Genomic DNA, 67,719 nt, shown 5'->3' on the forward strand with positions numbered 1-67,719 from the left:
TGTAGCCCAGGCTGGACTTGAAGTGGAGAAATTCCTGTATGCATCTCTGCAGTGCTGGGAACATGGGTTGCAACCTTTCTTTTCTTTTCTTTAATTAATTTTGTCTCTTTTGCTCAGCAATGTCAGCTTGGTTTTACTCAAACTGTAATCACACCACACACAAGTATTTTTGTCCTCTTTGGCCTGTGGGCTGTGTGCACAAACTGGCCTCGTGGGAGATTTTTACTCTGTGGAAACTAAGGCACCCAGGGGAAGGACGCAAGCAAGAAACTGGAGAGTGGAGAAAGTGGAGGCGTCCTGTACTGCAAGGGCGCTCTCCTGACCTGAAAACCGGAAGTGAGGCTGAAGAGCCTTAGTGAGAGCCACAGGAGCTTGCAAAGGGGACTGCAGAAGCCAGTGCACTGATCAGAACCAGGAGACAGCAGCCAGCGCCCTGGTCGGAACCAGGAGACTGCAGAAGCCAGTGCACTGATCGGAACCAAGCACCCTACTTCAGCCCCGAATCTAAGAAGATGAAGAATAGGTTTTGCTGAACCGGTGTTTACTCCTCAAGTGCAGTGCATGTAAAATGGGGTTAAGTGTGATGGGGGCTCCAGACTGTAATCATAGCCCTTGGGAGGCTAAGGTAAAAGCAATGTTGGAATTCCAGGCCTGGGCTACAGTGTGAGACCCTGTCTCAAGAAACAGAAAGAAATGTTTTTTGTTTTTTAATCTATTTATTTACTATGTATACAGTGTTCTGCCTGTATCTATGCCTGTAGGCCAGAAGAGGGCACCAGACCTCATTACAGATGGTTGTGAGCCACCATGTGGTTGCTGGGAATTGTACTCAGGACTCTGGAAGAACAGCCAGTGCTCTTAACCTCTGAGCCACCTCTCCAGCCCCCAGAAAGAAACGTTTTTATATTTAGTGATAGAGACATGTTATGGTTGTTTTTGTTTGTTTGTTTGGGGGAGGGCAGTGTTTTTTTGTTTTGTTTTTGTTTTTATTTTTTTGGATCATTTTATTGCATCTGTATAAATGCTTTGCCTGCATGCATATATGTGTACCACAGGCATGACTAGTGTCCTCAGAGTCAGAAGAGGACATTGGATTCTCCAGGAACTGGAGTTATGGATGACTGTGAGCCACCACATAGGTGCTGAGAAATGAACCCCACCCACCCACCCCCAACCCACAAGAACAACAAATACTCTAATCCACGGAGCTATCTCTCCAGGTCCTGGGATTTTAACAGGTTTCACTCTGTAGCCTTGGCTAGCCTGGAACTTGCTCTGTAGACCAGGTTGGCCTTGCCTGCTTGCCTCTGCCTCCCTAGGACCGGCAGTAAAGTACTTTGCATCACATGTAGAGAGGTAGAGAAAGAGTCATCCCCAGCACTGGGGGAAGAGAAGAAGAGAACAGCCTTTTCTGAGAGACAAGTTATTGTTGACAGGATCTCATCCTGTAGCTGTAAGAAATATTACAGTCCTTTTTCACTATGAGGCATGATTAGAGTTCTTTGGAGTTACGGATAAGCAGGCCGCACTAGGCCCCTCTCTCCTCCAGCAGGCAGCTGCTCTCTCAGGACTGAGTCAGAAAATTACAGGGGTGTGCCACGATGTGACTAAGCCCTGAATTGTTCACTGTTTGAGGCTTTGTGTCCTATTCAGTGAGATGGGTAGTTTGGCAGGGTGCAAGTTGGACATAGGAGAAATGGACAGAAATCTGGAGACCAAACTATGTTTGTAAAGGTTTTTAAGACAAGAGTCTCAAGATGTAGCCTTGGCTGGCTTGGAACTGGCTATATAGACCAGGCTGACCTAAAACTCAGAGAACCACCTGCCTCTGTCTCCTGAATGCTGGGATTAAAGGTGACACCACCCACCGTGCCTAGCCCAATGGTCCGAGGCTCTTCCTTCCTTCCTTCCTTCCTTCCTTCCTTCCTTCCTTCCTTCCTTCCTTCCTTCCTTCGTCTGAGACAAGGTCTCTCTATTATGTAAATCTGGCTATCCTGGAACAGGATGTGTTGACCTGGCTGGCCTCAAATTCATAGAGATCTGCTGTGCTGGAATTCTCTTTTTTTAGGAGGGGGTAGATTTTCTTTCTTTCTTTCTTTCTTTCTTTCTTTCTTTTTTTCAGAGACAGGGTTTCTCTGTGTAGCTTTGTGCCTTTCCTGGAACTGGCTTTGTAGACCAGGCTGGCCTCGAACTCACAGAGATACATCTGCCTCTGCCTCCCAAGTGCTGGGATTAAAGGCATTCGCCACCATGGCCCAGCTGAGGAGGGCGTGGATTTTCAATTTGTGTGTATATGCGTGTCTGTGTGTAGGTTTCTGCAGTGTGTGTAGTTGCCCTTCAGGCCCACAAGAGAGCAACAAGCAGATCCCCGTTACAGACAGTGGTAAGGACCTAACTCAGGTCCTCTGTAAGAGCAGTGGGGTCCCTTGCTGAGCTGTCTTGTTAACGAGCTGTCTGTCTGCCTTCCCTTTCTAACCTGTGGAATTGGTCCTGGGACCCAAGAACCTGTGTCGCCCCCGCCCCCCGCCCCCCTCGCCTGCCACGCTGGGATGGACAAGCACCACTCCTTGCTGAAGTGACGAGGACCAGAATGTAGACGAGAACAGGGGGGCCAGGCCTTGACCAGAACCACTTATCATGCAGACCTCTTGCCCCCGCCCCAATTTTTCTCGTATTTAAACCTAAAATTTGCTGGGCCTGGTGCCTCAAGTCTTTATCTCAGAAGAATTTAGGGTTCCCGGGCCCTTTGTTTGCTCTGCTCAGTGAGGTAATTAAACCCTTCTCCATGTGTGGTCTATATTCAAACAATGCGTAGGCCAGGGGAGTCTACACCCTGCTTATTTTCTTGAAACAGTTTCTCAAAAACCTGCAGCCAGGCTGGCAACCAGTCAGCCCCAGGGGTCTCCTCCTCTGTTCCCCCCTCACAGCGCTGCAGATTTCCAGCTTTTATTTATTTACTTATTTATTTGGGGGTGGGGGTCGTTTTGAGACAGTTTCTCTCTTTTTTTTTTTAGGGTCAAAATTTCATTTTATTTGGCTCTAGAGATAAATCATAAAGGTAGGGAAAAGGTGAAGTGATTTGGGGGCCATAAATGAATACATTGTCTAAATGCATGAAGACTGTCCACGTGGCTTCATTCAGTCACGGACAAGCAGTTCTTTACTACAGAGATAGGGCTTCTCTGTGTAGCTTTTGCGCCTGTCCTGGATCTCACTCTGTACACCAGGCTGGCCTCGAACTCACAAAGATCCACCTGCCTCTGCCTCCTGAGTGCTGGGATTACAGGCGTGCACCACCATCCGGCTTGACTTCCAGCTTTTGATTGCCCAGCCATACGTTTGTTTGTTTTTGTTTTGTTTTGTTTTTTACATTGTGCTGGGATTTGAACTCAGGTTCCTACGCTTTCACACTATGACCGCTGGGCCCTTTCCACAGCCTCTGCATTACTTTAATTGGCATGTTGAGACAGGTGGCTGAGCCTGGCCACTTGGGGTTGCAAGGTCCGACTTTTGGCTAAAACTCCAGCCCAGCCCAGACACTCGTGTGACCTGCATTCCCTCCCGAAGCTACAGAGGGGAATCCAGCTAACCGCCGGCACCTTTGTCCTGGCCACTTTCACAGACGAGATGTGGAAGAGCCCCCTCCCCAAAGAGGCCAGGCCTTGGAGGGGCTCCCCAAAGCCGCCTTCAGAGGCCGGGGTTAACAGGATGCGACTGGCTCCACCCGCTGGCCACAGAGACCTTATTGTTCTCCAGTCTGTCCCCTCCCCCTCTTCCTGGAAGACCCTCCCAGGAGCCCCTTCAAAGGGGCCCCGCGCTCTCCAGGCCAGCCCTCGGGGAGGGCAAACAGGAAAAGGAAACTCAGCAGCCAGGCGCGGGCTGGGGAGGTGGGGGCACGGCTGTCACTGCTAGGTCCCGGGGAGCTGATGAGTTGGAGGAGCCCTCCCCCAGTTTCCATCTGGAAACCAGAAGGCTTTGGTCTGTGGCTTTCAGGTACCCGGGAGAACCTGCCTTCTCCCTTCCCCCACCGTGCATCTGTGGGTCCGAAAGCTTTGCACCTCCTCTTCGGTCCGACTTCAGAGATCTAGATGGAAGCCTTTTTGGATCCGCTGGCCCGGTGGGGTGGCCTGGGCTCGTGGGTGGGCTAAGGCAAAAAATTGCGAGCGTCTCTGGGAACCCCCAGAGACCTGCAGGGCTAGGGCGAGCAGCTGGAGGCCAGATGTGAGTGGACGGGCTGGGGAGGAAATTAATTGGTGCCAGTTGAGTGGCGGCGGCGGGCTGGAAAGGCAGGGCCCTGGGGGAGGGGTCGCTGAGTGCTCAGATTCGTAGCTGGGAGGAGGGAGGCCCTGGGGCCCACGGGCCAGGAAACCGAAGGCTGTCGGAAAACTAGAGGCGCAGGGAGGGGCCGTGAACTGAGAGAGGTAGGCTCCTGAACCGGTCAGACAGAAAGCAGGCCGTACAGGCCTTAGCTTCCCTGGACACGATTTTGAGGAGTCCCAAGCTCAGCTTAACAGGCGACTCTCGTAGGGAGTGTGGGCGCAGCCTTCCCAGAACGCAGGTGTGGCACCCTGGGTTCCTCCAGACACAGGCAGGGGCGTCAGCAGCCCTCAAATCAATATGGGGCAACTGAGTCTCATGCTCTTGCAAGCCTGTCGGTCCCCCCGCCCCCCTTGGCCGCCCTGGGCCTCCAGACCCTTCTTCCCGCGCTGCAAGAGCCCACACTGGCGACCTTGTGGCGCGCTGGGGAGTGGGGGGGTCCCCGGGCCACCGACGGAGCGGCTCGACCAGACGGGCCAGGAGTTCCCAGGAGGCGCAGGTCTGCACGCGAGGGCCAAGTCTGCACGTCCCACCCTGTCTCTGGTGGACGTGAGCGGCCCTAGGCCTGTCGGCTGGCTGCGGGGCTCCGGAACTCCGCCCCTGACTTGTTTCCTCGCGGAGTCAAGTCCGGGCTCCACCCGGCGACTGCTAGGCCAGGTCTGCAGTCTCCCCGCCTCGGGCCAGTGGGTCTCGCCGGAGTCCAAGAGCTCTGGAAACCGGTCTGGACACTTTTCCTTCTGACTAGTCACGACCTGTGATCCCAGACTGCAGAAGCTGACCTCGATGCCATCTGTTCATTGAACAGGGAACGGGGACCATGGCTACTCCCTTGCTTTTCTCTAAATTTACGAGAGAGAGACAGACAGACAGAGACAGACAGAGAGACAGAGACAGACAGGGAGACAGAGAGAGAGAACATCAGTGTACTGGGAGAGATAGGAATAAGCGGTGGTGGCGCACGCCTTTAATCTCAGCACTCAGGAGGCAGAGGCAGGCGAATCTCTGTGAGTTCGAGGACAGCCTGGTCTACAGCGCGAGTTCCAGGACAGCCAGGACTGTTACAAAGAGAAACCCTGTCTCGAAAAAACAAACAACAAAAAATCCACCATAACAAAAATACCAAACCAAGAATGGTGGCCCAAGCCTTTAACCTCAGTAGTCAGAAGGCAGTTCATACTGATCTCTCTGATATCATAGCTTGAGACCCTGTTTCAAAAAACAAAACACCGGGGTTGGGGATTTAGCTCAGTGGTAGAGTGCTTGCCTAGCAAACGCAAGGCCCTGGGTTTGACCCTCAGCTCCCAAAACAAACAAACAAACAAAAAACAAAACACAAAAACAACCCAAGAAAAACATTAAAAGTCCAAATCTCAAAGGAAGTTCCATGTGGATTGTTAATTCACCAAAAGCAACTTTGTACTCTGAGATGAATAGCTAGATCATTAAAAAAAAAAGATGAATAGCTAGATCATTTTTAAAAAGATTTATTATTTTTAATTATCTGTAAATGTGTGTGTGTGTTCCTGTGAGTGCAGAGGCCAGAGGCATCAAATCCTCTATAACAGGAGTTAAAGATGGTTGTGGGTGCTGGGAACTTACAGGGTGTTGGGTCCTCTGTAAGAGCAGCATAAGCTCTTAACTGCTGAGCCATCTCTCCAGCCCCCAGTAACGATCATTAGTGATGATGATCGTGTTGAATTTGTTCTTAATCACTTCCTGAGCATTTGCAATTTATGTAACCAGGTGAAAGGCATCACAGGACAGTAGAGAAGCAGGGTTGCTCAGCTGACAGAGTGCCTACCTAGAATTGTTCCCAGTGAAGGGTCCCTGTGAGGCTGGAAGACCAGAAGTTCAAGGTCATTCTTGGCTACATAGTTTCAGGCCTCTGTGAAATTCTGTTGTAAAAAAGGAAAAGGGTCTAGCTAGGTAGGTGGCTCTGCCTCCAAAGAGGCCTTCCTGCTTAGAAAGACAGGAGTTCAACGCTGGCAGTTGTGGGCACGCCTTTAATTCCAGCACTTGGGAGGCAGAGGCAGGTGGATTTCTGTGAGTTCAAGGCCAGCCTGGTCTACAGATCAAGTTCCAGGACAGTCAGGGCTACACAGAGAAACCCTGTCTCAGAAAAGCAAAACAAAACAAAAAACAGGACTTCCATCCCCAGAATCCATGCAGTGGAAGGAGAGAACATCCCATAAGCTGTCCTCTGACCTCAGAACTTGCATGGCCACACCCCACATAATTAATTGATATGTATATTTATGTGGGAGGGCATGTGGAGTTGGAGGAGTTGATTCTCTCCTCCACTCTGGGTCGTGGGGTGGGACTAAGGTTACTCAGGCTTGCTGGCATTCCCTTTACCTGATGAGCCATCCTCCTAGTCCTATAAAAAAAACAAAAACTAAGATTAAAAACAGGGACCAGGCACACGCACTCGGGAGGCAGAGGCAGACAGTTCTCAGAGTTCATGTCCAGCTTGGTCTACTGGGCAAGTTCCAGGACAGACAAGGCTACACAGAGAAACCTTGTGTGGACACCCCCCCCCCAAAAAAAAAAACCCTTAAAAGTAGGAGCTGGGAGAGATGGTTCAACAGTCAAGACCATTGGCTGCTCTCACAGAGGACCAGAGTTTGATTCCCGGAACTAACAACCAGCTATAACTTCAGTTACAGGGGATCTGATGCCCTCTTCTGGCCTCTGAAGACACCAGGTACCCATGTGATGGTATATATACAGGCATGCAGACAATAAACTCATACATAGAAAATAAATCGTAAAAATTCGTTTAAAATTCATAAATATAAATCTTTAAAAGAGAATTAAAAGCAGACATTCATACAGATATTTTTGCACAACAGTCAAAAGTACAGATGACCTAAATATCCACCAGCAGGTGGATGGGTGAAAAATGTGACCTTATACACAGGAATATTATGAAGCCATAAATGAGGAAAGTGGTGCTTTTATGTGCTACAACACTGATGAACCCAGGAGACATGATGTGGCCAGGAAGAAGCCTGATGCAGGAGGACCTGAGTTCTATTTCCAGATGGAGCACTCTAACCACAACACCCAGAAAGTGGAAGCAGGAGACCCAGCTCAAGGTCATAATAAGAATTCCAAGACAGCCTGGGGAACAAGAGACGGTATCCCTCTCTTCTTAAATTTATTTATTATTATTTTATGTGCATTGGTGTTATTGCCTGTAGGTACGTCTGTGTGAGGAAGGCAGATGATGCTGGGAACTGAACCCAGGTCCTCTGGAAGAGCAGTCTGTGCTCTTAAGCTCTGAGCCATCTCTCCAGCCTGAAATAGTATCTCTTAAATTAACACAACATTGGCTGGAGAGATGGCTCAGAGGTTAAGAGCACTGCTTGCTCTTCCAAAGGTCTTGAGTTCAATTCCCAGCAACCACATGGTGGCTCACTACTGTCTGTAGTGAGATCTGGTACCCTCTTCTGAGGGGATATGTAAGAGAACACTGTATACATAATAAATAAATAAATCTAAAAAAAATTAACACAATATGCGCACAACCTCTACAGTAACTACCAAGGCCCTGTGTACTAAACAAATGGGCTTATTCCAGACCTTGTGTATACAGTCTTGGTGGGTTTTTTTTTTGGGGGGGGGGGAGCTGGGATGGAAACTTTGGCACCGCCCTCAGCAGCAGCCTCAGATTCAGGGGTGTCTATGATTCAGAGTGACTTTCTCTGTAACTTTCTTTGTAAGCTGACTGTTTTTGTCAAAGTAAGGATACCCATCTAGCATTTCCTTAGTAATCACACGGCTTTGAATATCTTAGAAAAGGTCTCATGGAATCTAGATTGGCTCCAAACTATGAAGGTAAGAAGGATCTTGAACTTCCTGTGGCCACCACACACACCCTGTTTAATAATATTGTTATTATGAGAGAATCTTTCTGTGTAGCCCAGGCTAGACTTGAACTCACTAATCATCCTGCTTTGTTTTTTTTTTTTTTTTTTTTTAAGATTTATTTTATTTACTCATTTATTATGTACACAGTGTTCTGTCTGTAAATCACACCAGAAAAGGGCATCATTACAGATGGTTGTGAGGCATCATGTGGGTGCTGGGAATTGAACTCAGGACCTCTGGGTGCTCTTAACCTCTGAGCCACCTCTCCAGTCCTGCTTCATGTTCTTAAGTGTTGGGAGTACAGGCTCAAATTGTGACATTTTTCATGTCGTTCGTCCCACTTAAGAGAATGTTTGAACTGGGGTTCAGTCCTCACCCCACAGTGGGTGCAGCTCCGGAAGCCGGGTCCGAGTGGGGGTCGGACAAGCCACTTCCCGGGGAAGGAAGGGCCCTGCGGTTCCTGGGGCAGGATGTGCACCGAGGGCCCCTCCCTAGCCACCAGGGACTTCTCAGGTCTGGCCATGTTCCTGTGTGCCCAAGATCTGCCCCTCCCTCACCGAGAACTCAAGGGTCTAGGCTCAGCGGGCAGGGCTAGGGATCCCCCAGGGAGAGGGGCGCATCTAGGTCTCCAGGTAACGCTTTTACCCCGGCTTACCAGGACGGAGAAGCTGGCGGGCTGGGACGCTCCGGGGAGCTCCGCAGTCAGCTCGCCAACCCACAGCAGCCCCGTCCTCCCGCCCTCCGCCTTGGGGTCAGAGGGGCCCGGGGGGTGGGGCCGCGGTGGGGCGGGCAAGCCTCGAGCCTCCCGCACGCCTGCAGTTCCTTTGTCCTTGGAGTGGAGCCCCTACCGCCTGGGTTAGGCCTAAGGCCGGTCGGAAACCGGAGGAGAGGAGTTCGTTTACCACTACAAATGTTGGTTGGCTAACCCGCGGCTGGACGGGGTGGATCGGGACTAACTACAGAAACTAGGCTGGCTCTAACTCAGAGATCCGTCTGCCTCTGCCTTCCTTTTGCTTGGATTAACGGTGCGCACCACCCTGTCTGGCTTTACACACAACAAACCAAAAATTTAGGGACTTGCTGTTTCTTGGACTGGTCTACACTAACTTCCGGTTGGATTAAACGTATTGTTAAAGCCTAAACGTGCTGGGGAAGCGGTTTATAGGCCCATTTCTTCCTTTTCGTTTTTTGTTTTGTGTGTGTTTTTTAACGAGACATGGTCTCTCTGTAACAGCCCTGGCTTTCCTGGCACGCGCTTTGTAGACCAGGCTGGCCCCGAACTCAGAGATCCGCCTTGGCTTCTCTCGTGCCGCAATGCCCGGCCTAGGCCCGTTTCATAGTTCACTTCTAAATTAGCACTCACTTATCCGCCTGAGCCACAAAGCTGCACTAAAGAAATCAGGTAAGACGTGTTCAAAGTTCACCGCCACTCCACGCGTGGGGGCCCTACATAGCAGTTCTACTCGAGGGGAGGGTACGAGAAAAACGCCAACATTTAAAATCCCCCAGCTGCTCTGGGAACACTGCACCTGATATCCCTGAAATGTAGACTTTCCACACTCGCTGCCCCCTCCCAGCGTATGTTAATTTCCAAGGAACCCCCAAATCACAGGGTTAGCTTAAGCAACAGCCTGTAAATTTAAGGCAAAAGAAACGGGGACCCGGCCTCCCTCCCCGCACCCAGTCAAACCAGTTCCAGAGGCTTAGGGAGCGGCCGACGGACCTGACCCTTTAACCTCGCCCTCCCCCTCCAGGGAAGCAAGCCAGACAGCAGCGCTCTTTACTCCGACGGTCTTTATTTTCCTAGCTGACATTGTAAAACGTCAAGCAGATGGGTATTAAATACAACCCATCATGGGAAAGGTAAACAGACTTCATAAACGTGCTGGCAAAAAAATTCCTTTCCTGCCCGAAGAGGCCTGGTCTACGACAGCAACTGGACCAGCCTTCCCGCGGTGGTCCACGCCGGGCGACCGGTCTAGGCTGACAGTTCCGAGGGTCTCCAGACGCTCCACTGCTTACAAAAAGATTTGATCGGTCCAGTCCAGGCTCTCAGCCGCCGAAGGCCGGCTCAACCATAGCAGCCTGTGGGGGCGAGGTGACTCAAGTCACTTCCCAGTCCCTAGGGCGGGTCCACACCCTGGCCTCCTCCCAGGCCCCACACCCACGCAGGGCAACAGGAAGCACCCGCGTCTGCCCCATGACGCAACTATGACCGCTTGCACAAGCGTGCCACTTGGAGGGGCCAAGACGCGTATGCTAGCGAAACGGCCTTGAACGGGCAGCCAGGCCAAGAGAGTCCGACCCCGAGATTCAAGATCCAGGTGTCCCTTCCTTCTCCCAGCCGGGGAGGGGACAGTCCTTTAACAGCACCTGTGGACGCACGTCTGGGAGAAGGCGCCCGCGCCCCCAGCTCCTCAGTCCTTCTCCGGGGCTCCGGCAGCTCAGGCCGCGGCTCTGCATCACGGGCCCCGCAGGCTTTCCCCAGCCGGCCCTGGCCTCGGCGGTGCGTTTTCGGCTCCGGTGACGCCGCTCCGAACCCTCAGAAGGCCACCACGGCTCGCACCAGCACACTGAGCATGTTGTCGGCCGGGCGGCAGGCTGGCTTGGCCTCGCACGCGGGGGGCGTCGGCGGGGGCACGGCGGGCCCACAGTTCAGGAGACTGGAGAAGCGCCTTTGGAGGACGCGGGCGAGATTAGGGAAGGCACCTTCGGTTTGTGCGGGAGGAAGCTGCAGGCGATCGGCGACCTCCGACGTGTCCTCCCTCTCCGCCTCTTCTAGACGGGCCTTCTTGCTGGGTACTAGTCCAACATCACCGCCGTCGCTCAGGTTGCTGCTGCTCCGGCGCTTGCGGCTGACTCTGGCGGGGGGCGGGTCGCAGAGCGCAGGGGTCCCCTGGACTCGCAGCGCTTCCTCTTGCGTGTCCATGGGCTCCGGGGACTGCTCCGCGTCGGGGGTCGCCGCTCTAACTGCAGCTTCGGCTTCCCGCGGTGGGTGCAGGCGAGGGTCAAGAGTCCGGCCGGATGGCGGGAACTCGGGCTGGTGGGCCTCGACCTTGGCTGAGAGGTAGAGCTCCCGGGCGCTGCGCATGACGAGGGATAGCTGTAGACTCCGGTGGAGACGCAGGCCACCGCGCTGCATGCGAGAGTGGTACATCTTCCACACCGACAGGGTCATGATGCGCTGCGCTTCTTTCTGCACGTCCATGCTTGCTCGACGCGAGCGTAGAGGAGAGCCGGGGACGGATTAAAACAGGCGGTGCTGCCCAGACGACAAACTTGGGCTGGCAGGTACACTGCTGGAAGTTCCGGCGGGGCAAGCGTGCCGGAGCCCTTCTAATATAGTCAGAATGACGTCACGGAGACGCCACGCCCAATCAGAAGGTCTCATCCGGGCTTTCCACTGTGGCCAGAGACTCCTTAAAGCAATAGAGATAAATTTACGCCTCGAAGGAGAAGGGACTTAAGCCCCGGCTAGGAAGAATTTCCCCCACTGCGCCTCGAGACCTCAGCTTGGTTTGGGTTCTCAGACTCTCTGGCGGGCTAGCCGATGAGGCCCACCCACCAGCCAACGGGTGGTGGGGTGGCACTCTTCCCTTTGCAGTGGGGAAGACCAGGAACTGGGTACATTGCCCGAGGGCACAGTTCACTGCGCCTACCAGCCCGCTAATTAATTTCTCTGACCAGTAAAAACGCTGCTACTTATTAAGCAGTTACTACACGCCGGAGCTGTTGAGCTTTCTCACTATTCAGTGTCTCTGATTCCTCACCTCCACTCCGCAGAAAGTACAGTTATGTCTATTTTTTTCCAGGCGAGAAACCGAGGCAATCACCTGATCAATGTTTACTAAACAAACGAGTGATTTTACCACTGCGAAAGCGGCAACGAAGCCTCCAGTCCTTCCATCTCTAGCCTCTCGAACACGGTGGGAAGTGGGGCGGACGACGCGGGCTGACCCTGGAGGGAGCCACGCCATGGCGGCCTATATCCACGTCGCTTCTGCCGTCCTCGCGCTCAGCATTAAACATCTCCCAGTTTGCAGCAACCCAGTACCCCAGAAGTCCCAGTGACCGAGCATAGGGCCTGCCACCCTCTCCCGCCGACAGCGCAGTGTTCTGCCTTCGCACCCCGGGAAGCTGAGTTATCCCAAGAAAGATATCCGGGCCAACGAGAGGGCTCAATGGGTAGAGCCACTGGCTGCCAAGCCTGACGACCTGAGTTCGATTCCCACGCGCGCCATGCGCACGAACACACGCACATACACACATAAAGAGATACACATTAAAAAAAAAAAAAAGATGTCGGTTTCACCCTGATCTATTCGCAAAAAAAAAAACAAAAACAAAAACAAACAAAAAAAACCTGATTCTAGTTGCAAAAGGATAAAGTTCTAATACTGCCTTTCATTACTGTGCTGGCCCTTTAAGGAACACCCCCACACACCAGCGCGTAGACTTCCCGCCACTGCAGAGGGCCGAGTTCCCTGGCTATATTTGGATGTGGTGACGTAGGGTGGTGCCGCGAGCCACTTCCGGAAGCCCATATAAGGACAAGGACCTAAGGTCTCAGCCGGAGCTATGGGCTTCCGGGGCGGAGCCTCCATCGTAGACCACACCCCCTCGTTTCGGTGCTTCCAGCGGTAGCGCTGTCCCGGGTAGTTCCCGAGTCCCGGCGTCCCTCCACTGGGCCACTGGTTATGGTTTCCTTCTCTTATGCTATGCCCACGCTGCGGCACCGTCCTGAGGAATGAGTCCGGGTGGAGTGAACTTGTGGGGTTTACGGAAAAACGGCTTCGAAACCCTCCTGCACTCGCAGGTGTAGAAGGCAAATGTCCGGGTCTGTTCCCACCTCCCAGGGGAAGCTACCCGAATTCTTAGGGTTGGTGGCACGTGTCTATCTCAATGGCCTTTTATTAATTTTTAGTATTTTGAAATAGGGTCTTACTTGTATAGCTCCAGCTGTCTTGGAACTCAGAGATCTGAGCATTTTGTTTTGTTTTTTTAATATATGTTCGAATGCCTGTGCACCACGAGATTGTAGGGGCAGCGGAGGCCAGAAGACGGCGTCATGTAGGTGCTGGGAACCGACCTTGTGCGCTTTCTTTCCCTTTTTGCCAGGGAGGTTTGAGACAGGGTCACTATGTAGCTCTAGCTGTCCTGGAACTCAATACAGACTAGGCTGGCCTACAACTCACGGAGATCTACCTGCCTACCCAATTCTGTAGGGCATTGGCCGTGAAAGGGTGAGGTTTGTGCACTGGACGCCCACAACCAAGATGGCCGAGGTGCAGGCGGAAGTCCACACGTTTTGGCCCTCTAAGGCCGCTCTTTCTCTCTTGGCGGCTGGGCTCTCGATGGTGGCCTCCCAGGCGCGGGTGGCAGCGTGTTTCGTTCACTAGCAGTGAAGGAGTTCCTGCACTCGCCTAGTGCGGGGAGGGGCTTGATATGTTTTTCCCGGACCCTTTCTTTGTAGTCCGAGGGTGAGTGACAGTGGCTGGAAACGGGTGGAAGGAAGCAGTTTCCTGGCTAGCCAGTGCCGTGGTGCAGGCCACCGTGTGCCAGGCAGTTCGGGTATAGCCGTCCCGGTGCACGTGTCTACCTGTGATGGAATGGAAGAAAATTTGGAGGGCTGTTGGGGTGTCTGGGCCTCGGTTGGTTTGGGGGCGAGGGTGAGGACCCCTATCCCGAGTCGTGCTCACTGTACAGCAGCGAGGTGCAGAAAGCGGTGAATAAGGCCTTGGCTGTACCAGGCGCTGGTGTGAGCTCCTGCAGGGAAGCGCTGTAGTTGGGCGGGAAGAGCTCGAACGGACCGCCAATGAGCAGCGGAATGGCCTGCAAAGCATTGAGTCGGACCTCGGGAACCTGGAAGAAATGGTCGATATGCTGGGACTTTAGAGACATGGTATGGCGGAGCCTCTGGCCACAGTAGAGGGCCGTGGGAGCCAGCCCTTTAAGGGAGCTGAACAGCTAATAAGCGTTAAAGCCTGGAGGTATAGGAGTATGCCGAGTGAGTTTTTGTCTCTAGCCTTGACCCTTGACTCAGCTCATGCACAGTGGAGACCAATCCTGGCAAGTTCAAATTCCTAGCTGGGGACCTTCAGGAAAGAAGGTGTTCGTTCACAGAGCGGATCAGGAAGCAGTACAGGTTAGGCGAAGTCCCAGTGGGGTGTGTTGGGAGATTGGTGTGTGTTGTTTGTTCAAGACAAGGCTTCACTGTCACTTGGCAGGATGGAACAAGAGATCCATCTGCTTCATGAGTGCTAGTATTAAATCATGTAACACCACGTTTAGCTTGTGTTAGGGTGTCTAGACTAACGCTATCTCCATCCTCAGGAAATGAAGGACCATTTAGCACAACAGCCCTGGCCTTCATAGAGAGGAATCACAAAGAGATAATGGATTCATCCAGCTCAAGTACCGCCAGGTGTTACTTTCTGTCAGACCGACCATGTGTTCTGTCTTCTGTATGTGGGAACCTGTGCATTCTTTGGTTATCTACCTGCCTTTTTTTGTTTGTTTTTTCGAGACAGGGTTTCTCTGTGTTGTTTTGGTGCCTGTCCTGGATCTTGCCCTGTAGACCAGGCTGGCCTCAAACTCACAGAGATCTGCCTGGCTCTGCCTCTCCATCAAAGGTGTGTACCATCACCGCACGGCTATCTTCCTGCCTTTTTATAGATGTCTACACCTAAGCTCTCAGTACATGAAAATGTTTGGAAGTAAATGATGTGTCTGTACTTAGCAGGCACAGCCTGCTGTCTTCAGTGCTTCAAACACACGAGGGTTATCTAGAGATCCGGAGAGTATATGGTGAGCTGGGTATGGTGGTTTATGCCTTGAATTCTAGTACCTAGGAGGCTGAGGCAGGAGGATTGCAGTGAGTTCAAGGCTATTGTGTTCTACATATCAAGTTCCAGGCCAGCCAGGGCTATATAGAGAAACCCCATCTCAAAGTAAATTCACTGTAAACTTGGAGAGGTGGCTCATGCCTATAATCCAGGGGTTCAGGAGGCCAATGTAGGAAACTCAGCAGTTCTAGGCCTAGATAAGAGATGTCAATTTTTTCATTTACTTGTTTATATACTTATTGTGAGTATGCATATATGGGAGGCAGAGGAAACTTAGGAGAGCTGATTTTCTCTTTCCACTCAGGTCTTCAGGCTTGGCGTCAAGTGTCCTTATCCTCAGAGCCAGCTTCACAGCCTCAGACCTTCCTTGTCTTTTGTTTTTTGAAAAACAATTTTTTTTTAAATTATGTGTATATGTGTGTGTCTCTTGTGTATGTATACATACATGTGGGTTTCCATGGAGGCCATAAGGCATCTGATCCCCTGGAGTTAGAGTTATCTGAACTTGTAAACTGTCTGACATGGGAGCTGGGAACAGAACTCAGGTCCTCTGTAAAAGCAGTCCTCTTAATCAATGAGCCAGTTTTCCAGCTCGGGGGTTTCACTTTTTTTTCCATTTACTTTTTTCTTTTTCTTCTTCTTTTTTTAATTGTTTTAATCTGTAGGTCAAACTGTGTAGTCCTGGCTGGCCTCAAACTCAAGAGATCTACTTGCTTGGACATTCCTGACCACTGGAATTAAAGACATCCAACCAGAAAGCCCCCTTTTCACTGTGTGCATGTGTCTACCAGCACCGTACTACATATTTTTCCTTAGTCCTTTTAAACATGTCTGGGGGTTGGGGCAAAAGAGCCAGGCCTGGTGGCACTGGCCTTTCTCTGAGTTCAGGGCCAGCTTGGTCTACACATCAGGTTCTAAGACAGATAGGGCTACAAAGAGAAACCCTGTCTCAAAAAAAAAAAAACCAAAAAAAAAAACAAGCTGGGTGGTGGTGGAACATACCTTTAATCACAGTACTCAAGATGCAGAGGCAGGCAGATCTTTGAGTTCAAGGCTAGTATGGTCTATAGAGAGTTCCAGGACAGCCAGGGCTACACAGAGAAACCCTGTCTTAAAGGCAGAAAGAAAGGAGAAAAATAAACCCAAAAAAAACCTTCGGTATCCCTCCCTCCCCCAACTCACTGTCCTGCGAAGTTGTTCCATGAAACACCCTCCACCCCACCCTCTCAGCCCTGCTGACAAAATGAACAAAACAATTCAGTAAGGTCTGTAGAGATGGTAACCACGTAGCCTAAAGACAGCTTAGCCATCTGACCTCCTAAGTGTCAGGGATCAGCTCTAACCTGAGAAGCAAAGGGGCCTAGGAATATTGGGATGGAGTGGGGAGAGGGAGGAGTTCCAGCCTCCTATCAAGGGGGCCAGGAAAGTCCAGAAAGACCTCTTGCAGCAAATCTGGGTCCAAGGCTCCAGGAATTAAGTCCTGATCCAGGCTGTGAATCACTACTGGTCTTGAACTCACAGCAATCCTCTTGCCTCAGGCTCCCAAATGCTGTTTATTACCATGCCTGGTTCAGTTGGTAGAATGCTTGCTTAGTGTGTTTTAAGCTGTAGGCACTTCATAAATAGGGTGTGGTGGCCCACACCTGCAATCCTAGCACTCACAGGGAAGAGGCAGGAGGATCAGAAGTTCAAGGTCATCTTCAGCTACTTTAGAGTTTGGGGACACATGAAATACTGCCTTAAAAATCTCAAAACCTGGGCTGAAGAGGTTAAGAGCACTGGCTACTCTTCTAGAAGTCCTGAGTTGAATTCCCAGTAACCACATGGAAACTCACAACCATCTATAATGGGATATGGTGCTCTCTTCTGGTGTGTGTATACATAATAAATAAAATTTTAAAAAAGTTGGGCGGTGGTGGCTCACGCCTTTTTAATCCCAGCACTCGGGAGGGAGAACCAGGCAGATCTCTGTGAGTTGGAGGCCAGCCTTGTCTACCAAGTGAGTTCCAGGAAAGGCGCAAAGCTATAGAGAAACCCTGTCTCGAAAAACCAAAAAAAAATAAAATAAAATAAAAACAAAAAGTAGGCTAGGTGGCAGACACCTGTGATCCCAGGTACTTGGAGACTAAGGTAAAGCAGAAAGATTTAAGTTGAAGGCCTGCCTAGACTACAGTGAAGATAACTCACAAAGAAGGGCTGGTGCCACAGTGCCCCAATAAAGTGCTTGGTATGAGTGTATATATACGTACACACAAAGTCAATAAATGTCATAAAGACAAAGAGTAGCCGAGGTGTCTCAGCATTTTCTGTTGCTGAGTGCTATTCTAGGCATTCTGTCTTTGGGCAATAAGGACTATAGCTCTCTTAAGCTGGGTGGCACTTGCTTTTGGGAAGCAGAGGCAGAGATCACTGAGTTCCAGGCCAGCCAGAGCCACGTAGTGAGACCCTGTCTCAGAACAAACCAGCAGTGAGGAAGCTAAGGCATGGCAAGTCAAGTGGCATGACTTTAGCCCCCCCCCCCCAACTTGGTTAGTAAGTAGCAGGTCTGGGGAGGCAGCCCACCCAGTCTGCAATGTGCTGGAAACCTACTCTGGGTCTGCTTTGGGTCAGTACCCTGCTCTGACTCTGCCAGCTGCCCAGAAGTCTCAGAGTCCTCTTGATATCTAGAACAACAGCAAGCTACCCAGCAGGTTTGTAGGGGCTGGGGAGGAAGTGGTGTCTGGGAGCATCCAGGTTCTAAAACATGTTGGGTCATGTTGGGGAGGGCATATAAGGCCAGGGCTTGAGGGGCATGCCTCTGGTTTTCCTGGTGCATCATGGTATTGGTGGCATACTGGATGCCTTTATTCATGAACTGGACCAGAGTCTCAGATGGAATGGGTCCTTAGAAAGATGGCTAGTGTCCCACACGACAAGTGGTGAGTTCTCTTTAGTAGGGTTTAAAGCCTGGGATGTGAGTAGGAGGGAGTAGCTGGTGGTGCCTTGTCCTCTTGATTTCTGACCCTTTTGTCTTCAGACAGACAACAATGGGGTGCCATTGTGGTGTCTGTGTGGTTTTCCTGGTCCTGATTCTACCCCCTTCCTCCGACTTGGGATGTCCCTGTCTACTGGAAAGAGGGAGTGAACCTGGAGGGCAACCCAAGGATCTCTTCCAGAACTAGTAGGATCTTTAGGCCCTGGGTGGGAGCCTGAGCTTCCGACACTGGTCCTGAGTCAAGTGCATTTATAGGGTCATGATTTGAGAAGAGCTTGTACAAACTGCCCCAATCTACCCTCCTCCATGCCTTCTAATCGTTCCAGTGGAAATAAAATCCAGCATTAAACTAAAATATATATATACACCATGCATGTAGTGTTGATTCAAGCTTTATCTTTTAGATGGCTTTTCTAAACTTCCTGCTCGTTTTCAGGGACTTGGGTATCTGTGTATGTTGGGAATCAAGTGCCAATATTTGATACAGAAAAGATTTTGTTCTCATTTAAAAAAAAAGCCAGGCAGTGGTGGCACACGCCTGTAATCCCAGCACTTGGGAGGCAGAAGCAGGCAGATCTCTGTGAGTTCGAGGCCAGCCTAGTCTACAGAGCGAGATCCAGGAAAGGCATAAAGCTCCACAGAGAAAGAAGACCTGTCTCGAAAAACCAAAAAAAAAAAAAAAAAAAGGTCTATTGTGGGCTGGAGAGATGGCTCAGAGATTAAGAGCACTGACTGTTCTTCCAGAGGTCCTGAGTTCAATTCCCAGTGCCCACATGGTGGCTCACAACCATCAGTAATGAGATCTGGTACCCTCTTCTGTATACATAATAAATAAATCTTTTAAAAAAAAGTCTATTGTTAGTGTGTAGGCACATGTTCCATGGGACATGTGGAGGTCACATTACTTTGTGAAGTGAGTTCTTTCCTATCTTTACTTGGTTCTGGGCATCCAAGACAGGTCACTAGGCTTGTGTAGCAAGTGCCTTTTTCTGATGAGCCATCCCACTTGCCTCAAACTCTATTTCCCAAGTGCGGAGTATGGGCTTTCTTTTCCTATACCATAATGTAAGCCCCTGGTCTCAGTGAAACATGGGATTGGAAGAGAGGGGCCAAAGGGTCATAAATCATAGGCCAACCTAAGCTGTTAGGGAGCTGTTTCATAAATCACAAACCAAACCAACTTCCTAATTGTAGGTGCTCCTGGTAATTTTCATTTTCTTCACAAGAATGTACCTCTACAGACAAACTCCTCACAGAGAGGGGTGGGCTTGGGCTAGTCTGAAGGCACAGTGAAGGCCAGTGACTTGATGACATCTGAGCACTAAACCCCCAACTTCCTCTTTAGACAGACTTTTAAGTAGCCCAGGCTAATCTCAGACTTGCCATGTAACTAACTCCCAATGCTCTTGCTTTCAATCCCTCTGGGTGTGAGCCAACTATGGTTTCCCCATGCTTCTTTGTTCTTTTGGTCTCTCTTGGGATCCTGGGACTCAGTGCTTTCTGCATGCTCCTCTGCCACAGAGCTCCTGGCTGTTTTCCAGGTGCACTGGTGAGCTCGGGCTGAACTGCAGTTTGGTGGCAACACAAGGACCCCCAACACATGGTGCACTGCCGGCAAGGCATGCCCTGGTGGGTGCCCGGCCAGCATACCCCTCTCCAGTGAGCACAGCACAGCAGGGGTGTTACAAAGGCGTCGTCTTTATTCTTATCAGCATCACTGACTCTCAGGGTTCACATTTCCCAACACCGCTCCTCTCCGTACAGTAGTTAATGTGCAATCTCACTTGTGGGCCTGGGGGGGGGGGGGCTTGGCTCTGGGTGGGGAGGGCATTGGCACTTCACATGGGCCAGTGGGTGATGGCCTGTCCCCATGAGAGGCATGGATGGGTGGGAGGGTGGCCACTGGGTTTGCCCCTAGTTGTCTTTCCTGCTAGGTGGGTTACTTTGTCACTCTCCTGGGTACTTGGGGTAGGGAGCATGCAGCTCTCAGGAGGGCAGGGCAAGCAGCTGACCGCCAGAGGAGGGGCGCAGGGGTGGCTCCTGAGGTAAGGCACAACCCTGTCTTTGGCTCTCCTAGTGAGTAGTTTTCTCCCCTGCACCCCTGGCTTTATACCTCCCCCACCCCAAGCCCCGGGAGTCAGGGCCACCTCCTGAGGTGCTTGGAGCCAATGGGCTCTGCTGCCCACTCTACTACAAGACCTCTCAGTCCCATGGAGCTGCCCCCTTACTAATTCTGGGCTGGGAGCACAGCCTGCCCTCACCATGGCCAGGCTCAGCTGCTTGCCAAGTTACCAGGAGATTGTGCTTTGGGATCTTCGCTGGGGGAGGTGGGACAACAGGCCAGGGCAAGGGTGGAGGGAGGGGGTATGACTAAGGTGCTTGTGCTTTAGCTAGGGGTGTCAACTCCCTCCACTCGGCCACCCAGGGCTAAGGTACTGGGGGCCAAGTCAGACCCAACACCCCACCCTCACCATCAGATGTTAAGAGGGACCCTGGCAGATATAGAGGGTGCTGCTGGCCTGGAGGCAGGTCTCCAGATCTGACTCAAAAGGCTCCATCCCACCTTCTTCAATCCTGCAACCCCCTGCCTCTAAAGAGGCAGCTAGAATGCAGAGTTGGGAAGAGGGAGGGAGGTCAGGGCTAGAACAGAACCAGTGAGATGGTGAAATGACGTTAATGGAGGGGTAACAAAAACCCTGTGCTCACATATCAAACTCAGAAACCCAAGAGCTTGCTCCTGGAGTTAGAGTGGAAAGGAACGGCCAGAGAAAGCTCCACAAATCACCAACAATGGATGTGGACCCTGCCCTGCCTCGTCCCCCAGGAGTGGGCTCAGCCAACTGGGACCTGTGAACACCCTTAAACTGTAGTCCTGGGGGAGAGTAAGCTGGTTGGATCCACAGGAGCCCTGGGGCACTGGGACTGGGCCCCTGTGGAAACATGCACCCACATTCCACACACACACACATTCAGTTTTCCCTGCATCCTGCCTTCCACAGCCCAGGGACCCAGGGGACCTCAGACACATTCCCATTGATTTGAAAAATAAAAGGAAATCTTATACTTCAATATTTCATTCGCTAAAAAAATGTTTCAAAAAGTTATGTACAGGGGTGGGGGCTGGGAGCCCTGCCCAGGGTCGGATGGGAGGAGGGCAGCAGCCACCCAGCCTGCTCCCTGGTTCCGACCCTGGTCTCGCTGCCTCTTGAACTTCGTGTTTTTAAAAGCAAACACTCTACACAGGCACGCACGCACACAGGCACGCACGCACGCATGCACGCACGCATACCCACAAATTCTGCCAGACTGGAAACCTGTCCTGAGACTCTCGCCTGCCCACAGGAGCACTGCTCTTAGAACCGGCCTTGTGGGTTGAGGGCCACAGAGGCAGAGCAGGGAGGGGTTAAGAGGGGTATGATGGAGGCTGCCACAGAGGGTCAGTTTTAGAATTTCTCAGCCTTTTGGGCTTGTTTCCTCAGCTGTAAAGTGGACAGTCCCTCTTGGCCTCACCTACCCCAGCCCCAAGGTGCAGGGACAGACAAGAGGGACAGGAAGGCGCTTTTGGAGACGTGGAAGCACTGGGGGTGGTGGTGGGAGGGGTCCTGAGAACCCCTGGGCCCATGGAGTTCCAAGCAGCCACAGTGAGGGGCAGGCTCTTCTGGAGCTCTGCCCATCCCCTAGCCGGGCCTGGTGCTGGGAAATGCCTAAGAGGATGGGGAACCAGGGCTCCCCATGAGTGTTGAGGAAGGTCACAGATCCCACCTGATGCCTGTCCTCTCCTGACCCAGCCCAGCTTGCTTTGGGGAAAAGGTGTGGGATGACAGGGAGGCAGAGAGGCTGGGAGCATGCAGCACCCTCTGCAGGTTCCGGGGAGGGACAGACAGTAGCTCGTGACTAAGGTGGTAGGGGATGTGTGTGACAGGAGGGGCCGTCTGTCTGAAGCTGTATTCTATGCCCATCATGTTTCAGCTCTTCCTCAGGGTTTCTGAGAAACTGCTGTAGGTGCCACCCTCTGCTGGGTGCAGTGCCTGCTTTGGTCTGCCAGCTCTTGCATCCTGACAGAGGGCATGGAGTACCCCTCACAGGTCCTGGGGAGGGACAGACAGTAGATTGTGACCGGGTGGTAGGTGGGGGGTGTGATAGATAGGAAGGGGAGTGTGACATCCTGTAAGGGGGTGTCACACGTATGTTACTGGAGAACCTCAGCTGAAGGGCCGGCCTCGCCATCGTGGCTGGCTGTCTCGAAGCTGTGTTCCATGCTCATCATGTCCGGCTCTATCTTGCCCGTGTCGCTGATGAAGCTGCTGTAACTATCACTCTCCACCAGGTGCAGCGGCTTGGTCTTGGGCAGCCAGCTTTTACGTACCACTCGGCGGGCATTGGTGCACATGTCAGCTGCAATGGCATTCATCTCGCTCTCCTTGAAGTTGGGGGCAAAGTTCTGGCAGTAGTCTGGGGGGTAGAGTAGGCAGCTCAGGCCTAGACTCCTCCCATCAAGTCTCCCAGCTTCTATGTCTAGTGGATCCCACTATCCATACAAAACTGCTGCCCACCTGGGCTCCCGCCCACTTAGGGACATGCAGTGCTGTAGGAATCAGAGCCTGGAAGGTTGCCAATGCAAACCTAGGCATTCCCTGGCAAGTGGTTGCCACTGCCACTGCCATTGCCTTGCCCCTGACGGATCTGGCCACTTCAACCTTCTCTTCACTACCCTAGACAAAGATCCCCCTCCTTGACAAAGGCACTCAGGTCCCTTCCACACTATGTGCCAAATGTGAAGAAACCCCTAACTGTAGCCTCTTTGCCAATAAGCTATAAGAGAACCTCAGAACCCCACCCCCCAACCCCTTTTCTAAGGTAGCTGTGGCTGACCCTGAACTCTTGAGTGCTGGTCAGAACCTTTTATTTCTTTTTAATTTTTTTTTTTTTTTTTTTAGAGACAGGGTTTCTCTGTGTAGTAGCTCTGGCTATCTTGGAACTCACTCTGTAGACCAGGCTGGCCTCAAACTTTAGAGATCTGCCTATCTCTGCGAGCACTAGGATTAAAAGTGTATGCCACCTCCGCCCAGCTAGAACCCTTTTCAAGTTTTAAGATTTATCATTATTTGGATATATGGCAGTCAGAGAACAACTTGTAGAAGGGACGAAGGGGATCAAACTCAGGTTGTTTAGCTGCTGCACCACCTCACTGACCCCAGACACCCCACCCCCTTTTTTGAGACAGGGTCTCTCTACATAGCTGTCCCTCAGATTCACAGAGTCACCTTCCTCTGTCTCCTGTGTGCATGCCACCATGCCTGGACACAGAAGCCTTTTAAATTGGTTATGGTGGATGGCCAGTGAGCTCTAGCGATCTTCCTGTCTTGTTTCCACAGGTCCATGATTTTAGATACCCAGCTTTTGTTGTGAATATTAGAGAGCTGAACCCAGGTCCTCATGCTTATGAGGCAAGCACTTTATCCACCAAGCCATCTCAAAACTCAACTCCTGGCCTGTATTGGGAGTTCAAGGCCTGTCTGATCTAGTTAGTTCTAGGCCAGCCAGGCAGCAAGGACTATGTAGAAAGACCCTGTCTCAAAAAAAAAAAAAACCCCAAACCAACAAACTGACCAAACCCAACCCCACCCATCTGTCATATCAAACACTGAAGGAAAAAACAAAAGCCCTCTGATCAGTGGTGGCCTTGAATCCCAGTGTACGGGAGGCAGTAGCAGGCAGATCTCTGAGTTCAAGGCCAGCTTGGTCTACAGAGTGAGTTCCAGGACAGTCAGGGCTACACAGAGAAACACTGTCTCGAAAAACCACACACACACACACACACACACACACACACACACACACACAAAACAAAACAAAACAAAATACCAAAGCCAAAAACAAAACAAAACACATCAGCCCACCCCAGAGCCCAGCAGGACACTCACACTTGACAGCATGAAGGACGCGACTGTCTAGCGGCTTGCGTCTAGGGTCATTGGTGGAAGAGCGGATGCCAGTGCCACAGCTATTGGCCAGTGTGTTCCTGGAGGTGGGGCAGAGGTATGGAGGGCATCAGAGTTCCTGGTAGAGGTGTGAGGGGATAACCTGTTCCCCAACCCTGGGGCTCCGGGGTGTACCTCACCTGTCAAAGAAAGAAGCCAGGAGCCGCCGCAACAAGACCTTGTGCCTCGTGCCTGCACTGACGTGGCAGTTCATGAGCTGAGCCCTTGTGATGTACACATTGGTGCCTAGTAAGAGAAGTCACATGCTCTGGACCCAAATCTCAACTCACCTAGTCTGAACACCCAAGTGTGCCAGAAGCACTCTGAATAAACCTAGGTAGGTGTATAAACAAGATGTCAGAGGCCAGAAAGACTAGCACCCCCAGGCCCCTATGGCAGTGAGCTCCAATCTTCTGGCCCAGCCACACCCCCTCCCCACTAGCTGTTATGCCCAGAAACCTACAGACTGGTCTTTGATGAGAAGCAAATCAATTCCCCTCTCCTTCCTCTCCCTGCTCTTTTCTTTTTGGTTAAGATAGGGTCTCACTCTGTAGCCAGGCTTGCTTCAAATTCTGAATCTCAGATCCTAGGTGTGTTCTATCTATCTCACCCTGAAGATAGCTTGGTACCATTCTCCTCACCCACCTCCCTTTTATGGTGCTTCAAATAAAACTTGGAATCTAGCTGAGCAGTGCTGGCGCACACCTGCAATCCCAGCACTGCAATCCCAGCACTGCAATCCCAGCACTCGGGAGGCAGAGGCAGGTGGATCTCTGTGAGTCTGAGGCCAGCCTGGTCTAGAGTGACAACCAAGACTACACTGAGAAACTTTGTCTCGAAAAACCAAACCAAACAAAAACAAAAACAAAAACAAACTTGGGATCTCTCTAGCATGCTGGTATGCTACACTGAGTCATACCCCAGCCTTAAGTTCAACTAACTTTTTTTTTTTTTTTGAGACAAAGTCTCATGTATCCCAGACTAGCCTCAAACTTGCTGTATAACTAGGGTAGACCACGATCTTTTGACTCTTCTGCCTCCCTCTGGAATGTTGAAATTATAGATGTACACCACCACTATGCCTAGATCATGCAGTGCTTGGAATAGAGTATATATACACATATGGTATGGGATCTAGGGCTTCGTGTATGCTAGGTAAGGAGTCCCCAGCCCCAAATCATCTAAGTTAACACCTCTCTTGTTAGGACAGCTGCTACCAAAGCTGTCCAAATGAGAACTGCGGGTGTCAGCTGCCTTGGGACACACAGGGCGCTAGTTTATAATAACTGTGACGTGAGACCAGAGGTTGCACAGCAAAGGGATTGGGGGACTAAAGCCCGGCCAGCACACCTGTCACGAGCTCCAGCTTCTCGGAGGGGTCACCTTCATCATAGAGCTTTGGGTGGCAGCGGTTGCCAATCTGGTTGATAAGTTCAGCTGGAAGAGATGCCAGGTCTTGTCGCACCCGGATTCGACTTCGAGACTCGAGGACCACCTGCTCAGGGAGGGCCTCTACCTTCTCAGCTGTGGGAACAGTGGCAAGTACATTCATGTCACACACACACACACACACACACACACACACACACACACGCACGCACGCACGCACGCACACACGCACGCGCATGCACGCGCGCACACACACACACACACACACACACACACACACACACATGCACGCACCCACTGGGGCGCGCACCTACTGGAGGAGGGGTGGTACTCACCTGTCTGACCAACGTTCAACATACTGTACATGGTGTACATATTGCAGATCTGACGGTACTGCTCATCTGTACCCTCTTCACCTGCATCTTCTTCTTCGTCCTCCTCATTGTGGTAGGAGCCAGGGCTGTCACTGGTGTAGGCACTGGAGGTACCTGGGCTGGTCCGCTCTGACATGCTGGGTCCACTCACACATCCCCCCACTGCAACCACAGCCACCGCTGCTGTAGCTGTGGCCACTGAGACTGGCTGGGGCATCCGGTTAGGGGCTAGGTCTGGTGTGGAGAACTTGGCCATCTTGCGGCTGCCATTGTTGCCACCACTGCTTCCAGCCTCCTTCTGGCTGCTATCCCACAGCCTCTTGGCCATGGGTGTGCACTGCACGGAGTCCAACTCCTGTTCTGTCTTGACTCGTGACACAAGGGGCAGGGGCGTGCTACAGGCTGGCCAGCCCAGTGTCTGCGCTACAGGGCTCTGCGGCTCTGAAGATGGGGCTTCCTCCGGGTGCAGGCCCTGGGAGTCGCAACTTGGAGAGCTAACTTTGAGGAAGAACTCGGTGCCCTTCTCCATGATCTCCTGAATCTGCAGGAAGCCGGCTGTGTAGATGAGCAGGAACTGGTCCCCCATGTTCATGCTCAGCCGGCCCGTGTAGCAGAATGTGAGGATCTGCTGGAATGACTGTGGCTGCACCGCGGCTGGCAGCTCCACCACAGCGCTGCGGCTGCTGTTGAACAGGTCCCGGAAGTAGGAGCTGCTGGCGGCCAGCACAGCACGGTGGGCCTTGAAGGCGTGGCCCTTAACCACCACTGACACGTCACAGTACAGTCCCTGCAGCCGCTGCTCATTGAGGCACTCAAGGATGCTGTTGCCAAAGTTTGGAATCTCCATCTGCAGGGTCTGCGCCATGGCAGCAGCTGCGTGAGGACAGGAGATAGATACTGGACAGGTCAGGTGGCGGAAACCAACAAAGGCCCTGCCTTGCCTCAGCAACCTCACCTCCTGTAGGAGCACATGGGAACCACAACGTCCACATGGTGAAATCTGTGATACATCTAAGAATGGCAGTGCCACCTCCACTTCCTGTCCCCATACAGCCCTGCCTTCAGTCACCCTGTGGTCATCTGCAGGGGACTGGTTCAGGGGCACTACAGATACTGGAATCCGCAGCCACTCAAGCCCCCTGCTTTCTTGTGTTGCTAGTGATTGAACCCGGGGCCTTCAGTGTGCTAGGCAAGTGCTCCACCACTAAGCTTCTGGGCTTGATGTTACTCAGGCTGGCCTTAGAGTCTTGGTCTTCCTGCCTCCACCTCTAGAGTGCTAGGGTTACTGATGTGGCTCCATACATTTTTAATGATCTCTAGAGGACTTGTAATACCTGGTTCAATATAAGTGCTATATAAATACTTTCCATATTCAAAATTCTTGTCTATTGAAGACAGGTTTCCTGTTATAGCTGGCCTGCAACTCAGGGCACTCCTGCCTCAGCCTTCAGAATGCCAGGATAATAGGTGTGAATACCTGGATTTAAAAATGTTCTGGGCAGGGGCTCAGCACTTAAGAGTACTTGTGTTCCTACAGAGGACCAGGGTTTGATTCCAAGCATCCATATGGTGGCTCACAACTATCCATAACCCTAGTTCCAGAGGATCCAACAGGCACATATGGTGTACATAAACGCATGTAGGCAAACATCCACACACATAGAATAAAGTAAAAATAAAATGAATCTAAAAAAACTTTAAAAATGTTCTGGGCAGTGCTGGGGGTGGTACCCAGTGTTTTCCATAGCTAGGCACATGCTCTACCACTGAGTTTCACCATCAGAAGAACTCTTTGTGGATCTATGGTTGGCTGAATGTAGGGATGCGGGACCTGCAGACTCTGAGAGCAGATGGCCAAGAACAGTCTTTTAGAGCACACAAGGAGACACAGGTATACTCCACCAACATTCTTACATTCCATGTAAGAATGGCCATTGGCATGTCAATACCACTGTCTGCAGCCCAGAATATGACTGTTGGCACTCACTGTTCATGCTGCTAGTCACCATGGAAGTGTACATTCAAACCATAATGCAAAACAGGCATCACCTCATACTGTTGGCTTGAAAGCAGGAACAGAGCAGGCAAAAGGCTGGAGTGTGTGAACAAGGCTCTAAGTTCATCCACTTCCATCCCCACTGCAGAATATGGCAGGTAGTACCAAAGGTAAGCCCTCTGAACGCTTACATACTCTGGAGAGAATATAATATGGAAAAGTACTTGGACAAAGTCTCAAGGTTCTTCATATGATAGAAAAAAGCCAGACAGTAAGGACCACAGGACATATGATTCCATTTATATGAAATGTCCACAACAGGCAAGTCCATTAACACGTGAAACATAGTTGCAAGGAGCTGGGAAAGGAGAAATAAATTTGCTTAGAGCAAAGGGATATGTACTTATTCTTGGTGTAATGAACTATCACTTAAAGTTAACAATGATCAGGGCTGGATGGCTCAGCAGTTGAGAGCACTGGCTGCTCTTCCAGAGAACCATGTTTAATTCCAGACACTCACATGGCAACTCAAAACAGTCTGTAACTCCAAGATCTGACATCTTCACACCGACATAGATGCAGACAAAACACCAATGCACATAAAAATAATTTTTTTAAAAAAGTTAACAATTGATCAATGACAGACTGTTTCTGAATACATGAAAGATCACTATGCAGCAAGGTTTGGTACTCCTAGCAACTCTGAAGGGCAGAGAAGGGGAGGATCCACTGTGCCTGAATATAGAGGTTAGCCTGGGCAATATAGATCCCCATCTCAAAAATAAGTAACTATTACAGTTTAAAGGGGTGGAGTGCATGATTTATCTCAACAAAACTGTTGAACAAAACCCAGCAAATAGGGCTGGGATACAGCACTTGCCTACATGATGCTACGCTTCTGCCCTGCCAAATCCCCACCCCCAAACAAACAGAAAAGGAGACCGCAACCGTTTCCCTCTGCACAGAACTGGAAAGCTGTGCAAAGTGTATTTTTCTGATCTTGAATTTTGTACTTTGTGGGCATACTGTTCATTTGCAAAATTAAAAAAAGATTTCAGGGTTTGGGGATTTAGCTCAGTGGCCCTGGGTTTGGTCCTCAGCTCAAAAACAAAATTAAAAGATTTCTTACTGCTTTTGTTTATGGACAGGTTTCTGCTATGTAGCCCAGGCTCACTTTGAGCTTGCACTGATTCTTTGTCAGCCTTCTCTGTGCTGGGGAGCCTCCACACCCAGCTCCAATTGTGTCTTTCTTTCCAATTCTTTCTTTCAAGACAAGATCTCATTATATAGCCCCAGGCTAGCCTTGAATTCACACACAGATATCCACCTGCCTCTACTTCCCAAGTGCTGGGGTTAAGTTTGCTGGGCTTACTTAAATGGTTTTTAAGAAATTGACTCAGTTGGAGTAGAACACCCATGTTGTCCCAGCTCTCAGAGGGTAGGCTAAGGCAAGGCCTCACTATGTCGCTCTGGCTGGCCTACAGCTCACTATGTAGACCAGACTGGACTTAAACTCAGAAATACACTTGCCTCTTATTCCCAAATGCTGGGATTAAAGGCATGGCCATCACTCTGGGCTTTTTTAAATTTAAAGTTACATTTATTCATTTTGTTTTGCCAGCAAGTGTATCTGTGCACTGCCTGTGTGCTTGGGGCCCTTAGAGGTCAGAAGAGGGAGATGGAGCTATGAATAGCTGTGGACCATGGGGGTTCTGGGAGTCCAACCCGAGGCTTTTGTAATTGCTGAGCCCTCCTTCACACACACACACACACACACACACACACACACACACACACACACACATACACACACACACAAACACACCTTAATGCATGTGTACACACACATACTACAGCACATGCATGGCAGTCAAAGACAACTTTATGGAGTCAGTTCTCCTTCCACCTTTATGTGAGCTCTAGGGATTGAACTCAGGCTGCCAGGCTCATAAAGAAAGTGCTTTTATCTGCTGAGCCATCTCACCAGCAAAACAAATCTGAAAATATAGCAAATTGGGCTTTGTCTTTGCTTCATGAAGAGCCCACTGGGGCAGGCAGTTTCTCCAAGCAGCACACCTGTGTCCTTGACCCTAGGACTGGACCAGGCATGGTAGTATTTGCATGTAGTTCCAGCTACTCAGGAGGCTGAGGTAGGACAGGCTGAACATGGGAGTTCAAGATCAGCTTGGGCCACATAAACCAGACCTCTCAACTGTTTCTAACCCCAGTTCCTGGGAATCAGATGCCCTCCTTGGGCATGGCACGCCCATGGTACACATACATGCAGGGAAAACACCCATACACATAAAATATAAATACCCACCAACAGTATTTTTAAAAAGATTCAATCATCAGCCCTATTGCTTCAAATCTAATTCCATGTCTAAAACAAGAGTAGGGGGCTCTGAAGCATTATCTTGGCCTCCTCTGACATATGACATAAGGACAGCCAGAAGATAGGATCAAACTTGGGAACTGATGTCACTGAGTTTCAGACCTTGATACTGCTGTTGACTCGTCTGTGGGAAGGGGGCTGCCAGGGTGTTTCCTGTGAAGAGACCATGGGCTCTTGGGGAAGAGGGCCTTGGACAATAGACTTGAGCCCCACCAAGGTCACACAGGCATGGCAGTGGGTCCCACATCTGCACCACAAAAATAAACAAGCAAATAAACAAACCAGCTCAGTATGATGGTGCATAGCAGTAGTCCCAGCAGTGGGTAGAGGAAGTAAGCAACAGTGCTGGCATGAGCTTTAGAGACCCAGTCTCAAAACACTAAACCAAAAGATCTGTTTCTAATGCAATAGTTAAGCAGGACTTTGGCAGGCACAGAGACACGCAACTATTCTCTGGGCAAGTGGAGTCAAAAGATAAGTTTGAAGCTGGGGCTGGCAAGATGGCACAGCAGTTAAGAGCACTGTCATCCCTGGTTCAATTCCCAGCACCCACATGGCAACTCCGAACTGTAACTCTAGTTCTAGAGGATCTGATGCCCTCTTCTGGATTCTTCAGGCACTGCATGCACATGCTGCAGACATACATGCAGGCCAAAAGAGGTCCTGTTTCAAAAAAATGGGCAGGGGGGCAGGCCTTTGGGAGGTAATTAATTAGTTCATGATGGTTCCACCTTCATGAGATACCCAAGGAAGCCTGTTCACCCCTCCCATTCCCTCCCTCTACAGCCCTCAGCAAACAATGAAGACTAAGCCTGCAGTACCTTCATCTTGAACTTCCAGCCTCCAGAGTGAGCAATAAATTTCTGCTGGGGCAGCTCAGTGGCAAAGTCTCTGGTTCCAACCTCAGCAGCATCAATTGGATACATATATTCCCACTCAGACAGTATGAAGGAAAAGTAAACACCCTGACAGTAAAGAGAAAAGTGGTCTACTTGTATGGGTCCTATAGTTTGTCTTTTTGCTGTTATTTTTGAGACAGGGTCTCAAGTTGCCCAGGCTGAACTCTACCTTGAATAGGCAGATAGCAGAGGAAGAAACTGAATTCCCACCCTAGCCTCCCAAGTATGTGTATCACCACAATCAGCAGGCAATCATTTCTGTGGTCTTTTGTTTTTGAGACAGGGTCTCACTATGTAGACCAGGCTGCCCTTGAACTTACCAAGATCTGCTTGCCTCTGCCTTCCAAGTCCTAGGGCAAGCACGCGTGCGCGCACATGCACATGCACATGCACACAGAATTCATTTTCTTTCCCTGAAAGTCTGTCATTAAACCTATGGCAGGAACAGGATGAACAGCAGTTCCCTTTCCCAGGGCCTGATAACAGCTCAGACAAGACCATCTCATTTCTCAGGCTATTTCCTGAGATGAAATAAGCCTTCCTAACATCTGATTTAGGAGAACAGGCCACAGAAGCAAAAACAGAGGCCAACTTTGTTCCTGAATCCTGTCCATGAAACAGACAATACTGAGGCAGTCAGGAGCCCTGGATGGGCCAAGCTTCACAATCCAGAAAAGGAGTCTGCTGGCTACCTGGGGGCCCTTACCACAGGGTCTCCAAAGGTCAATCTGGTCTGGTTTTCCTCCTGGCTATGCCCCTCCCTCTTCTTCCTCCACTAGCATCTCCAGGACTGGGCATCTCTGTCTGCTACCTCTTCCTCCTTGCTCTAAGTAGCCCATGCACTTTACCTTCTGCCTGTAGCCACTTCAGATCCTTAGAGCCCAGCAGCTGTTCTGCCTGTCTTCATGGAGCCCTGACCTGGGTAATGCCATCAGGTCTGATCTTAAGCCTACTCTTCCAAGTCACAGTCTACTCTGAGCACCTTCAGACCCAAAAGACAGAGCAGGGGAACAAATATCAAGTGCAAAGTCTCTGAGGTGACAGGCATAAAATAATACTAGTGGTGGAACTAAGGGAGGATGGTTCCATTGTAGATGGGCCTTGATGAGATGCACTGGAGACCATGCAGGACCACGGTACCAGCAAAGGGACACATGTTAAATGAGACAATGCATCAACTCTTATTTGTTTTGAGACCAAGTCTTGGTACATGTAGATAGTCCAGTCTGGCTCTGGACCCTGGCTGAGAGCGCCTACAGGTCAGGTATGATGACTGTTTCTCATTCATCAAGTAAAAAAACTGAGACTTTAGTCTCACCTACCTGGAAGGCTAAAGTAGGAGGACACTTGGGTTAAGAGTTAAGGTTCCACAGCAAGACTATGGTAAAGCAAAGTAAACAACAGAACAAAGACCTGCCTGGAGAACTCACATCTCTTCAAACACAGACGCTTCAGTCCTTTATAGACTGGCACAGTAGTACATAGAATGTAAACCCTGACAGAACCTAGGGCCTCTGCACAGCAGGCTGGTGCTCTTCCACTGTGCACCACCTCCAGTGCTTCTATACCTTAAATCACCTCTAGATGGCTTCTAGTACCAAATCTAATAAAAATGCTACATACGAGATGTCAGAAGCCAACTAGTTGCAAGGCCACTAAGTAAAGCTTGACTCCAGAATAGTGATCCCCAGGACCCACATGGTAGGAGAGAACTGTCTTCCCCAAGTTGTCCTCTGATCTCCATACCCTGCCAAATAAATAAATTAAAATTTAATTTAAAAAAAGGTAAATACATAAATCAAAGAAGATAGTTATCTCGGGAGGCAGAGGCAGGCAGATCTCTGTGAGTTCGAGGCCAGCCTGGGCTACAGAGTGAGTTCCAGGAAAGACACAAAGCTACACAGAAAAACTCTGTCTCAAAAAACAAAAAAAAAAACCCAAAAAACAAACAAACAAACAAACAAAAAACAAAAACAAAAAAAACACCACCAACAACAACAAAAGAAGCTAGTTATATGCCCTACTAACCCCAGCATTTGGGAGGCTGAGGCAGGAGAAGCATTAGTTCAAGATTGGTCTGGACTATGTATGTGTAGCTAGATTCTGTCTCAAAACGGTATTGTTTAGGGGATAAGGAGAAAAAACAAGTCTGTTCTGGGAAGGGGGTGCAGCTCAATGGTAGAGTGCTTGTCCAACTGGCACAGGCTAGGGATTCCATTCTTAAAATCACAAAAAGAGCCCAGCAGTGGTGGTGCACACCTTTAATCCCAGCACTTGGGAGGCAGAGGCAAGAGGATCTCTGTGAGTTCAAGGCCAGCCTGGGCTACAGAGTGAGTTCCAGGAAAGGCGGAAAGCTACACAGAGAAACCCTGTCTTGAAAAACCAAAAACCAAAAACCACAAAAAGAAGTGAAGTGTGTACATGTTCAATGTAGACACAACACTGTTTTTGAATAGTTTACAATTTATGGTCAAGTATGCAGATGCAGAACCTGCAAACAAAGGTATTTCTGTATTCCACTAGGCTTAAATCTCTGACAATGTTTGCCACTGGTGATGGTATAGTACTACTGGCTTGATATCAGTCTATGAAATGGATTTACACAGGCTGGTGACATGGCTCAGTGGGTAAAGATATCTGCTGCTAAGCCTAGCAAACTGAGTTTAATCTCCAACACCCACAAGGTGGAAAGAACCAACTCCCACAAATTACTACCCCACAAACATGTTTTGGACTATCAACAGAATCACCTCAGCTGTTCTTAGCTGACATCAACATCACCAGCTAGTATTGGTATTGTCTCTTGTGCACCTTCCTGTCTGTAAACTGTCATTTTATGCCTTCCACCGGCTCCTGGAACCTGCGCTGTTGCAAGGATTACCCATTAGGCAGTCGTCCCGAAGGGTTCCTCAGTACCTTCACAGCCCAGTTCAGCACAGACAACAGGAATCTCCCATAATCCTCCCTCCCCCAAAATCAGACACCAGGTATTACTGGAGCACCAAATCAATGTCATTTATACCAGGTCATTCTTTTGTTGTTGACAGTCTCACTATGTTGCGCTGGCTAGCCTGGATTCACCTGCCTCTGCCACCTAGTACTGGGATTAAAGGTGTGTATTACCATGTCTGGCCACCAGCTCAATTCTTGGTGATGGGATGCTATCCTACACAACTGTCTTAGGCTAGTAAGTAACCCTGGCCTAAGACCTCTGGCCAGGGTCTCAGGGCTAAGTAGAGTGACCCAGCAGTGACATCTGACTCTGCTCCATCCTAATATCCACTCCTCCTCATCTTTTCTGCTCTACTTAGAAAACACCAGGCAAGAAGTCCCACAAGTTCTAACTTCTGCACCTCTGCTGAGGCAGCATAGGGAAGAGCAGACAGGATGACAAGCATCCTTGGGCACAAACTATGACATGTTACTTCTGACCTGCCTGATTCTCTCTCCCAATCCCACCCATCCACAGACAGGGTCAATGCACTTCAGGGAAGACACCATTAGCAAACAGGCCACTATTGCAGGTTTCGGAGAAAAAGGTTATATGAAAAAAGGACTGCTTCAATTTTATCATGTGCCAGAAGGTGATGAAAATACATAGGGCTATCTAGTCATGGGTTTGAATGAGCTCAAAACACAGAGGAGTGCTCAGTGTAATCCGGGGGTAGAATTCTAGTATGGAAGGGAAAGGAATTCACAAGAAGGGGGCACACTCACCCAGCAATGCCTCAAGCTCTGCTCAGGTGTGCAGCTGGGCCAGGCAGGTGCTGTTTTGCTGGCTCTGGCAATGAACCCCTGGGTCAGAGCTCATTGGCCAGCCTTCTAATGGGCCCTGTACAGCCTAAACACAGATTTCCAGAAAGCCTAGTTCATGAACCTGAGGTGGGTGGTGGTGGACAGATTTTAAGAGACTGAAATGGCTGGGCTGTGGTGGCACACGCCTTTAATCCCAGCATTTGGGAGGCAGAGGTGGATCTCTGTGAGTTTGAGGCCAGCCTGGTCTACAGAGTGAATTCAAGGACAGCCAGAGCTGCACAGAGAAACCCTGTCTTGAAAAAGAAATGGGGGGAGGGAACTCTGGATGTAAGTCAAGGGATCTGAACTTTGCCTGGGGGTGTTTGGGAGACCCATGGGATCCTCTGACTGGGTTCGTCTTTCTTGTGGACAGCATGAAGGATCTCTGGCCACACCAGGGTCATTCCTCATTCTACTCCCACAAAGACAGAATGTTTGGTAACTCAGCAGGAGCCTGGCACACACTCAATAAAAGCTTTGAATGTGTTGTCCTCATCCAGAACACCAACAACAACCACCTAACTTCCTTCTTATTCAGATCATGGCTCTTCTTTGACTACCCAATGGAAATCTCTCTGCCCCCACACCACTGACCATCTCCTCGCCTTGGTATATCATCTTCTTTAATACAGCAGCCTAGTTTCTCTGTACCCCCGGGGACCATTTCCTTGTCTAAGTTTGGTCACCATCTGAACAGGAATTGCCAGAACCAACTCCTGATGAATGTGTTACTCAGAGCGGCTTCTTCAGTTCCCAGCAAGGGAATGGGCACAGAACACTGAAATCAAACTGTCCACTTCAGCCTGTCTGCTTGTTGGGCTTGCCTGAGTTCTCACTGAAAAGCAGATATGACCAGTGCACCTTCTGTTCTAGTTTCAGGTGGAGGTACCAGCTGATCATTTCTGCCTCCGTACTTCAGGGCCAACTAACTCCTACCAGTTAGTTCTGCATTCCAGCTGTGACTAGTTGACACCATCTGTCCTCAATAACCCACCCAGCTGAGGCCTGGGAATGCCCTAGCAGCTTCCCTTGGTCCATCCAGGCAGGAAATGGTCCCTCAACAGCCAAAGCGCAAGATTGCAGCAGCAACCACTGGTAGGAAAAAGGCAATCATAAAGGTTCTGAGGAGATACTAGTCCAACTAACAGCGACAGGGCTTTAACGAGAGCTGCAGCGGCAGAGTGGAGAGAACAAAGCAAGCAAGCACCAGGTTCTTCACTCAGGTTGCTGGTCCAGTCCCCAGCTCCAACAGAACCAAGAGGCTAGGGCAGATGGTGATGGTGGTGGTCTGGAAACCCCAAGGAGATGAAGGGGAAGGAAGAAAAGTCATCATCAAACCCAGGACTGGCTGGTACCTAGAAGTTTGTGGTTCCTGCCTCTGGTGCTGAGGATGTCCAATCAAAGTCACCAGGACAGCCTGTGTGTGGTAGCTCATGCCTATATAACTGTAGCATTGGGATACTGAGACAAGAGGGCCATAGTTCAAGGCTAGCCTAGGCCACACAGTAAGTTCAAGGTCAGCCTGAGCTGGAGTAACACTGTCACTGCCCACCCCCAACCCAAGAACAACCAAAAACCACCAACAACAACAAAAAATACTAAAACAAAACCTAATACACACACACACACACACACACACACACACACCTGCCCAGGAATACACTGTTAACCTTGCAATTAGTCCACAGCTGGATCAGTCTGATAAGAATCGAAGGGGGCGGGCACAAAGCCTAGGCAAGCAAAACAAAATCCCACTCCCAAACCACCAAGACCCACTTTTACAACCACCTCCTATAGCCTGTGTCCCTGGTTCCCAGATGCGGAATGGAAGAGAAAGTATGAGCAGGCCTCAGCTGACAGGCCCCACACACTTTTCCTTGAACTCCAAGGAAACTTGATCCATCTGCAAGGGGATTGACTGAGCCACTCCAGGCAGCCTAGAAAAGGCTAGCTCCGAGAAGAGCCCATCAACAGGGAATCAGACCAGCAGGAATTTCTCTGCTGGTGCCTAGGAGGGCCAACTCGATTCACTAGGCATAGGCCACAGTCTAGTCATATGACCAGGGACAAGCCCCGCCCCGAACCTCAGCTTCTTTCTCTGAAGAGAAAGCCTAAGACCCATAGGTGGTGAGCTATCAATGAGCTTACTCGCTGATCGGCTTAGCATACTACCTGGCCTAGAAGGAGCACCAAGGAGGGAGGATGGGTCGCAGAATCAGAAGGCCCCACAGCAAGAGTCAGGATGTGTAGGAGCCTGTTTAGTTTCAAAGATACAACAGAACTTCAGGCACTCACCATCCCAATATTTTACCTCCGAGGGGACATAGAATTAAGGCCCAAGCAGCAGGTTGGGCCTGGAAAGCTAGGGAGCACAAACAGGCTGTGAGGTCTTGTCTCCTAGACTTGAGACCCCAGGTTCCGGCGCCAGAAGGCTGAGAACGAATACAGGACTCTAAAACACTCAGGTAAAGTCTGCTGCTGGGCTGTCTCCATGCAGGGTGGGTGAGGTGGGGGGGGGGGATGAACGGGGGCCATCCATACGGAAAACACGATATTTGAGCTAGGTATCCGGTGCAGCCCACGCAAACTCCCACCCGCCCGCTGGCCGGTCCCTGCTTAGCAGCTGGCCGAGGCTTCAGAGAAGAGGCGTGGGAAAGAGGAACCCCCCTGGTTCTGACCCTGGGCAAACACGTAGGGAATGGGGGTAGGGGGCCTCAGATCCTAGGTCACACTAGTTTTCCTCACCTGCCCCCACATCGCCACCAGCCTAGTCCACAGGCCCTGCGCCGCCTCCAAACTCCCAACACTCGGTGGTAGTCCCCAGCCTTACCTGGTGCTCCCCGCCCCCCCGCGATGTCCCTCACCCTCACTCCTCCGAGCCCTGACCTCGCGTGACCCCCTGCAAACATCCCTGGGATCTCCAATCCGCCCCCACTCGAGCAGGCTCCGCCCACACCCACCAAGTCCTACTTCCCGGGCTTTTCCTGGCCGTCCCCAGCCTGTAACCTGACCCGCCCACCCCCTCCCGTGCTCCCTACCTGCAGGCTCCGGCCCTCCGGGTCCCCCCAGGCCCTATCCCTTGGGCGGCGCAGCCTCTTCTCCCCCTCCCCCCGCCCGGCCAGCCCGAGGCTCCCCTCCCCCCGGCCTCGCCCGCGCCTCCTTACAATTACTCCCTCCGGCCCTGCGACTTCCAGGAGCCGGCGACCGCCGCCTCCCTCGGGCCGCCCTCAAGCCCCACGGGCCTGGCCCGGGGCTGGACGCTGCAGGCCGCCCGCTGCGGCCGGGCCACCTCGACCTCGCCCTCCCGCCGCTGTCAGCGTCGCGGGCTGGGCTTCTCGCTCCTAGCCGGGTGCCCCGGGGCCTCCGCTCTCGGCCCTCGGCCGGAACCTCGGATGTCCTCGGGCCGCCCCGGCGGGAGGAGGCCGGAATTGGGCCTGGGGCGGGCCATCTCACCTGCGCTGTGGCCGCGCTCCGGGGCCTCCCGGCGGGCTCCGCAGCGGCAGCTGGGGCCGGGCCTGGGCCCGGGGCGCGCCCCCCTGCGCCTCGGCCTCGGCCTCCGCCTCTGCGGCCTCCGCGGCCTCCGCCTCAACAGCAGTGGTAGCCGCGGCGGCCATTCATTGTGGGCCAGGCCGCCCCAGCCGAGCGCCGAGGAAGCGCACGGCGCAGCCGGCAGGGAGGAAACGGCCTCGGCCCCGCCCCTTAGGCAAGCTTAGCTGCGCTCCGAGCGCTTTAGTTCGCGCCGGCTTCTTCCTCCAGGGTCTCTGTTCTCTAGACTGTCTACTTTAGTTGCGTGGCTGTGGGGCAGGTTGTTGTTCCCGGTGCAGTTTTAAGCTCTCTATGGGAAATGAGGTTTCGTGGACCTGAGGAAACTCGCTCAAGATCGCACAGAGGGAAGTGACGGTGAATGCCAGGATTTTTAAGCGTAGGCTCAAAAGGTCAATAAAGCTAAGATTTAAGGTGCTTACGCGATGGCAAGTTCTGTTAGCATTTTACACTAACTCGGATAATTATGTTTCATAACGTTGAAGCGGTCTGGCTACTTTTCAGAGGGGGAAGCAGAGTCAAGTGCAAATGGTTGGGACTGGAGAGAATACTCGGCGTATACTGACTGCCCTTGCAGTATAGGATTCAGTTCCCAGCACCACGCCAGGTGGCTCACAGTTGTTTACAGTGCTATGCTCCATCACCTCTTTGCCCTTCGGGGATTTGCACACAAGCGCACATACCTACCTACATACACAGACATTAAGAACAAGATAAATCTAAAACAAAGCAAGTACTGCCGGGCCTGGTAGTTAATGTCTGTAATCTCAGCATCTGGGAGACTGAAGCAGGAAAATCTGACGAGTTCTAAGCCGCCCTGGGCTAGGTAGTGAGTTTCAGAACAACCTGGGCTAAGAACCTTTTACACCCCAGTGAGAGAGAGACAGAGAGAGAACTTTCGAGGCGAGCTGGACAGCTCACATCACGATGGCCACACTCCCTGCCTTCATACTTAGACCAAAACTCAGAGGGCTTACTGTCTTAAGTGGCTCCTTTGCACACTTCCCGGGCATTAGGTTGTTTATCTTGGAAGCTAAGATTCTTATTTACAGGTAGGAAATGAGTTACATTTTAAGTAACTTGTTCAAAAGCGTATGTGATGGGACTGAGATTCAAAGCCAGTGAATCCTATTCTAGAGCCTGAGTTAACCTGTAAAATGCACACAGGGGCATCTAAAGATGCCAAGTTTCTCCGGCTTTTGCCCTGAACTAAACTGCAATGAAACGCCTTTATAGAAGAATTGCACTATTAAAAATGACCCATGTAGCAAACTCCGCGCACTTCCCTTCCGGGAAGAATGTTGATCCTGGTCGCTCACCGTGAGTCGTGTCGTTAATTGGTCAGCTGTTTTCATGTGATCGGCCCGCCCTCTTTGCCAACATGGCCGCTCCCAGGTCCTAGTGCGCGAGGCGTGCACCACGACTTGTGTCCTGTGAGCAGAGGTGAAGCGAGCCCGCCCGGGTGTGGATGTGTGTGGGTGTGGGGTGGGTGGGGTGGATCTGCGCCGTTGGCCTCAGGCTCTGCTGAGTCCCTGCCTTTGGGAACGCAGGCCTTACCGAGGCCAGGGGGTTTTAGTTCCTGCTTTATGGATGGGTAGGCCACCCCGGACCCAGAATGCAGCACTCTGACCTCCCTGTGCCCTTCCCCTTCCCTCGAAAACGGCAGGAGGGTTGAGGCGCCCGTGGATGTCCCACGCGAGGACGGTCCTGTGGCTAGGCCGCCCTCTCCGTCCGGCCCGCATCCTCTGTAGAGCTCAGTTCATGGAACACAAGGCACAGGGGCCGCCCTCTCCACCAGCGATGGAGAACGGCACACGGCCCCGCGAAGAGCGCCCACCCGCGGCCTCGGAGGCGACTATCGCCGAGGGCGCCGCCAAGATCGTCTTCCCCAACGCCAACGAGGTTTTCTATAACCCGGTGCAGGAGTTCAACCGGGACCTGACGTGAGCAAGGGTCCGGGATCAGCTTGGCCAAGGGAGTGGGTCAGTGAGGTAGAAGATATTCCGGGAATATCAGTTCGGGACGCCAATCAATATTCGAGATAGATGAGTTGGTAGGGAGGAGTCAGCTTTAATCGAAGGCCGGCATCTTGAAAGATGAAGGCGCGCACCAGAGTTTTTTATTTAAGGGACAAAGTTATACGTGCCTTTTAGTGTCTGGGCGTTCAAGGTGTGTCTCCCCTTTCCCTTTTCTTTCAACTCGGTGGTGGACTTGGACTTCCCAGAGCTGGCTCCTGAGTTGTATTCACACAGACTTGTTACTTTTCTGCAAGTCAAATTTCACATCAATTTACATGCTTGGAATTGAGGACTGAGGGCCGACCTTGCAAAGGTCACGATCAGGTTTTCTGGGTCTAACGATCTAAAGATGCAACTGTTAACATCTTAGCCCTTGAGGTGGGATTTCTCTTTATTTAGAATTTGGTGCAACAATGAGACGACTTTATGGATTAGGGAGGGACAATAACCTTTCAAGAATGTCAAAGGGAGGAGTTCAGAACCTGGGTCACAACCAAGGAACTGGCATACAAGAGTTTGCAAGCTGACCATCCCTCTGCCATCCCCTCCTCCAGATGTGCTGTGATCACTGAGTTTGCTCGAATTCATCTTGGGGCCAAGGGAATCCAGAGTAAGTGGAGGAGATTAGGCTTGGGGGTAGGGGGTCACATAGAGTTCATCTCCCACTTTATTTTATTTTATTAGTTTTGGTTTTGTTTTTTGTTTTTGTTTTTCGAGACAGGGTTTCTCTGTGTAGTTTTGCTCCTTTCCTGGAACTCACTCTGTAGTCCAGGCTGGCCTTGAACTCACAGAGATCGCCTGGCTCTGCCTCCCGCTGGGATTAAGAGAGCCGCTGCTAACACCCACACACACACACCCCACCCCGCATTTCCCACTTTATCCATGGCTCTCTTTGGGCTCCTGAAGGCTGTAGGCTCTCTGCTCCCTCTGCCTTTCTCCTGGGATTTGGGGAAAGACTTTTCTGGCATGTATTGTCAGGATATTGACAATTTGAAAATTATGGTGGGATTTCTTAAAAGGAATATTGATAATTGATAGCCTCTGGTTTTTGCCTGGGTGACTAGTCAAGGTACCAGGAGAGAAGGACATGCAAAAAGTGTGTGTGAACTTGTCTGAGCAAGAAGAGGAAAAGGCTGAACAGAAAAAGGATGAAAACCTGACCTCAGGAGACCAGCCTCGGACAGTTGCAGTTGGTGAGATCTGTGAGGTAGGGCCTGAGTGAGGGGTGGCAGCTTGGGGGTCTTGGGTGATAGGAAGGAGCTGAGGAACTACGAGGGCCCAGAAGAAAGACGGAGACCTGAGCATCAGCCAGCAAGATGGCTCCCTGGTAAAGCACATACCAAGAAAGCCTTAAGACCTGAGTTTGATCCCCAGAGTCCATGGTGGAAGGAGGGAACTGACTCAGTAGTAAGTGATATTAAAAAAGGAGACAGACACGTCTGCTTACTTCCAACAGGGAGGTCTACGGGTGCTGGAAGGCCTGGCAGCCTCTGGTCTCCGTTCCATCCGATTCGCTCTAGAGGTTCCTGGCCTCCAGTCTGTGGTCGCCAATGATGCCTCTGCCCGGGCCGTAGAGCTTATAGACCGAAACGTGCACCTCAATGGTGTGGCACATCTTGTACAGCCCAACCAGGCAGATGCCCGGTAGGTTGATTGGCCGTTGTTGTCATTGGCGGGGTGGTACTGGACATGGAACCCAGGGCTTCATGCATGCTAAGCAGTAGCTCCCAGTAGGTTCTAGTCAGGCCTGCCCAGAACCTGCAACTTACACCTGGAATAAGGCTACCTGGGGATAGCCCTAGTCCTGTTTAGCTTCCAAGTATGACCTTGGGTGGGTTAGCCTCTTTGAACTCTAATTCCCTTGTTTCTAAAAGAATAATAATTTCACAGGGGTCAGACAATATTTTTCTAACTTTTGTTTATTTGTCTGTGTTTGAGAAGCACCAGGAGATCCTCAGGCTTGTGTTGGAAGTGCAGGTCCCCACCCAGCCATCTGGGTGGTCTCTTTGGAGCTGGTCATGGTGATGTCATCTATAGTCCAGAACTAGCTTTGTGACTGAAGATGACCTTGGATTTTTTATAATTTAAAAAAAGACATACTTCATTTTATGTGTATGAATGTTTAGCCTTACGAATATGTGCCTGGGGCCCTGCAAGGTCAGAAGAGGTGTCAGACACTCTGGAAAGGGAATACAGTTAGTTGTGAGCCATATGGGTTCTGGGAAATGAACTCAGACCCTTTGCAAGATCAGCAAGCACTCTTAACCAGTGAGCAAACTCTCTGGCCCTTTTTAAAACTTTAAATTACGTTCATTCATTCATTCATTGTGTGTGTGTGTGTGTGTGTGTGTGTGTGTGTGTACATGTACACATGTATGCCTATGTATATGTACAGTTTACTGGAGTCATTTCTATCTTCCCACTTGTGGGTCTGGGGATAAAACTAGGTGGCTCTGACCTTATATAGCCCTGGCTGGCCTGAAACTCTGAGATCTACCTCCCAAGTGCTGGGATACTACCACACCTGGCTCTGACTATGAATTTCTGATACTTGAGTCTTTACCTGAGTGCTAGGATTATAGGTGCAAGTTACCACTCCTGGTTTATTCAGTGGTGGGGATCAGATGGAGCCTAGAGCCAGGTAAGCACACTGCCAGTGGAACTCTATCCCCAGCTTGAAAAGTCCCTTTGGTGAAATGTCTCATGAAATGTAGTTGTGACCTTGAACTACTGTCTCCTGCCCCCGCCTTTGTGCTAATAGGCTTGATTGCAGGATTCTTGTTTGTTTGTTTATTTTTGGAATGGTCTCACTTTAAAGCCCTTGATGGCCTGAAAGTCATAAAGCTGCTCCTTCTTTCTAGTGCTGGGATTAAAGGTATGAGTTACCACACAGGCCCATAGCAGGATTCTTAAATACAGGTGTATTGCCCAAAGTCTGTACAAGGGTGTGCAATGATGAGAACTGTGTCTGTCTATAGGGACTTAGTTTTAACACGTGGTCTGACCAATTTGAACTCGTGCTTTTCTTCAGTCTTCCAAGTAGCTAAGATTATGAATGTATACCAGCAGGCTCCAGAAATCACTTTCTTTTCTAACGCCTTGTAGTAACACTGCCATCCTCTCTTGCCTCGGGCTGTCTTTCTGGGACCTGTTCCCACTCTGTTCCCACACCTCCTTTGCCAAGTGCTGCGCTTCATCTTGCTTTTCAGTTTTAAATATTTTATGTGTATGATTATTTTGCCTGTATGTATACATGTACTACAGATGAATGTCTGAGGTCAGGAGAGGGCATTGGATCTCTTGGAACTGGAGTCATGGGTCATTGTGAACCACCTCATGGGTGCTGGGAACTGAATATGGGTCCTATGCATGAACAACAAATGTTGCTAAGCCATCTCTCCAGCTGTATTAGTTTTGTTTTGATTTTGAATAGGGTGTTACTATAAAGCCCTGACTAGCCTGAAAGTCACAACGTAGACCAGGATAGCCTAGAACTGACAGAGATTTGCCTGACTCTACCTCTCCAGGGCTGAGATTAAAGATATACACCTGGCTTTTTAAAAACTTGTTACTATAATGCCATTTGCTTGAACAGTGATGTAATTTGAGATTCGGGTGTCTTGTTTTAAAAGTCAGTTGTTTACACTTATTTATTTATGAAGGGTATACTTGCCACAGCTCATCTGTAGAGGTCAGAGGATAATGTGCGAGAGTTGGTTCTCTCCCACCATGCATGCCCCAGGGATTCAGGTTGACAGTTTTGGTGGCAAGGGCCTTTACCTGCTGAGTCGGCTCTCTACACCCCCTCAGTTTATTTTTTAAATTTTTTTATTTATGGATATGTGTATCTGTGTGAGTGTGCAGATACCCACAGAAGCCAGAAGAGGGTACCAGATCCCTTGGAACAAGTTAAAGGCAGTTATAAGCCACCCAACTTATATGCTGTGGACCAAACTTAGATTCTCTGGAAGAGCAGGAAGTGCTCTTCTGAACCAGCCCCCCATCCCTGCTACTCCCCCGCCCTTTTTTTTTTCCTTTAGGTGGGCCTTACTATATAGCAGAGGAAGTCTAAACCATGACAGTCCCTTACCTCAGCTTTCCAGCTACATGGCTTACAGCCGTGTGGTATGACGTTTGCATAGTGTGTGTTAGTTAGCCTTGGTTCAGATGGGACTGATAGCTGTAGACTGTCTTAACAGTACAGGTGTGCACTGCCCTGCTGGGCTGGTGATGATTTCTGTCATGGAGCATTGTAGAGTGTACTCACACAAGAGAAGATTGCTATGCCAACAGGTGGGACTTGCTGAACTCGGCACTTAAAACACTGCCTGGGCTGGAGAGATGGCTCAGAGGTGAAGGGATAGATGGGTGCTGAGAACAAACTTGGGTCTTGTGTGAAGAGCAGGCTGTTCTTCCAGAGGTCCTGAGTTCAATTCCCAGCAACCACATGGTGGCTCACAACCATCTGTAATGAGATCTGGTGCCCCCTTCTGGCCTGAAGGGGTACATGCAGAATACTATATACGTGATAAATAAATAAAATTTAAAACAAACAAACAAGAAACCATTGGCTGCTCATCCAGAGGACCTGGGTTCTGTTCCCAGCAATATCAAGGCGGCCCCAGAGCTGTAACTCCCTTCTCTGTCCTTTGAGGACACCAAACATGCACATGTTGCACAGGCAGGCATTCCTGCAGATAAAATACCTGTATTTATTAAACAAATGAATCTTTTCTTTAATGTCACCAGGTGAGAGAAGCTAATGCTGTTGGTTGATCTGGCCTGCACTCAGGGCTTATCCAGTTCCCTGGAGTGTACAGGTGTAGGCATCACTAAACCAGCTCTTCTCAGTGGAGTTCTTGCTGCTGTGGGTTTGCATTAGGCATGATTGAAGTTGCCTGGGCTGGCCCTGAGCTTGCAGTTTTCCTGCCTCAGCCTCATAGGTAGCTAGGTCTGCACTACCAGGCCTGGCACAGACCCAGTTTCTTGCTCCCCATTTATTTATTTGTTTGCTTGTTTATTTATCTATTATTTTGTGTGTGTATGCCCCCGCGTGTGGGCACGCGCATGTGCGTGGGTGAGAGAGAGAGTGCGCGAACGCAAGCAAGCAAGCTGTGAGCACAGGTACCTGAAGAGGTTGGAACAGGGTGTCCGTGGCAGTCATGTTGAGTCATCTCAGCATGGTGCTGAGAACAAACTTGGGTATTGTGTCAAAGCAGCTTCCTCTCTTAGTCACTGAGCCACATCACCAGCCATGCAGTGTGGTTTCTTTATGGCTACAGGAGTCAAGGAACTGTCCTTCCAATTGGCTGTTGTTTGTCAGGGTTATAGATGGGGGACTGAGACCTGTGTAAAACAGAAAAATCTTTTGGCTAACAAATCTCAAAGGAAGCCAGGGGTAGTGGTGCACACCTTTAATCCCAGCACTCAGGCGTGTCTGTGAGTTTGAGGCCAGCCTGGTCTACATAGTGAGTTTTAGGACAGCTAGGGCTGCATAGGGGGACCCTGTCTCAAATAAAACCAACCAACCAAACAAACAACCAAACAAAAATGACCAAAGAGGCTGGAGTTTAGCTCAGCATTAGAACACTTGCCTAGCATGCACGAGACTCTGGGTTCCATCCCTATGGCTAAAAAATATAAAGGAAACCCCAAATGGCTAAGCTGGCCTGAAATTCAAGGCCAAAATCACTGTGCCACAGGGGACAGGGCAGGGACTTGGTTTAAGAGGCTGAGAACTTGGACTCCTCACATCTAGGATGCTGATGTACCAACACCAAAAGGCATCTGAGCGTTTTGATGTCATTGACCTGGACCCTTATGGCAGCCCTGCCCCCTTCCTGGATGCAGCAGTGCAGGCTGTGAGTGATGGAGGTGAGGCTGGGCCACAGCATCCAGAATACCCACGAGGTGTAGGGTCAGGGTGTTTCGAGGGTCATCACTGACCTGCCCTTCTCCACAGGACTTCTGTGTGTCACCTGCACGGACATGGCAGTATTGGCAGGGAATAGCGGAGAGACGTGCTACAGCAAGTATGGGGCCATGGCCCTCAAGAGCCGGGCCTGCCATGAAATGGTGAGAGTCCCCCAAGCTGCCCTGGGGGCTGAGGAACAGGCTGTGAGCACTCCTACCCTGGTCCCCCAGCACACCTTCGTATACTGATGACTTGTTCCCGTGTCCTCGGATGGCCAGGACTGGTCCATCCCAAGCTGTGACATGACTGGCAAGCAGATCCTTGACATCCTTCGTCAATGGGCAGGAGTGGGTAGGCAATCATTTCCCCCTAGCATTCGATAGTATAACTTTAAAAATAAATATTTTTGTTAGGAGTGTTGGTGTATTCCAGCACTTGGGAGGCAGAGGCAGATGGATCTCTTATGAGACCGGTCTGGTATTTTTTGTGTGCTGTGGGTCATATGTGCCCATGGTGAACATATGGAAGTCAGGACAGCTTCCTAGAGTCCATTCTTGCCTTTCACCATTTGAGCCCTATATCAGTCTTGGTAGCAGGTACCTTTACCTACTGAGCCATCTTGCCATCCCAAATTCAGGGTACTGAGTACCCCAAGCAGGGGTCTCCTGCAGCTACCTCTCAGGTGCTGGATTACAGGCACAGCTCTCAGAATGAAACTAGGTTTTCGTGTTGTGCCTGGGAATGGACCTTGTGCGTGGACAGTGCTCTGTCACTGAGCCACATCCCCAACACAGAAGTTGTGGTGTTGAGGGTTTGAGATAAGCTCTCGTGTAGCCTAAGCTGGCCTTGAACTTGCTTTGTACCTGAAGATAACCTCAAACTCCACATTCTCCCACCTCCACTTCCCAAATGCTGGAACAAAGAAAAAATCTGAGAGATTTTCCAAGGTCTGAGTTCTGTCTTGGCTTAGTTGCTGACTCTGCTGACTTCACCTCTGTGGGCCTTAGTTTTGCCTCTACAGGACAGGTGTGGTCATAGCTCCTACCCTGTATGGTTGCGATGGGAAGGTAAAGCGGTGTGGGGAGGCAAAGGTGGCACCCTATCCTGTTCCATAAGATCTTGCTGTCTCTTGTGAGCCTGGACAGTGCCACCTTCTTTTCACGTCAGGCTCGAAGTGCTCCTGATACCACTCCCGTTATCTATAGTGTAGGCCCACTCTCAGCCACAGAAACAGAATGGCATGGCTTTGCAGATGGGTAAACTGAGGAACAGAAGACACTGTTTGCCAGTGTCACACAGCCAGGAAATGTGGGCTCTAAACCCAAATTGCGTTTCCAAGCTTGTTCTTCCTATCACTAATGCTCATCCTGCCACCAGGCCCTGAGAATTGTGCTGCATAGCCTGGACCTGCACGCCAACTGCTACCAGCGCTTCGTGGTGCCGCTGCTCAGCATCAGTGCTGACTTCTATGTCCGGGTTTTTGTGCGCGTTTTCACAGGCCAGGCCAAGGTTAAGTCCTCAGCCAGGTAAGCCCAGCGGCAGGAACCTGATGAATTGAGAGGGGAGCTAAGTCTTGCCCAAGGGACCTTGGTGTCTGAAAAGGGACTGAGTTGGTCTGAGAGAAGAGTTGAGGTGTGGTGAGCGCATCAGGGACTCATGGCCTCTCCTGGGCTTCTACAGCAAGCAGGCCCTGGTGTACCAGTGTGTGGGGTGTGGCGCCTTCTACCTGCAACGCCTTGGCAAAGCGTCGGGAGACCCTGCTGGCAGGTGAGCAGAGGTGTTTTGGATTGGAAGGATGTCCTAGGTCCCCACTCCTCCAGCAGCCTCTCCTCAAACTGCCTCTCCTTGCAGGGTCAAGTTCTCTGCTGCCTGTGGTCCTCCAGTGACCCCTGAGTGTGAACACTGTGGACAGCGACACCAGGTGGGCCCAGGTCAGAGAGGCAGTGGGCTCGGGGTCCCAGCACGCATGTATCCATGCCCCTTGCTCATCTGTGCCCTGTGTGTCCACAGCTTGGAGGCCCCATGTGGGCAGACCCCATCCATGACCTGAACTTTGTGGGCCGAGTTCTTGAGGCAGTGACCACTAATCCTGGCCGCTTCCACACCTCCAAGCGCATCCAAGGTGTCCTGAGTGTTGTTACTGAGGTATGAACTGGACATACATAGGGAGGGAGCTCCGACCCGGGCAGGGGACCCATCTCCCTGCCAGCACCCCACTCCATCCTTACCTCTCAGGAACTTCCTGATGTCCCTCTCTACTACACACTGGACCAACTGAGCAGCACCATCCACTGCAACACACCCCGCCTCCTGCAGCTCCGGTGAGGGCCTTTGGGGGCGGCTTGAACCGACAGAGTCTAGTGTGTGCCTAGGGCAGAGCTGAGAGGCCTTGAGCCCTCCAGCAGGTGCTCTGTTTTTTATTTTTATGTGTGTATGTGTTGCCTACACATGTATATGTACACCGTGTGCGTGCAGTGCCTGAGGAGGCCAGAAGAAGGTGTCAGATTCCCCAGGACTGGAGCTACAGAGGACTGTGCGCTGTGATATGGCTACTGGGTTCCAAGCCCAGGGTCCTCTGCAAGAGCAGCAAGTGCTCTTAACCACTGAGCCATCTCCCTAGCCCCCAGCAGGTGGTTTGGTGTCACACTCAGTGACATGTCTTTCCTGTGAAAGAAACAGACATGCCATTCCACATGACCTGCTTTGGGGTCTAGACTTCCCTTGTGGTCTCTGTGCACCCAGGTCAGCTCTCCTCCATGCTGGCTTCCGAGTCTCTCTCTCCCATGCTTGTAAGAATGCGGTGAAGACAGACGCTCCCCCGCTAGCTCTCTGGGACATCATGCGTTGCTGGGTGAGGGCAGATGACTCCGTGATTTGAGGCAGGAGGGCAAGGAAGGGATGGTGACTTGGGTGCACCTCAGGCCTAACATCTCCTCGACCTCTCTCCCCAGGAGAAGGAGTGTCCGGTGAAACGGGAGCGGCTGTCGGAAACCAGCCCGGCGTTCCGAATTCTGGCCGTGGAGCCCAGGTATGGACAGACATGCAGGAGGGACGAGCCACCTCACAGGCATAGCAGGCCAGACAGACGCTGTCGGAGGGAAATCCAGAACCACTGTCCCCTTCTGTCCTCACCCAGTACCCTTCCCACTCTTCTGCCTGGCTCCCCTTCAGCCATATGGACCCTTCCATGGCTGGCTCTTCCTCATAGCAGCCTGAACTCAGCACACAGTCTGGCCCGTCCCTTCTCTCTCACTTCAGAGAACGCTTCTGGACTGGACCACCCTGCCAAGCATTGCATCCTGACTTAGATCTTTTACCAAAGTAGCTATTGAGTGGCATGTCCTGACACAGTACAACATTATTTTTTATTGCTCTGTGGTGCTGGGGATGGAACCCAGAGCCTTGTGCATGCTGGGCAAGCCCTCTGCTGGGCCATCCCCCTAGCCTTGGTTACTTCTGGTGTGTCTTGTTGCTTGTCTGTCTCTGGTGCTGCAAATCCAGCTCCATTGAGACAGATCCAGGGCACTTTGTCAGAAATTCACTAGGAAATCCAGGTGTTACTCAGCAAATGGAGGAACTCTGAGCCTGGTAGACCTATGTGGTGCTGCCTCGGGGTGGGCGGCTTCTAGGGCTGTCTGTGTTCACCCTGCACGGCTGCTGCCTCCAGCCCCCACCCATTTGTCCAGGCTGAAGGCCAACTTCAACATCCGGGAAGATGCCAACCCCAGCTCCCGCCAGCAAGGACTCACGCGCTTCCAGGCCAATCCAGAAGCCAACTGGGGGCCCCGGCCCCGTGCCCGGCCAGGGTAAGTGGTAATGTTGCAGAGGTGGGGCTTGGCTAGGGCTGGGTTGGGCAGAGGTAACATAGGGTACCAGCCCCTGTCTCTGCTCAGGGGCAAGGCAGCAAGTAAAGATCTGGAGGAGAGGCGGAGACTGCTACAGAATAAGCGGAAGGAGCCTGCTGAGGACCCAGCCCAGAGGGCAGCTCGCCTCAAGACATTTCCTTGCAAACGATTCAAGGAGGTGATTCTCTTTTCCACCCTCCCTGCCACAGAGCCAAGGGACAACTGACCAGCACAGCAGGGGCTAGGGACTAAGGAAAGAACCCCGGCCTGCTGCTCACAGCCTGGAGCTTCACACCCTCCATTTTCCTACCAGGGTACCTGTCAGCGAGGGGACCAGTGCTGTTATTCACACAACCCTACACCACCTGTGGCCTCTGCTGATACTCCCCTCACAGACTGTCTAGAGACCACCCCCAAGATCTTCCCCGGACCAGATGCTGCTGGTGGGGGCACTGCTGGGCCAGGCGTGGGCTGAGACAATAAAGAGATACCGTTTTCTGCTGGTTGTCATTTTGAGTGGGGAGGTTGTCTGCCTGAGGGACTCTGCCTGTGTTTGGGGGCGGGGCGGGCTGGGGTTGTTCCTGCCTGACTGCAACTTTATGTCTGTCTGACATGGAACTCATCTGGCAGTTCAGGAGAGTAGTTCATCAGGTGGCCACAGGGCGGCAGCCTCAAGCATGCTCGCCTGTCACCCTGCTGCCTCCCCTCTGAATATCCAGGCACCCCCCACCTCCCCATCACCCAACAAGTCCCCCTGCAGTCTCATTGCCTGGTTTCTTGGGCCCAGCTCTCTCCAGTTGGTGTGGTGGCGGAAGCCAAACGGGAAGCAGGCACTCTGTGCATCCGCCCCAGACCAGGTGCTTCCTGCCCGCTCCTCCACAGGAGTACAGTTGCTGAGGACACAGACAGCGGGCGGCTGCCCAGACATCCAGTGAAGAGACTCCCCTAGAGTAGAGGGTTAGTAATGCTGAGAGGGAGTTCTGGGGGAATACGCACCCTTCACCACCAGCTATAAAGCGAGGCCCACTACAAGTTCCTTTAGAGGAAGTCAGTGGGGGTGGTGACTTCAGCACTTTAATGAGGCTGGATGGCCACTGAGTACCTCCCTGAGTGTGCCTACAATTAACCATTACATGGGACATGGGACAGGCATATTGTACTTACTATTCAGCTCCTCTTGGAAGCTTTATTATTATTATTTTTTAACCCCAGAGATGGTTTCTCTGCGTAGCTCTGGCTGTCCTGGAACTCGGTCTGTAGACAGACGAGCTTGGCCTTGAACTCTGAGATCTGCCTGTCTCTGCCTCCCAAGTGCTGGGATTAAAGGCATGAGCTAACATGCCAGGCCCTCTTGGGAGCTTTCGGCAGGGTTTCCAGGATTTGTAAAGGGTTTATTTATTCTTATGTATATGACTTTTTCTTGCATGTATAGATGTATATGAACCATGTGCTTCTCTGGGACCCTCAGAGTTAAGAAGAGGGTGTCAGATCCCCTAGACTTGGAACTAGGGGTGATTGTGAGCAACATGTGGATCCCGGTAACAGAACCTGAATCTTCTGCAAGAGCAACAAGTGTTCTTAGCCAATGAGCCATCTCTCCAGCCCCCAGGTTTCCAGAATTCAGAATGTCACTCCAGAATACCTACCAGCAAGGGACACCGCCCAGTTGTGGTGTGGCCTGGTATCTTGGGAAGCCTTGGACAGCTCTGGCACTCTTTCTTGATCCTACTCCCCTGGGCTTGGAAATACCTTGGAAGTGTCACAGGGCTCAGGACACAGCAAGGCCAAACTGCCAGAACTGTCTCCTGGAGCCCTGTTCCTGGGTGTGTGGGGGGGGGGGGGAAGCACACAGGGGATCTGTAAAAAAGAGGAACTAGGCTGGAGGCTGGGGCCCTTGGGTCATGGGGCGTCAGAGGACCGGAAAGGGGCCCCTTCCACCCCCATCAGTACAGACAGTGGGCAAGGGGTGGGGTTCAAAGCCAGAATAACGGCAGAGGCAGCCTTGCCTTGTTTCCTCTTTGTGTGAGTTTGCTTCCAGGGTCTCCTGAGGGTTAGGGTCTCCCAGTGCCAAGGGGAGCAGCAAGCCCTGAAGGGTGACTGCCCGCTCTGGCCAGGGTGGGCCAGGAGGTGCGCATTCCGTGATCCCTGCCTGCTGGTTTCCTCCGGGGTCGGCACAGCTCCTTATCAGGCGCAGCCAGGCAGCCAGACCCTTATCTGCACAGGCCCAGCATCCTCTGGCCTCTGCGCCAGGGGGTAAGAGGGAGGAAGCCAGGCTGTTGGGGGCGGGGAAAAGGCGGGTCGGTCCAGGAGCCGCTCACTTTCTCTCGGGGTTACCCACCACGCCGCCGCTACTCTGAGACTGCTCAGGCCCTCCGGAGCCCGGGAGGTGGCGCAGCCCAGCTCTGAGGCCCAACGGGACCACCTAGGGCACACTGACGGACTGGACCATGGGAACTGCCTCCTAACCTGGATTGACAGCCCTGACCATACAGCACTCCAGGCTGTGAGAACTGCTACGGGGTGGTAAGAAAGAGCTTTGAAAGTTAGGACGGAGAGTCTGCTCCTGTAGTCTGCGTTCCTTAGTTCATTTATCCATTCGTCAGCTGGGGCCCTTAACTGAGCAGCCAGAGGATCTTCTCCAGCTGGAGAGGACAGGGCAGAGAGATGGGGGGTCACACCCTGTCAGGACAAACCAGACCCTGGAGTCCAGCAAACGAGTTATGTAGGGTACAAAAATCTGGATGCTGATGGGGTTAGGGCTACTGAGAGGAACTTTCAGCCAGGGTAGAGGCTCCTGGGCCAACCATGGAGAGGTGGCATAGGGTGAATCTTGGAGTTTCAGGGGGTCTCAGAGTTAGTTAGGGGATCCCTGCCGTGTACCCCAGCTGCAGGTAGGAGAGATTCTGAAAGGTGGGAAATTGGCTCAGAGGCAAGAAGCCCTTGACAAAGAACCCTGGGCAGGCATTCAGAGGGCCAATGCTGCCTAGCACCTAGTAGACACCCCGTCTTGTGGAGGAAGCCCCCCTTCATGTCCTTGCAGTGTCTAGGTCTACTCATCTGCCTTTGACTGAGGAGAGAGCACCTTCCTCTCCTCAGGGTGCTCGCACTGAAGAGCTCAGATAGGTCAAACACGTGGGAGAAAGATGGTCTCTGGCCTTCCCAGTAACTCTGCTCCCTCCCACAGGTTAGCATTCCATCCTTGGGTCCATGTGCCCACCCCAGGCCCAGGCAGAGGTGGGTTCCGCCATGGCTGAGAAAGCTGAGCTGGTGCGTGCCTCCAGCCCAGGGCCTGCTCCTCTCCCTAATCTGGCCTCACCTGGGCCCCTTCCTGCAGAGGTGGACCACCGAAACCCATGCACCCCCTGGTTGCCTCCAGGTGTGCCAGTGATAAACCTGGGTCATACCAGACCCACAGGGGCAGCCATGCCCACCACAGAGCTGAATGCTCTTCGACCCTCCCTGCTGCAGCTAGCTGCCTTGGGAACGGCTCCGCCCACCCTGGCCCTGCATTACCATCCCCACCCTTTCCTCAACAGGTCAGTGAGGAGCTGGGACTGTGGGCTGTGCTGAGGGTTGGTGGTCAGGGTCTTTGCCTACAAGGTGTTCATGACGTACAACCCCTTACAGCGTCTACATTGGGCCAGCAGGACCATTCAGCATCTTCCCTAACAGCCGTCTGAAGCGAAGACCAAGCCCTGGTGAGCTGGACTTGGCTGAGGGTGAGTGTGTATCCATGTGCGTGTACTTGTGGGTGCTTGCAGCCTGGGTCTGACTGACCTGTACTCTACCACAGGGAGAGGTGTTTTGTGGAATGCACACACACACCACCAACACAGAACAACTCACACAAGTGATAGCTGATGCCAACACCACAGCACTGAGCCTAGCTTGGCGGTTTGCCCTTGTAATCAGTTCAGAGGCTAGCCTGGGCTACATAATGAGTCCCATCAAAGCAAACATTATAGCTAGTCATGGCCACAATAAGACATTTTAGCCACCAGATGACGCTCCCCAAGCCGAAAAACCTAGTGGTGAAAGAGACCACCTTGGACTAGGATCACACAGAGCTAGGAGACCACAGTCAACCTCAGAACCCCAGCCACACACACACAACACCCACAACCACATGGCATGATCTCACACAACCACAGCCATCAGATAGGCCACCAGTCACCCACAGGCCCACGGCAGGCAAAAGAACCTCTGTAAACCCAGGAACACACTCGCTCAGAATGAGACCGCAGGATAGACTTCTTAAGGGATCACATCGTGGTCATCAAGGCATCATTACGCTCAGCAGCTATGGTGTCTACACAGCCCACAGTCTGGGTTCAAGCCCAAGCTGGTGGTGTTCATTGAGGACAGCAGTGGGTGCCCTCTGGCCTCTATGCTGACGCTATGCCTCGGGTCCTCAGGGCACCAACCCCAGAAGGTGGCTCGTCGAGTGTTCACCAACAGCCGAGAGCGCTGGAGGCAGCAGCACGTTAACGGCGCCTTTGCGGAGCTCAGGAAGCTGCTGCCCACCCACCCGCCAGACCGGAAGCTGAGCAAGAACGAGGTGCTGCGCCTGGCCATGAAGTACATTGGCTTCCTGGTGCGGCTGCTGCGAGACCAGGCGGCTGTGCTGGCCTCTGGCCCCAGCGCTCCCGGGCCCCGCAAGCCGCCGGTGCACCGGGGAGTGGAGGGCGGTGCGCGCTGCGGGGCCCGACACAGCGTGGAGGCTGCGCGCTCACGGCCCGTGCTTCCTGGGGACTGCGACGGCGACCCCAATGGGTCGGTGCGAACCATCAAGATGGAGCAGACGGCCCTGAGTCCTGAGGTGCGGTGACCCAGGGCAGTGGCCCCTCACCTGCTGCGCAGTGAGCTCCCTGTAAAGGGGACTGAGGTCGCCCAGATGAAACGCCCTGTAGCTCTGGAAGGGTGGCCGGCGTCTCAGGGGCCCCGCAGACTTCTAAGAAAAATTCCCCACCGGCTACTTGAGGTGGCCTGGCCCGTGTCCTCTTCTCTGGGCCAAGGCCAGAGACTCAACAAAGCAAAGTGACTATGGGATCCTTAGGGGTGCTTGGAGAGGTAGGGAAGGGTCTGGAGGCCTTCCCGGCGGCGCCCCCTGCTGGAGGCGGGAAGCCCCCGGACAGTGTGTAGGAGGAGGACCCACCCCAGCGAGCCCAACTGGTTGCGCTTGATCCATGATCCTGTTAAGCGCGTTAACGAAGACTCAGACACTCTTGCATTTGTTTTTCTTTATTTCTTTATTTCACATACACATTAGCCATTCAATGGAGAAGCTGGAGAGAGTCAGGCAAAGATGGTATAACAGAAGCGCAGTGACGGGGTGGGGCGGGGCGGGCGGAGAGGGGACAGACGGGCTGGCTGCCTACTTGCATTCCGCTAGGACACTGAAAACCCAGAAAACAAAACAGACAGTAAACTACCCTTGTTTCTTATGTATCTCAGTGCAGAGACGGGGGGTGGAGGGCAGAGAAGGGAGACCAGGCTGAAAGAGGAGCAGAGGGAAGGGGACGCTAAGGGGGAAGCACACCAAATCCATTAGTACTATATATAGAGATACTCGTATATACTGCGTTTCTTAGCCTAAGAAGAAACTTGTTTGACGGGACGGGCGGCCTTTGCGGTCCGCGATGCTGGTGCTGGTGGGGCGCACGGATCTCCCAAGAGGGGCCAAAGCGGGGGCTGGCCCCGGCTGGCTTGCGGGGGGGGGCGCCCCTTGGGTGGATGGGGTGGGGGAGCAGAGGTGGGGCTGGGGTGCCCCTAGGGCTCTCGATTGGGGGACAAAAGTTCTCGTAACTTTATTGCTCCTTTATTTTTCTCTCGTGGGGGGGTCCGTTCAGCACGGTCGGGGTGGGGAAACGGTGGGTCGTCTGAGCCACCCGGCCCCTCTGGGACCCAGAGCGCGGCGTCCGCTCCGCCAGCACGGGGGTGAGAACAAGGCACTAGGTCGGCCGGCCAGCGCGGGGGCGGGTGTGTAAGGCAGTCGACAGGGCTGGTTGCGGGGTGGGGTGGGGATGTGTGCCGGGCTGTGTGCGTGCGTGCGTGCGGGCGCGGGCCTGGGCAAATCGACCTGTCAGCGTGGCTGGACCTGTCCTGGAGCATCGAACCTCCCGGAGGGAGGGGAAGAGTAGTGTTCGGTGGGAAGGGGTCGGGGAGGAAACTACCAACTTGCTGAGCGCGCTCCTGATTAATGCTGGTGAGGGTCAAGTTGGCGTCTGGCTCAAAGAAGGGCGCTCGGAGGGGGGAGGAAGGGAAAAGGGACGTTTGTTCGTTGGCATTGACCTCTGCGGGGGAGGGGGCCGGGGACCCCCGCCGCGCCCCAGTGCCCGGAGGGGGAGGGGGCGAGGAAAGGGGAGGGGCGCCCAGGGAGACCCGCGGCCAGAGCAGCCCAGCCGCGGGGCGCACGCCGCTGTCCCGTTCCGTTAAACTCAACAAAGAAGGGATATGCGTGTTCCTAACAAGTGCAGAATATTTAATTGATTCATAAACGTATGTATAATAGTTTGTGGGTTTTTTAAAAACGTACTTTATAATGTAATAAGCACCAGGGTTTTTTTGTGTTTAGTTATCTTAAAAATAATTTTCTCTCGTCCTTTTCCTTTTGATCTTGTGTTGGTTTTTTTTTTTTTTTTAATGTCGAGGTGTTTTTTAAAATGTGAACGTTTTCTTCAGCCCTCCCACCGAAACCGAACGACGAAACAAATTAAAACCCCAGATTATCCTCGTCAACGCAGGAAAACGGCAAAAAAAACAAAACAAAAAAAAAAACCAACCAACCAACCAAACAAACAAACAAAAAAGAAAAAACCCAGAGAACTATCAAAAAAGGAAAAGAAAAGAAAAGGAAAAAAAAAAAAAAAAAGGAAAAACACTCAGCTTTCATCCCCGCTAAGGGCAGGGCAGGCCCAGTTCTTTTAGCGTCCCCAGAGCCGCGAGGACAGTACAACAAAAATAGAATTTTTTTCTTAATCTCTTAACATACAAAGATAGGAAAACTCTCTGATGCATTGCACTTGGTTCAATGAAAAAAAAAAAAAAAGGTTAATTTCCCCTATATATTTTTTGTGGGTTGTTTCCTCTCCTAATACGTCCCCACATCTGTCGCCTCATCGCCCCTCGCAACACCACTTGGGAAAGGAGCGCCACCCCCACCCCACCCCGGTCCTCCCAGGGGTACTTCGCCGGGCACCTTGGGCCCCGGCCCAGCTGGCCTGCAGCTTCTGACCTCGCCCGGGGCGTGTGCCCCGCAAACCCACAGCGCCCGCAGCCCGACTGTCTTCGACCGACCAGAGGCGCACGCGGCCGGGCAGGGACCCTCTTTCGCTAGCTCTTAGCTCTGACCCTGTTTAGCCAACCGAAGTGAAAAATCATTGCACTTTGACCGCGCGTCACGCCCGGCCCGCCCGGCCCCCACCCTGGGGCTCCCTCCCCTCGCACAGGGAGGCCCCCCGCGGGATCTCCACCCGGGCCCTCGACGCCACAGGGCAGGGCTTTGCTCAACTTCCACACGGCGCCCCGCACAGCCGCCTCTCAGCCCCGAGCTCCCTGCACGCAGCCTCACCAACTAGATTCTCAATAAATAAAGCCCACAACCCACCCCCACGTGGTGCAATGTTGGACCGACGTTCGGAGGATCCTGACCTGTGCTTTGTTTTCCTACCGGAGAGGCGCAAGGCCTTGAGAATGGGCCTGGGAGGGGAGAATGCAGGGAAGGAGGGCTAAGGCACAGAAAGACCAGCCAGAGGGGCCCAGTCACCCTGGAGGGGGCTGGCGTGCTCGCGTTCCCCGCCCTCCCAGGGGGCTTCTCAAGACCCTCTGGACAAGCCTCCACCATCCCTTGCAGGAGGAGGGGGCTGGGAGGAGAGCTGCTTCCTGTGGTGTGTTACGAAATTGTTCCCAAGTTGCTCAAACAGAGGAGGAGTTCCCAACTGCAACAGTGAAAGACCCAAACAATGACTGCCCCACCCCTAAATAAAGAGGAAAGACATGACAGCTAAAATCTAGGGAGAAGTGGCCACGGGGTGTGGTGGGAAGGGAAGGGGACCAGAAAGCTCCAGAACACTCTTTTAGAAGGATGACACCCCCCACCCTCCACAGGAACTGAAAGTCTCGAGAGCAGGACGCCTACCTAGCGCAGGTGGAGGCTGCCTGGTCGTCCTCGCTCGGCTCCGGGGCCCTTTCTGCTCCACTCTCGGCCGGCCCCTGGAGGGCGGTGTGCGGCAAGGGCAGGGACAGGGCAGAGGGGCGGAGCGAGGGCACCTGCATGCAAGGCTGGGGTGCGGGGCGACCTGGGGCCGACTCCCTTCCCTAGGGGCGTGGCAGAGGGCAGCCCTCGCCGCCTGCGGGGATGGAAGAGGGTGCCTGTGCCGGGCTGAGCGTCCAGTCCAGAGCATTTTGACTTTTTCCTGTGTGCTGTACAGAGGGGGTCCAGCCCGAGAACTGCCCGTGCGGTTTAGAGTGGGGTGGCAGAACACCCTCCATTCTGGACTCAACGCTGAATTCAGCTAGCTCCAAGGAACATTCCCCTGCCCACCCCGGGGCCATCCTCGCCTGGTCCAGAGCAGCTGGGGACAGAAGCCTGAGCAGAGGCTCCCAGGAAGGGTGAGAGGGAGAGGAGGGAGGGCCGAAGTCCGGAGGTGAGCTCGAATGTCTACTCCCATCATCCTTACGAGCTGTTCCTCTGGGCTCCTAGGGAAGCTTAGGTCCAGCGGAGGGTGGGGTCCCCAGGAACAGCGAGCTGGCTGCTCCTTCCCCGGAAGGCCGGGCTGGGTAGGAGGAAGGCAGCCTTGTTGCATCCTTTTTGTTTGTCCTCTGTTTAGCAGAGTCCGTTTAGCATGCTTCTTTCTGCTTGGCTGCTGGTGTACAGCTCCGCTGAGGCCCTTTCCGAGGACTCCCAGGACTGGGCTGCTTTGGACCGCAGGGGTACCCGGGCTGGAGGAGGGAAGGGCTGAGTGGCTGACGACGTCTAAGTTTTGCTTTTCGGTGGGGCTGGGCTGGGGGATATTTCCATGTCTCAAAATTTCTTCTCCCCCCTTTTGAGGAACCTCTTTTTTTTTTTTTTTAATTTGTTGTTTCTTTGTTGATCTTAATCAGAGGAACCAGGACTGAAACCAGGAGCAGAAGAAAAAAAAAAAAAAAAAAGCGACAGTGAGAACATCTGGGGCAGGTCCTAGCTCCTAGCTCCTATCTCAGCCCCACCTGGCCCGACGATCCCCAACCTCGACAGTGAGCTCAAGGAGGAGCCAGGGTGCTGGGCAGCTGACCCCAATGGAGGAAGCCAGCTCATTCTCCCCACCCTCTGAGGGAATCTCCCCCCCCCCCGACCCAATCCCCAATGTAAGAGTCCAGCTGGCCTTCCCGTGGGCACTGTGCCCAGCGGGTGGGACCCCCATGGCTGGCACTGGCAAAGACCTGGGATCTGGCCATGTTTGCAATTGTTTAGGTTTTGTGTGGGACCTGGAAGGTGGGGAGGGTGCCAGGCTGGGGCTTTTGTACCCACAGGGGTTGGGGGAGTAGGGTGGGGGTGGCCAGCTTGAGCTCTTGCTGACTTTTCTGTCTCTTTGGATTAAAAGCAGAAATTCAGTCTGTACATCCCAGCCAACGTTCTGTCCCTCAGTCTGAAAAGCTGGGGGCAGGGAACCACATGGCTTCAGTTCCTACCCTGGCCAGACCTGGGTGAGGGGGCTAGAGCCCACCCACCCAGCACAATTTGGGGCCTTCTGGGCACCAAACTGGAGAAAGAGCCTGAAGAGCCCTGCAGTGGGCATTGCTTCCCTACGACGCCAGCAGGGGGCGCTGCCTTCCCGTGTATAGGGCCCTCCTGGCAGTGAACACTCAGTACACACAGGGTGGACCCCTGGGGCTGGCTGCTTGGCAATGCCCTCCATCAAAGGCTCCACTCTGGTTTCCTGCCCAAGGGAGAGTGGAGGACTCTTCTCCAGACCTACTCCCTTGCTTGGGTATACCTGGCAGTACCTTCACAACAAAATGAGGGTCCCTGATGTCATAACTAGGGGCATCTTGGAGCTACGAGTCACAGACTTGTGCCTACTGGACCAGGCAGTGCCAACTACAGAGTATACATGTCAGATACTGCCTCATTCCATCCTTGTTCCAAGCCCACACAGATGCCAGGTACACTCGGGATGGGTGACCTTGACCTGCTGGAGGTCATAGCCCTCAGATGACTCAAAGGAACTCTAATTCAGGAAGTGGTTAAGAGCCCTGTTCCTCTCTACTGCATGTGCGGCAGTCATAAGGAGGCAGGGCTGGATGGGAATGACTGTGCTCTGCCTAGGTAGAGTCCAGCCTGCTCAGCTGGGGTGAAGGCACCAGGAAGCTGGAGTGGCTAACTTTTCAAAAGAAGCCAGAAATCCAGGCAGAATTTCATGTGAAAATTTCCAATATTTAAAATACTACTAGAGCCAGGCATGGTGGTACATGACTTTAATTCCAGTAGGTGGATCTCTGTCAGCTGGAGGCCAGCCTGGTCTACATAGTGAGTTCCAGGACAACTACAGTTACATTAAGACACCCATCTCAAGAACAAACAGACTATTGGAAGCCAGATTGGTGGCTTATTCTTGGGATCTCAGCCCTTGGGAGACAGAGGCAGGAGAATTGTTAGGAATTTGAGGACACTCAGGCCTTCACAGTGAGTTCCAGGCTAGCCTGGGCTACAGAACAAGACCCTGTTTCAAAACTCAGACATACAAAAAAAAAACTACTATTGGATCCAGGTGTGATTAAACTTGCTAGTAATTCCAACGGCCAGGAGGCTGTGACAAGGGGATCAAGTTTGAAGCCAGCCTATTACATAGAAAGCTCCTGGTTCAAAAACAAACAAAAACAGAAAGCCCACCACTATGGGGTTGGGGGTGTGGCCATGCCTAGCATATCTGAGGCCCTGGGTTCCAACTCTCTCTAAAAAACAAAACCATTACTATTTCAATATTGATTAGCTTGTGCCAGACCCTGTCCCTCGTGCTCTGGTTTGGAACTGCAGTAAGTGTCCCTGTGAAATGGGGTACTAAATACAAGACTTAGCAATGGAGTCAGAGCAGCAGGTGTCTTGCTCCTTTAGTTCCAGCTTGCAAGCCACGTTACCGGAATTCAACCCCTAGCCTACAAAAATGTGGAAAGACAGACTGACTGAACGAAGCCCATATACACACACTCAAGTGTACACACACACACACACACACACACACACACAAATAAAAATAAAGCTTGAGCTTCAAAGATGTGCCGTCCAATGAAGTCACTGATAGCATGATAGCATGGTTTATGAGCATGGACACTTGAAATGTCAGCTGTGGAGTGCTGTGTGGAGACTGAACCTAGGCCATCAAGAATATTAGGAGAGAGCTCTTCCACAGAGCTCTCTCCAGCTCTAAGGTTTTCTCTAATTTCAATACACAACGCTGCATGTGGCCAGTGGTCAGGACAATAGAGGTCACAAAGGATGGACATCTGGAAATATGGGTACTCGGAGTGCCACAGCAAAAGGTGCTGCCTACCAGTGATGCGGACCGCTTTGGGGTGCCAGGCAGGGTGTGCACAGGAGAACTGCCTCCCTCGGTGAGTTCTAAAGCAGCGGCTCTGAGTCTCACTTGTCCACTAAAAGCCACGCAAGGGCCTGGGAGGCTGAGGTGGTAGAAACCAGGTGGGCCGTCCCCCCAGAGTGAAGTCAGTCAGCAGCGCTCGCTCGGGGCTTCTAGCTCTGGTGTTCTCTAGGACCCAAGGGATGATGGCTAACATGAGCCCCTACACCATTGCTCCAGGCCAGGGAAGCCACCTCTCCTCTGCTTCCCTAACAGACAGGGTGAGGAGGGTGGGTGGAGGATACATGGGACATGGGGACCCCCACCCCAAGGCCCAAACTGGCCCCTTGAAGTTTCCTGTACTACATAGCTTTACAGTCTCAAGAGTGGGGGCTCCTCAGGGGATGAAGCCTCCAGTTTCAGCCCTGGAATGGGAGTTGGAAGGGCCTCCACAGGTCAAGCCCAGGCTGCCTTTTCTGCTTACCCACTCCCTGCTTCCCAAGCCAGGCCCAAAAATGATTAAAACTAAGTAAAGAGCACTGTTTAGGGAATGACAAAATTGCTAAATTTTTCTTTTCTTTCCTCATTCTATTGTTCTGTCTCCATCTGGTGCTCCAAGGATCAGCTAAAGTCACTGGTTACTGTGGAAACCACTCCCGATTGTCCCCTACAGCCGCCTGCCTGCCCCCAGGCCCAAGGGCTTCTGCTCGGGGTGCCTTTAACTTCCTTTTCCCCATGATCCCCAGACACACCTGCCTGGCCAAGGGCCCTGGATCAGGCTGGGATTCATTTCCCCACCTGTACCATAAGGCAGCGAGGGAGAGAGACAAACTGTTTCCCAAACTTGCCTCAAACTCTGACTTGGCCTCAAAACATCCAAGTAAAGTGAGCAGAGAAAGTGAAGAAGAGAGGGCGGGCGCCTGGCGGAGGCAGGCAGCGGAGCAAGCCAATGCACTGCGGAGCAGGGGTGACGAGGGGAGAGGGAGGGCAATGGAGCCCTGCTTCGGTGCCAGCCCAGAGCTGGGAGGGAGGCCCGCCTGCTGTCCCTTCCTCCAGGGCCCCCTCCCACCTTCTGCCAGCAGGGCTTTCTCGGCCTCCCTGGCACAGAGCAGAGGGGCTGGCTCCAGACCCTGCTCAGAACCATTGTTTTTCTTCTCAACACCCCCAAGTTCAAGTTCATCTGGGTGTTACATCATGTCTGGTTGCTCCTGGAAACCAGACGGGTCAGACGTGACTCTGGGGAAAGGGGGTGGGAGGCTGGAGGGGGTTGAAATTCCCTCCTCCTCCCTCCTCACCACTAGGGAGCTCTGAAGTTTGACTAAGTTGTGTGTGTGTGTGTGTGTGTGTGTGTGTGTGTGTGTGTGTGTGTGTGTTAAAGGAAAACAAAGAAAGAAAAGACTCTTAAAACACACACACACACACACACACACACACACACACACACACAGACACACAACTTCCATCCACCAACTTTCTCTGGACTGGGGCCTCAGCAGAGGCGGGGCAGGAGCCCGCAGAGGTGGCCCTGAGGCTCTGAGCAGGGGTGGATTTCCCAGGGCTGAGGAAGCCGGCAAGGAAGTGTTTTTATAAAATGTACAAAAAGAAGAATATTTGTGTGCTTTTTCTGAAAGCCTGGCCCTCTAAAGCCGCCCTGGCCTGTTCCTGAGGTGGGCCCTCCCTATGTTCCAAGGGCCCTGGGTTCAACCTGCTAGTCTCACCCTTTCTAGATAAAGGCACAAGAGAGACATCTATGTGTGCACACGTGTACATGCATTCTCAGGCAGTCTGGGGCCTCATGCTGGAGGGCAAGTTTGGCTTGTCTCCTTTTGGGAAGTGGGGGTGGTGTCAGTGGGGACCAGAGGCTCCAGCAGCCTGACTTTCTTCCTAATGGGACTTACGGAGACTGAGGGGAGGGGCCTCCAGGACAGCAGCCAGCCCTGCCCTTGATGCCAGTCTCTGGGCATGCAGCCCACCAGACTATCTGCCCCTCCCCCACCCTCATCCAGCCCACCCAGTGCCAGGGAGACAGGGAACACCAAGGCTTCCTTGAGCTCCTTTCCAGGGTTGGAAGGGTAGGAGGAGATCCAGAGGACAGGACTGCCTTCCTAGTCAGCGCCTCAGACTTCCTTCTTTGCTCCACCAGGATGGCCCAGAGGTCTCTTGCCTTGGGTTGCCTTTCCCAGGTCCAGGGCTGTCAGAGCTAATTATCCAATTAGCTGATTAGCAAGGGAGCCTGAGGCTGCCTAGGGAGGCTGCGCAGCTGGGCAGAAGCCTGGGCATACAACTCCCACGGAACAGCCCTCCCCAGGACCCTGGCTCCTTTCCTCACCCCGAGATGTGCTCTGCCTGCATCAGGGCCTCTCTTACCTGAGACTGCTGTGGGATGTTCAGAAAGTTGCCGTCCCGGGGTCCGATGCTGACAAACCGGTTGGCAGAGGAGGCGCCTGTCGTTGCGAATGCTGTGGGGAGCAGGGGGTGAGGAGAGAGGAAAGACCAGGTCAGGCTATGAGGCCCACCTGGGCACTGCCCCTCTGGGCGGCTGAGAAAGACTAGGTGAGACGTGCCGCAGGGTAGGCTGGCAGCAGGAAGGATGGGTGAGGGCTACAGTTTGGGAGGCCAGGCTGCAAGCCTTTCCGCTCACTGACCAGGAGCACACACATACCCTCCTGCTTCAGCCTGTCAAGGCTGGGTGAGGAAGGGCCCTTGAGGCTGCAGCTGAAGGCCTACTTCTGTCCCCTACTGAGACGATGGTTAACACTGAGTTCACCAGACCCTGGCTTTTCTACTTGCAGAGGGTAAAGGTAGGAGCTGGGCAGTCTGGACCAGTCTGTCTGAGCATGGCCCCACTCATCCAGGTCACCTCTCCAGCCCCGCAGCCTCACTGGGGGCTGCACCACTTACCGCCTTGGGCAGTCCCACTGATTGGCAAGTGGCTCAGGGACTCACAGGGGTTCAGTGGAAGACTAAGTCAGTAGGGATCACAAAGGAACCCAAGGCCTGGCTTCCTGGTGTGTGGTATGGCAGAAAGGCCGAGGCCCATGCTACTCTGTCCATCAGTGCATCAGGCCAGGTGACAGAGAAAGAGGCCATAGACAGAGCCCCAAAGCTCAGCCACCTGGCAGAGGGCAGCTGTCCAGTGCCCCAGGGGACAAATGAACCCAACACCCCTGAGCTCTTCCGGGATATTCAACTGAACCTAACAGTTGGGAAGCAGTCCCCAGAGGAAAATGGAGTGTCACAGTTCACCTGGGTAGCTCACTCCTGCTCTGTACCAGACACATCCAGGACATGCTCACCAGATTCTGTCCCTTCTCCAGAAGTGAGCTCCAGCCTGGCTCCCTCCCCCACTCTGCCCACCTCCAGTGACTGTGATCATGTCTAATGGCATATGCAAATGAGGAGATGGCATGGAGGGGGCAGGGAGGGGAAGAGAAGGAGAGACAGAGGGCGCAAACGGACAGGAGTGTTGACATGGGCCACCCCCCCCCCCACTGCACAGTTCCAGCTCAGACTCCTGCCCACCCCTGTGCCAGCCCAAGACAGCGCGCCTCCCGCCTTCCGCCTCTCCTGTCCTTCACGTCGGGTCTAGCTGGGACCTCTCTACTTAGATTTTTCTTGTCTTCCCTTTGGCAACATTTGTCATTGGATTTAAAGGGGAAGAAAAGACAGGAAGAGAGAGAGGGAGGAGGGAAAAAGAGAGATGAAGTAAGCGGGGGCCCAGTGCCCTCCCTTTTTCTTGGAACTTACAACCTGGGAAAGAAATTGAGGGGAGAGAAGGGAAGGGATGGGAGGGTAGGAAGAGGGGAGAGAAGGGGGAAGAACGAGAAACCAAATGGGAAACTGAGGGAGAAGGGCTGGAAAAGCAGCCTCCTGCATCTTCAGAGGCCCAAGGGCCAGGTGGAGGTGGGGGCACAAGGCAAAAAGAGGATGGTGGTGGCATCACCTTGTGGTCACATTTAATTTTTTTCGGTGTGTGTAAGGGAACAACGAAACAACAACAACAAAAAAATTGAAAAACAAAACCAAAAAAAAAAAAAACCCAAAAAAAACCACAACAAAAACAAAAACGAAAGCAGCAATCAGGCATGAAGATGGCATGGCTGTGCCTCCCGCCCCCCCACCCGCGCCAGCACCCCCGGCCCAGCGCCCCACTGCACTCCCCCTCCTGTCCCCCAGGGGGGCCTGGGCCGGGGCCTGGCTGGGAGCGGTGGGCAGGGCTCATGGGGTGCTGGCTGGCTGTAACTGAGGCCCAGGAGGCCATGGCCAGGGCTCAACCCTGCTCATCCGGTGGGAGGCTCTGAGGCGCTCTGGGTAGGGGCTTTGTTGGGAGGGGGCGCTCCTCTTTCTGCAGTGGAGACTGTGTCGGTGGGCCAGGGATGCTGGGCGCTGTGGTTTTGGTTTCATCGTCCACTTACAAGGTGATGGAGGAGTCAAGGCGGCGCCGTCTGGGGCCGTGCTGGTGGTTTTGGAATCAGGCATAGGAAGGGGCACAGGTCTGGCCACTGGAGGCGGCGGCGGTAGCAAAAATGACCCCGGGACTTTGCCCTGGCCGCTACCGTTGGGCTGCGAACAACATAAATAGAGTGACGCATGAAGGCACATCACACACAGACACACGCTCCCCTGCGCGGCCGGCCACTTGCTCCTGAGAGCGGGCGCTCCCGGTGGAAGATGCAGGAGTGGGAGGGAGGGTCCTCTCCTCTAGGCACAGGATGGAGGAGGTGTGAGGCCTCTATTTGGTCTCTTGGGCGTTTCTGTCTTTCTGTTTTCCTCTCTTATGAAGTAGTGGGAGGGAAGAAAGGGGGTGTCCGACGGGCGGTTCATCATTTCTGTCTTTCTTTCTTTCTTTCTTTCTTTTTTGAGACGGGGTCTTAACGTGTAGCTCTGGCTGGCTTCAAACTCACATGTAGACCAGACTAGCCTCAAAAAAGCACAGAGAGCCACCTGCCTCTGCCTCCCAAGGGCTAGGTTTAAAGGTATGAGCCACCATACCCCGCTCATTCGTCAATTCTTAAGCAAGATGTTCTAGGTACAGAAACAAACCACCTAGCAATGCACACCGCTGCCCTAGAACAGGCATGCTCCTGGAAGACCTGTCCTCATGGCAGGAAAGAGAAGCCAGCTCACCTCCAAGGTCCCAGCAACACATTCCCTCCATGGGCCTGGCTGGGCTGGCTGACTAGCCAGAACCCACAGGCCTGCCAACATCTACCCCATGGGCAGCCTGGCCCAGGGGGCCATCAGCACCAAGACATTCACCCTCCATTCTATCTCCAGCAGATCCTGTTCTCAGCCTGCAAACAGCGGGGCACTGGCCTTTCTATAAAGATCAGCCAGCGAGGAAAACACGCCATTGGTGGCTCCAACTTCTGTGCGGTTGGTTCTTCAAGAGTGATTCCCTGGCTCATGCACGCCCTCAGGAGCCAAGCACATTCTGCCTCAAGGTTCACTCCTTGTCCTTTGTGCCTCAAACTTGCATTTCTCCTCCAGGCCTGATCATGCCTGGGTCAGCTTCAAGGACTCAGAGAAAGTATGCACCACAGGCTCCCTGCACCACAGGCTTCCTGGCCACTGGAAGGCGCAGTATCCCCAGAGAGACCTGGAACATGCCTCCTGCTGCTTGGGAGGAAGCCTTCCATGTCCGCCTGCAGCTCAGGTGCAGAGAGGCCTGGCCCCAGCTCTTCTTTTCCTACGGAGCAAACTTCAGCCCTTCTGGCCAACTAGGCACAAGTCCTAGGGAGGGCTCTCTCTCAGGCTGCCCTCAAACTGTCAATCCTCCTGCCTCGACATCCCAAGTCCTGGAATTATAAGCATGCTCCGCTATACCTGGCCAGTGCTCCCCCTTCTACAAGAGGACAAGCCCTGGAAGCCCCTGACCTGATGTCTCTAGCCATCAATCTGTCCTTACTCATTTCACTTGGTCGATGACAATGAGACTACAGGGGTGGGGGTGGGGGGTGGGGTCGCCTCTCTGCTCTGGCAGTGAGTGGCTCAGCTCATGCTTTGGGT

At 52.4% G+C, this 67,719-nt stretch overlaps 5 protein-coding genes across 14 annotated transcripts in view; 2 read left to right on the top strand and 3 right to left on the bottom strand.

Moving 5' to 3' along the window:
• Window positions 1–9,972: 9,972 nt before the first annotated feature.
• On the bottom strand, window positions 9,973–11,530 carry Ier2 (immediate early response 2). The gene has a single exon (XM_036188216.1). The coding sequence runs from the start codon at window positions 11,396–11,398 to the stop codon at window positions 10,733–10,735; it is 666 nt and encodes a 221-aa protein (XP_036044109.1). The 5' UTR covers window positions 11,399–11,530; the 3' UTR covers window positions 9,973–10,732.
• An 8,159-nt stretch (window positions 11,531–19,689) lies between these two features.
• Window positions 19,690–38,528, bottom strand: Nacc1 (nucleus accumbens associated 1). Of its 2 annotated transcripts, XM_036188617.1 has the most exons (7): window positions 38,292–38,528; window positions 27,803–27,945; window positions 25,715–26,626; window positions 25,341–25,514; window positions 24,131–24,236; window positions 23,934–24,031; window positions 19,690–22,461 (listed from the first exon to the last, which is right to left on the bottom strand). In XM_036188617.1, the coding sequence occupies exons 3-7, from the start codon at window positions 26,616–26,618 to the stop codon at window positions 22,199–22,201; spliced, it is 1,545 nt and encodes a 514-aa protein (XP_036044510.1). In that variant the 5' UTR covers window positions 26,619–26,626; window positions 27,803–27,945; window positions 38,292–38,528; the 3' UTR covers window positions 19,690–22,198. The 2 variants fall into 2 exon arrangements, with proteins under 2 accessions (XP_036044510.1, XP_036044508.1); XM_036188615.1 differs by lacking the exon at window positions 27,803–27,945 and having other exon boundaries at window positions 38,292–38,527.
• Trmt1 (tRNA methyltransferase 1) lies at window positions 36,941–50,656 on the top strand. 7 transcript variants are annotated; one of them, XM_036188608.1, is made up of 17 exons: window positions 38,306–39,824; window positions 40,048–40,324; window positions 40,954–41,009; window positions 41,464–41,606; window positions 41,856–42,043; window positions 46,158–46,273; window positions 46,362–46,474; window positions 47,691–47,839; window positions 47,994–48,080; window positions 48,165–48,234; window positions 48,324–48,458; window positions 48,549–48,634; window positions 49,056–49,164; window positions 49,265–49,341; window positions 50,000–50,119; window positions 50,207–50,336; window positions 50,472–50,656. In XM_036188608.1, exons 2-17 carry the CDS (start codon window positions 40,068–40,070, stop codon window positions 50,631–50,633), a joined length of 1,998 nt encoding a protein of 665 aa, XP_036044501.1. In that variant the 5' UTR covers window positions 38,306–39,824; window positions 40,048–40,067; the 3' UTR covers window positions 50,634–50,656. The 7 variants fall into 7 exon arrangements, with proteins under 7 accessions (XP_036044504.1, XP_036044507.1, XP_036044503.1 ...); XM_036188611.1 differs by lacking the exons at window positions 38,306–39,824; window positions 40,048–40,324 and adding an exon at window positions 36,941–37,303; XM_036188612.1 differs by lacking the exon at window positions 40,048–40,324 and having other exon boundaries at window positions 38,308–39,824.
• Window positions 50,657–52,604: 1,948 nt separating this feature from the next.
• Lyl1 (LYL1 basic helix-loop-helix family member) lies at window positions 52,605–55,498 on the top strand. 3 transcript variants are annotated; one of them, XM_036189193.1, is made up of 4 exons: window positions 52,605–52,661; window positions 53,343–53,694; window positions 53,786–53,877; window positions 54,574–55,388. In XM_036189193.1, the coding sequence occupies exons 2-4, from the start codon at window positions 53,366–53,368 to the stop codon at window positions 54,984–54,986; spliced, it is 834 nt and encodes a 277-aa protein (XP_036045086.1). In that variant the 5' UTR covers window positions 52,605–52,661; window positions 53,343–53,365; the 3' UTR covers window positions 54,987–55,388. The 3 variants fall into 3 exon arrangements, with proteins under 3 accessions (XP_036045086.1, XP_036045087.1, XP_036045085.1); XM_036189194.1 differs by having other exon boundaries at window positions 52,620–52,681; window positions 53,786–53,856; window positions 54,574–55,498; XM_036189192.1 differs by having other exon boundaries at window positions 52,620–52,681.
• Window positions 55,499–59,221: 3,723 nt separating this feature from the next.
• Nfix (nuclear factor I X) overlaps window positions 59,222–67,719 on the bottom strand; it is a 19,168-nt gene continuing 10,670 nt past the window's right edge. Inside the window, exons 7-9 of the mRNA XM_036186966.1 lie at window positions 66,126–66,273; window positions 64,078–64,169; window positions 59,222–59,271 (exon numbers count right to left, since the gene is read on the bottom strand). Of these exons, the coding sequence (XP_036042859.1) occupies window positions 59,257–59,271; window positions 64,078–64,169; window positions 66,126–66,273 (255 nt within the window). The 3' untranslated portion in view covers window positions 59,222–59,256. The remainder of the gene's footprint in view (window positions 59,272–64,077; window positions 64,170–66,125; window positions 66,274–67,719) is intronic.

This window comes from Onychomys torridus, chromosome 5, assembly GCF_903995425.1.
Source record: "Onychomys torridus chromosome 5, mOncTor1.1, whole genome shotgun sequence".
Classification (NCBI taxonomy): Eukaryota; Metazoa; Chordata; class Mammalia; order Rodentia; family Cricetidae; genus Onychomys; species Onychomys torridus.

What these genes read in the sequence shown, in the direction of transcription:
- Lyl1 (XM_036189193.1), top strand. Translation starts at nt 53,366, where the DNA reads ATGTGCCCACCCCAGGCCCAGGCAGAGGTGGGTTCCGCCATGGCTGAG. An exon ending in CCCCACCCTTTCCTCAACAG is followed by an intron (nt 53,695 to 53,785) that starts GTCAGTGAGGAG and finishes AACCCCTTACAG; the next exon opens with CGTCTACATTGGGCCAGCAG. An exon ending in TGAGCTGGACTTGGCTGAGG is followed by an intron (nt 53,878 to 54,573) that starts GTGAGTGTGTAT and finishes TCGGGTCCTCAG; the next exon opens with GGCACCAACCCCAGAAGGTG.
- Nacc1 (XM_036188617.1), bottom strand. Translation starts at nt 26,618, where the DNA reads ATGGCGCAGACCCTGCAGATGGAGATTCCAAACTTTGGCAACAGCATC. An exon ending in CTGGCTTCTTTCTTTGACAG is followed by an intron (nt 24,032 to 24,130) that starts GTGAGGTACACC and finishes CCCCACCTCCAG; the next exon opens with GAACACACTGGCCAATAGCT. An exon ending in CGTCCTTCATGCTGTCAAGT is followed by an intron (nt 22,462 to 23,933) that starts GTGAGTGTCCTG and finishes TCTACCCCCCAG; the next exon opens with ACTACTGCCAGAACTTTGCC.
- Ier2 (XM_036188216.1), bottom strand. Translation starts at nt 11,398, where the DNA reads ATGGACGTGCAGAAAGAAGCGCAGCGCATCATGACCCTGTCGGTGTGG.
- Trmt1 (XM_036188608.1), top strand. Translation starts at nt 40,068, where the DNA reads ATGTCCCACGCGAGGACGGTCCTGTGGCTAGGCCGCCCTCTCCGTCCG. An exon ending in CAGTTGGTGAGATCTGTGAG is followed by an intron (nt 41,607 to 41,855) that starts GTAGGGCCTGAG and finishes TACTTCCAACAG; the next exon opens with GGAGGTCTACGGGTGCTGGA. An exon ending in TCCTGAGTGTTGTTACTGAG is followed by an intron (nt 48,459 to 48,548) that starts GTATGAACTGGA and finishes CTTACCTCTCAG; the next exon opens with GAACTTCCTGATGTCCCTCT.